General features: G+C 41.3%; 2 protein-coding genes across 2 annotated transcripts in view; both read left to right on the top strand.

Annotated features, from left to right (window-relative positions):
• The window catches only part of LOC113018313 (uncharacterized), a 9,049-nt gene extending 7,800 nt beyond the window's left edge, over positions 1–1,249 (top strand). The window contains exon 6 of the mRNA XM_026161370.1: positions 740–1,249. Within this exon, the coding sequence (XP_026017155.1) occupies positions 740–788 (49 nt within the window). The 3' untranslated portion in view covers positions 789–1,249. The remainder of the gene's footprint in view (positions 1–739) is intronic.
• Positions 1,250–19,951: 18,702 nt separating this feature from the next.
• LOC113018312 (NLR family CARD domain-containing protein 3-like) lies at positions 19,952–67,107 on the top strand. Its single transcript, XM_026161369.1, has 12 exons — positions 19,952–19,974; positions 21,482–21,595; positions 21,901–22,014; positions 22,256–22,381; positions 42,479–42,554; positions 42,717–42,951; positions 43,110–44,907; positions 47,911–48,084; positions 48,315–48,488; positions 60,931–61,104; positions 66,311–66,357; positions 66,531–67,107. Exons 3-12 carry the CDS (start codon positions 21,944–21,946, stop codon positions 67,046–67,048), a joined length of 3,393 nt encoding a protein of 1,130 aa, XP_026017154.1. The 5' UTR covers positions 19,952–19,974; positions 21,482–21,595; positions 21,901–21,943; the 3' UTR covers positions 67,049–67,107.
• Positions 67,108–71,536: the final 4,429 nt, after the last annotated feature.

The raw sequence follows: 71,536 nt of genomic DNA, 5'->3' as shown, positions 1-71,536 counted from the left end.
AGCAGCTCCCTGTGTTCTTCTGGGCACTGCAACGATGGCGGCTGACTTAAAGCAGGACGTCCTACAGACTGCAGCATGACTGTGCCGCACACATCACACCATGGACACACCTTACCGCCGGCTTCCCGTGGCTACAGGTGGCCTCTTCATGCTGAACCTTACACTAGCTTCTCTAAACACATATACATAAAGTAGGGAGGGACCGAGCCGGTGCTACGTATCAGTATCGGTCCAATCCTGACCTAAATCACTGGATCACATATTGGGGGAAAAAACGTAACAGGATCCATTAAATATAGTGACCTTTGCATGTCGGAGCAGTGTGGGTCACGTGATGGAGCGGCTGTTGTGTGCGAGACCTGTCGGTGGTCTGGAGTTCGCAGCATCTGGAGCCTCGCTATGTGCTGCCAAACCAGGTGTTGTGCCGAGGTAGGCGTCCCCGACAAACTGCGTCGTGAGCGTTCACTAGGCATGGAGTGCGGATCCAGTTTGCTCCGCCTCCATTACAGACAGCTAGACGTGGACCTTGTGATGCTTTAGTTTGAAAAGAAAGAGTTTAGACAGTTTGTAACTCGCAGTGATGCCACAGTGTTCCTTTGAAAGCTGAAGCAGCTCATGACGTCAGACTTAACGACCAGATAGGAACTGACTCACTGCTGCCTCTGCTGGACACCAGAGGACCTGCAGGTGCAGTTTGGACTGGGAGTCCAGAGCTCAGTCTGTGTCTGTCTGTCCACAGAAAGAAGAACGTTGCAGAATCTCATCCACTGAACAGTCAGCCAGTCTGATGTGATGAAGCTGGAGATGATGAAGAGGAGGCTGCCGTCAGCTCGTCCTTCTCCATGGATGTGAAACAGGAAGCTCAGTGTAACAGCTGAAGCTGTCTCTCATGTATGAACTAACGATGGAGCGTTGTCCTCTCAGTTTCTTCTTCTTCTGTCTGTCTGCAGACTCTATGTTGGTCACATGACCCATTAGCTGTTTTACTTTTACCTGTGTCTGCATGTTAGTGGCTCAGCATCATGTATGTTCATACGACCCTCTGTGCTCTTCACACTGAGCATCATCATCATCCCACTGTCAGAGAGGACCAATCAGAGCTCAGCTCCTGGCTGTGCCTGCAGACTGGCCTCAGATCAGCACAAAGCCGTGTGTAACATCTGATCCACAGAGGTCAGCTGGATCTGCTCAGTGTGATGCTCTCTGTCAATGGAAAATTGTACTTAGTAGTCAGTATAATCTTTTAGTGATATAAGTTTGCATATGGTAGAATGCTGCATGTAATCATTTGTGTGTAGAAGTATTAGTTGGTGGCATATTGAAAGAATGTCTCATCCTAGGAGGTCTGTAACATTCCAGGGTGTTCTGGCTCCACCCCACATCCTGGGAGCATGGGAGAGGTCGTACCTTGTCTTATTGTTTTACGGTAGGATTAACGTAGCTATGTCAGTTCTAGTCTAAGTGCCTTTTGGTTTGATGAACTGTTGGACTTTGAGACCAGCAGGTTTAGGGAAGATTTTATGGGGTCACACTCTGACCACACACACACACACACACACACACACACACACACACACACACACACACACACACACACACACACACACACACACACACACACACACACTGAAGTATAAATAAAGACCGGGGCAGTTTCTCAGCGCAAGCCTCAGTGCTGGAGGCCGCCCTTACTAGCAAGAAGTTCTGTGTGTTTCTCTTCTCTGAGTCTTTGCTGAAGAAGTGTTTTAGAGTATATTCCTTAACACTCTCAGAGGAACCTTTAACTTCACTCACACCTCCACCTGAGCTCACAGGGAGGGTGGAGGTGTTCACCTGTGCTGCAATGTTATATCTTTTTGTTTGTTTTTTAATAAAGCTTCTTTAAACTGTGTGTGTGTGTGTGTGTGTGTGTGTGTGTGTGTGTGTGTGTGTGTGTGTGTGTGTGTGTGTGTCCAAACAGGACTGCGAGGTCTGACTCCATCAGGCAGGTTGCCCATCTTTCTTTATTTCAAATACATAATATGTCAAATACGTATTATGAGAGATGCCTGCCATGTATGATGAGACTCACTTAGACTAATGTTAGCCAACTGTTGCTAGCTGCTCAAGACTGGCTACATGTGCAAAATGAAAGCTCACACAGATACAACAAAGCGCGACTGTACACTTCTACTCACCTGCAAAATGACATGTAAAAAGCTCTATTCAGCATGTGGTTTACCCACCTGAGCCCTTCAGCTGGGTTTCACTAAAACCTCTTCCTTCCCAAACGATTTTTCAAAATAAAAGACCAATTGCATATGCAACAAAACAAACCGCTCATGTGTAACACTCTGCAGTGTCATTGTTTTTCATTTAAACATAAAACTAAAAACTTTGTCGCTCAGATTCTGAATGTGTATTTTTATGTGAGCAACCATTTACTCTCCTGGGGCCACGCCGCACATAGCGAGACATCACTGCTGACAAAGCGTCTCAGCCCGCCCTCACAAACTGGACTATGATGAAGTGGCACGCTGGATTTTTATTGGTGGATGACACGTCAATCAAAGGCAGATGTACCTTTGCTGCACAGCTGAGAAACTCCTACCTAGTTTGCGATTGGACTTATTTGATGAAGCCACGCCTTTTGCCTGAGAAATGCAATGATAACCTCTGGAAAAGACCAGAAATCATCATTTTAAGCAACGAAATAGCATTTTTTCCACCGGAATAACAGCAGGTAAAGAAGCACTGGACTTTACACGATCTGAAGCTCCTCGTGAAGTGTCTTTACGTTAACATTATCAAGGGTAAGTCGATGAAAATGGATGGTCTGAATTATGAGGAAAAGAGTTATGCATTTTAATAATGGTTTAGCAGCAATGTACATTAACAGACATGTAAAATTAATTAATAATAATTTAATTTAGATTAATGAATTTGAATATTCTGCACTGTTTATCAGCACTAATAAAATCCAGTTGTTGGAGGCAACTGAAGAAATGCTATTTGTGTTTCATTGATGGCTGTTTTTTAAAAATTGTAAGTTTAACTCATAAATTTGAACGTTACTGCCATTAATGTAATCCCAAACCAAATGTTCAGAACATCCTTTTGCCGCACCATCAAAGGTCCCGTGAAGTTTGCTACCACAGGCATTGTTAGTTTGTTGCACCTCAACAGTGCAATATGATGAGGCATTTGTAGAGGAACAAGGAAAGCGCTTGAGGATTTTACTTCTCATGTTTCTTGCCTCAGCAGTTGGAGGAGTGTGCAGCAGGACGGTGTGATGGAAGTTTGCATTTAATAAATGCGGACAATGATGCGTGGGAGGTAACATCCTTTAAAAAAACAACAACACCTGCTGAGTGTTCCTGTGTGAATGCTCCTGTTTCCCAGATACCATCTGTTCAGCTGCGTGAATAGGCTGTGAGGCAAACATGCTAAAACCCAGTGGCACCAAAGCTTTTCACAATAAAACAATGTGACTAATACATGAATGAAAGAAATTCCAATAAAATGGTTTCAGTTGAATGACAGATACTTGAAGGTAGGCGCATTTGCTCATGTGACAACTATAAATGTCAGACACTGACATGCTGCCAGTTTGGTCTCTGTGCTGTGAATGAAGGCAAACATTCAATATGAAATCTGGTGAAAATTTCATTTATGTCCGCAACCCTGATGTACATCATTTTAACATATGGTGGGAAATGAATGACAGTCTTACGACCAACGTTCCCTCTACGCTGTGCATGTGCGCAGTTGCGCGCTGCTGGCACGTCTCTGCGCATAGGAAATCTGCGCTGCGCACAAAAAAAAAAAATATATATATATATATATAGAACCTGAATTGAAATTAAAATTAAAACTTCAACAATTCAGTTTTGCAGTGTTAGTCAGTGACTGGCTGCTCTCGTATGTGTTTAGAACGATGCCACCTCATCCCACAGTCCAGCCAATGATGCGATTCACATTGGTATATACGCAGCCAATCAACGTGGTTGACTGGCTGTGACAGCGTCCTTATGTGCCCACACCGGTGTTTTAGCGAGCAAAGCGGCTGATGTGGAGTGAAGCCACGTTAATGACAACGTGTCCAACCATTGGAGATGTGAGCAGGACAAAACTGACGGACAAAGTGTGGACTTTATAGCAGTTTTTAAATTGTGTTGATCGGCCACGTAAAACCAGAGTTATGATAAAATATCTGCAATGTTTGGTTTTCTTCTGAATACTATCGTTGTTTCTATTTACTGCGGGAAGAAACGTTTTATAAGAAGAAAGGCTCGAAAGCACTCTCCGCCTGTGAAAAACAACCCCCCCCACCCTTTCCTATTGGTCGAAAAATGTACCATGTCGACCAATCAAAAAGTGATATGGCAAGTTGTTAAGAAACGGGGGAAGTTTTAGGAGTGACGGCGGTGATTTGAGATGTGAGAGATTTGCGACGTTTAGCACAAATCTTGTGTAGTTAGTGTGTAGTTAGTGCGTAGTTAGTGTGTAGTTAGTGTGTAGTGTTGTCAGTGTGTAGTTAGTGTGTAGTTAGTGTGTAGTTAGTGTGTAGTGTAGTCAGTGTGTAGTTAGTGTGTAGTGTAGTCAGTGTGTAGTTAGTGTGTAGTTAGTGTGTAGTGTAGTTAGTGTGTAGTTAGTGTGTAGTGTAGTCAGTGTGTAGTTAGTGTGTAGTGTAGTCAGTGTGTAGTTAGTGTGTAGTTAGTGTGTAGTGTAGTTAGTGTGTAGTTAGTGTGTAGTTAGTGTGTAGTGTAGTCAGTGTGTAGTCAGTGTGTAGTTAGTGTGTAGTGTAGTCAGTGTGTAGTTAGTGTGTAGTTAGTGTGTAGTGTAGTCAGTGTGTAGTTAGTGTGTAGTTAGTGTGTAGTGTAGTCAGTGTGTAGTCAGTGTGTAGTTAGTGTGTAGTGTAGTCAGTGTGTAGTTAGTGTGTAGTGTAGTCAGTGTGTAGTCAGTGTGTAGTTAGTGTGTAGTGTAGTCAGTGTGTAGTTAGTGTGTAGTTAGTGTGTAGTTAGTGTGTAGTGTAGTCAGTGTGTAGTCAGTGTGTAGTTAGTGTGTAGTGTAGTCAGTGTGTAGTTAGTGTGTAGTGTAGTCAGTGTGTAGTCAGTGTGTAGTTAGTGTGTAGTCAGTGTGTAGTTAGTGTGTAGTTAGTGTGTAGTTAGTGTGTAGTGTAGTCAGTGTGTAGTCAGTGTGTAGTTAGTGTGTAGTGTAGTCAGTGTGTAGTTAGTGTGTAGTTAGTGTGTAGTGTAGTCAGTGTGTAGTCAGTGTGTAGTCAGTGTGTAGTCAGTGTGTAGTTAGTGTGTTGTGTAGTTAGTGTGTAGTTAGTGTGTAGTTAGTGTGTAGTCAGTGTGTAGTTAGTGTGTAGTGTAGTCAGTGTGTAGTTAGTGTGTAGCTAGTGTGTAGTGTAGTCAGTGTGTAGTCAGTGTGTAGTTAGTGTGTAGTGTAGTCAGTGTGTAGTTAGTGTGTAGTCAGTGTGTAGTTAGTGTGTAGTTAGTGTGTAGTGTAGTCAGTGTGTAGTCAGTGTGTAGTCAGTGTGTAGTTAGTGTGTTGTGTAGTAAGTGTGTAGTTAGTGTGTAGTTAGTGTGTAGTCAGTGTGTAGTTAGTGTGTAGTGTAGTCAGTGTGTAGTTAGTGTGTAGTTAGTGTGTAGTGTAGTCAGTGTGTAGTCAGTGTGTAGTTAGTGTGTAGTGTAGTCAGTGTGTAGTTAGTGTGTAGTCAGTGTGTAGTTAGTGTGTAGTTAGTGTGTAGTGTAGTCAGTGTGTAGTCAGTGTGTAGTCAGTGTGTAATTAGTGTGTTGTGTAGTTAGTGTGTAGTTAGTGTGTAGTTAGTGTGTAGTCAGTGTGTAGTTAGTGTGTAGTGTAGTCAGTGTGTAGTCAGTGTGTAGTTAGTGTGTAGTTAGTGTGTAGTGTAGTCAGTGTGTAGTCAGTGTGTAGTTAGTGTGTAGTGTAGTCAGTGTGTAGTTAGTGTGTAGTCAGTGTGTAGTTAGTGTGTAGTTAGTGTGTAGTGTAGTCAGTGTGTAGTCAGTGTGTAGTTAGTGTGTAGTTAGTGTGTTGTGTAGTTAGTGTGTAGTTAGTGTGTAGTTAGTGTGTAGTCAGTGTGTAGTTAGTGTGTAGTGTAGTCAGTGTGTAGTTAGTGTGTAGTCAGTGTGTAGTTAGTGTGTAGTTAGTGTGTAGTGTAGTCAGTGTGTAGTCAGTGTGTAGTTAGTGTGTAGTTAGTGTGTTGTGTAGTTAGTGTGTAGTTAGTGTGTAGTTAGTGTGTAGTCAGTGTGTAGTTAGTGTGTAGTGTAGTCAGTGTGTAGTTAGTGTGTAGTCAGTGTGTAGTTAGTGTGTAGTTAGTGTGTAGTGTAGTCAGTGTGTAGTCAGTGTGTAGTTAGTGTGTAGTTAGTGTGTTGTGTAGTTAGTGTGTAGTTAGTGTGTAGTCAGTGTGTAGTTAGTGTGTAGTGTAGTCAGTGTGTAGTCAGTGTGTAGTTAGTGTGTAGTTAGTGTGTAGTGTAGTCAGTGTGTAGTCAGTGTGTAGTTAGTGTGTAGTGTAGTCAGTGTGTAGTTAGTGTGTAGTCAGTGTGTAGTTAGTGTGTAGTCAGTGTGTAGTTAGTGTGTAGTTAGTGTGTAGTGTAGTCAGTGTGTAGTTAGTGTGTAGTCAGTGTGTAGTTAGTGTGTAGTGTAGTCAGTGTGTAGTCAGTGTGTAGTCAGTGTGTAGTTAGTGTGTAGTGTAGTCAGTGTGTAGTCAGTGTGTAGTTAGTGTGTAGTGTAGTCAGTGTGTAGTTAGTGTGTAGTCAGTGTGTAGTTAGTGTGTAGTTAGTGTGTAGTGTAGTCAGTGTGTAGTTAGTGTGTAGTTAGTGTGTAGTTAGTGTGTAGTGTAGTCAGTGTGTAGTTAGTGTGTAGTGTAGTCAGTGTGTAGTCAGTGTGTAGTTAGTGTGTAGTTAGTGTGTAGTGTAGTCAGTGTGTAGTTAGTGTGTAGTCAGTGTGTAGTTAGTGTGTAGTTAGTGTGTAGTCAGTGTGTAGTTAGTGTGTAGTGTAGTCAGTGTGTAGTTAGTGTGTAGTTAGTGTGTAGTGTAGTCAGTGTGTAGTTAGTGTGTAGTTAGTGTGTAGTGTAGTTAGTGTGTAGTTAGTGTGTAGTGTAGTTAGTGTGTAGTTAGTGTGTAGTTAGTGTGTAGTTAGTGTGTAGTGTAGTTAGTGTGTAGTGTAGTCAGTGTGTAGTTAGTGTGTAGTTAGTGTGTAGTGTAGTTAGTGTGTAGTTAGTGTGTAGTGTAGTTAGTGTGTAGTTAGTGTGTAGTTAGTGTGTAGTGTAGTTAGTGTGTAGTGTAGTTAGTGTGTAGTTAGTGTGTAGTGTAGTCAGTGTGTAGTTAGTGTGTAGTTAGTGTGTAGTGTAGTCAGTGTGTAGTTAGTGTGTAGTGTAGTCAGTGTGTAGTTAGTGTGTAGTTAGTGTGTAGTTAGTGTGTAGTGTAGTCAGTGTGTAGTCAGTGTGTAGTTAGTGTGTAGTTAGTGTGTAGTCAGTGTGTAGTTAGTGTGTAGTTAGTGTGTAGTTAGTGTGTAGTGTAGTCAGTGTGTAGTTAGTGTGTAGTGTAGTCAGTGTGTAGTTAGTGTGTAGTCAGTGTGTAGTTAGTGTGTAGTTAGTGTGTAGTGTAGTCAGTGTGTAGTCAGTGTGTAGTTAGTGTGTAGTTAGTGTGTAGTGTAGTCAGTGTGTAGTTAGTGTGTAGTTAGTGTGTAGTGTAGTCAGTGTGTAGTTAGTGTGTAGTTAGTGTGTAGTGTAGTCAGTGTGTAGTTAGTGTGTAGTTAGTGTGTAGTTAGTGTGTAGTGTAGTCAGTGTGTAGTTAGTGTGTAGTCAGTGTGTAGTTAGTGTGTAGTTAGTGTGTAGTTAGTGTGTAGTGTAGTCAGTGTGTAGTTAGTGTGTAGTGTAGTCAGTGTGTAGTCAGTGTGTAGTTAGTGTGTAGTGTAGTCAGTGTGTAGTCAGTGTGTAGTTAGTGTGTAGTTAGTGTGTAGTGTAGTCAGTGTGTAGTCAGTGTGTAGTTAGTGTGTAGTTAGTGTGTAGTTAGTGTGTAGTTAGTGTGTAGTGTAGTCAGTGTGTAGTTAGTGTGTAGTGTAGTCAGTGTGTAGTCAGTGTGTAGTTAGTGTGTAGTTAGTGTGTAGTGTAGTCAGTGTGTAGTCAGTGTGTAGTTAGTGTGTAGTTAGTGTGTAGTGTAGTCAGTGTGTAGTTAGTGTGTAGTTAGTGTGTAGTGTAGTCAGTGTGTAGTTAGTGTGTAGTTAGTGTGTAGTGTAGTCAGTGTGTAGTTAGTGTGTAGTTAGTGTGTAGTTAGTGTGTAGTGTAGTCAGTGTGTAGTCAGTGTGTAGTTAGTGTGTAGTCAGTGTGTAGTTAGTGTGTAGTTAGTGTGTAGTTAGTGTGTAGTGTAGTCAGTGTGTAGTTAGTGTGTAGTGTAGTCAGTGTGTAGTCAGTGTGTAGTTAGTGTGTAGTGTAGTCAGTGTGTAGTTAGTGTGTAGTTAGTGTGTAGTGTAGTCAGTGTGTAGTCAGTGTGTAGTTAGTGTGTAGTGTAGTCAGTGTGTAGTGTGTAGTTAGTGTGTAGTGTAGTCAGTGTGTAGTTAGTGTGTAGTGTAGTCAGTGTGTAGTTAGTGTGTAGTCAGTGTGTAGTTAGTGTGTAGTGTAGTCAGTGTGTAGTCAGTGTGTAGTCAGTGTGTAGTTAGTGTGTAGTGTAGTCAGTGTGTAGTCAGTGTGTAGTTAGTGTGTAGTGTAGTCAGTGTGTAGTTAGTGTGTAGTCAGTGTGTAGTTAGTGTGTAGTTAGTGTGTAGTGTAGTCAGTGTGTAGTTAGTGTGTAGTTAGTGTGTAGTTAGTGTGTAGTGTAGTCAGTGTGTAGTTAGTGTGTAGTGTAGTCAGTGTGTAGTCAGTGTGTAGTTAGTGTGTAGTTAGTGTGTAGTGTAGTCAGTGTGTAGTTAGTGTGTAGTCAGTGTGTAGTTAGTGTGTAGTTAGTGTGTAGTCAGTGTGTAGTTAGTGTGTAGTGTAGTCAGTGTGTAGTTAGTGTGTAGTTAGTGTGTAGTGTAGTCAGTGTGTAGTTAGTGTGTAGTTAGTGTGTAGTGTAGTTAGTGTGTAGTTAGTGTGTAGTGTAGTTAGTGTGTAGTTAGTGTGTAGTTAGTGTGTAGTGTAGTTAGTGTGTAGTGTAGTCAGTGTGTAGTTAGTGTGTAGTTAGTGTGTAGTGTAGTTAGTGTGTAGTTAGTGTGTAGTGTAGTTAGTGTGTAGTTAGTGTGTAGTTAGTGTGTAGTGTAGTTAGTGTGTAGTGTAGTTAGTGTGTAGTTAGTGTGTAGTGTAGTCAGTGTGTAGTTAGTGTGTAGTTAGTGTGTAGTGTAGTCAGTGTGTAGTTAGTGTGTAGTGTAGTCAGTGTGTAGTTAGTGTGTAGTTAGTGTGTAGTTAGTGTGTAGTGTAGTCAGTGTGTAGTCAGTGTGTAGTTAGTGTGTAGTTAGTGTGTAGTCAGTGTGTAGTTAGTGTGTAGTTAGTGTGTAGTTAGTGTGTAGTGTAGTCAGTGTGTAGTTAGTGTGTAGTGTAGTCAGTGTGTAGTCAGTGTGTAGTTAGTGTGTAGTGTAGTCAGTGTGTAGTCAGTGTGTAGTTAGTGTGTAGTTAGTGTGTAGTGTAGTCAGTGTGTAGTCAGTGTGTAGTTAGTGTGTAGTTAGTGTGTAGTCAGTGTGTAGTCAGTGTGTAGTTAGTGTGTAGTTAGTGTGTAGTGTAGTCAGTGTGTAGTTAGTGTGTAGTGTAGTCAGTGTGTAGTCAGTGTGTAGTTAGTGTGTAGTTAGTGTGTAGTGTAGTCAGTGTGTAGTTAGTGTGTAGTTAGTGTGTAGTTAGTGTGTAGTTAGTGTGTAGTGTAGTCAGTGTGTAGTCAGTGTGTAGTCAGTGTGTAGTTAGTGTGTAGTGTAGTTAGTGTGTAGTCAGTGTGTAGTTAGTGTGTAGTGTAGTCAGTGTGTAGTTAGTGTGTAGTTAGTGTGTAGTGTAGTCAGTGTGTAGTTAGTGTGTAGTTAGTGTGTAGTTAGTGTGTAGTGTAGTTAGTGTGTAGTCAGTGTGTAGTTAGTGTGTAGTTAGTGTGTAGTCAGTGTGTAGTCAGTGTGTAGTTAGTGTGTAGTTAGTGTGTAGTGTAGTCAGTGTGTAGTTAGTGTGTAGTTAGTGTGTAGTCAGTGTGTAGTCAGTGTGTAGTTAGTGTGTAGTTAGTGTGTAGTCAGTGTGTAGTTAGTGTGTAGTTAGTGTGTAGTGTAGTCAGTGTGTAGTTAGTGTGTAGTCAGTGTGTAGTTAGTGTGTAGTTAGTGTGTAGTCAGTGTGTAGTCAGTGTGTAGTTAGTGTGTAGTTAGTGTGTAGTGTAGTCAGTGTGTAGTTAGTGTGTAGTCAGTGTGTAGTCAGTGTGTAGTTAGTGTGTAGTTAGTGTGTAGTCAGTGTGTAGTCAGTGTGTAGTTAGTGTGTAGTTAGTGTGTAGTGTAGTCAGTGTGTAGTTAGTGTGTAGTCAGTGTGTAGTTAGTGTGTAGTTAGTGTGTAGTCAGTGTGTAGTCAGTGTGTAGTTAGTGTGTAGTTAGTGTGTAGTGTAGTCAGTGTGTAGTTAGTGTGTAGTTAGTGTGTAGTCAGTGTGTAGTTAGTGTGTAGTCAGTGTGTAGTTAGTGTGTAGTGTAGTCAGTGTGTAGTTAGTGTGTAGTCAGTGTGTAGTCAGTGTGTAGTTAGTGTGTAGTGTAGTCAGTGTGTAGTTAGTGTGTAGTTAGTGTGTAGTTAGTGTGTAGTGTAGTCAGTGTGTAGTTAGTGTGTAGTCAGTGTGTAGTCAGTGTGTAGTCAGTGTGTAGTCAGTGTGTAGTTAGTGTGTAGTCAGTGTGTAGTGTAGTTAGTGTGTAGTGTAGTCAGTGTGTAGTTAGTGTGTAGTCAGTGTGTAGTCAGTGTGTAGTTAGTGTGTAGTTAGTGTGTAGTCAGTGTGTAGTCAGTGTGTAGTTAGTGTGTAGTTAGTGTGTAGTCAGTGTGTAGTCAGTGTGTAGTTAGTGTGTAGTTAGTGTGTAGTGTAGTCAGTGTGTAGTTAGTGTGTAGTCAGTGTGTAGTGTAGTTAATGTGTAGTGTAGTCAGTGTGTAGTTAGTGTGTAGTCAGTGTGTAGTTAGTGTGTAGTTTGTGTGTAGTCAGTGTGTAGTTAGTGTGTAGTTAGTGTGTAGTGTAGTCAGTGTGTAGTTAGTGTGTAGTTAGTGTGTAGTCAGTGTGTAGTCAGTGTGTAGTTAGTGTGTAGTTAGTGTGTAGTTAGTGTGTAGTGTAGTCAGTGTGTAGTCAGTGTGTAGTTAGTGTGTAGTCAGTGTGTAGTCAGTGTGTAGTTAGTGTGTAGTGTAGTCAGTGTGTAGTTAGTGTGTAGTCAGTGTGTAGTCAATGTGTAGTTAGTGTGTAGTTAGTGTGTAGTCAGTGTGTAGTTAGTGTGTAGTTAGTGTGTAGTCAGTGTGTAGTCAGTGTGTAGTTAGTGTGTAGTTAGTGTGTAGTGTAGTCAGTGTGTAGTTAGTGTGTAGTCAGTGTGTAGTGTAGTTAGTGTGTAGTGTAGTCAGTGTGTAGTTAGTGTGTAGTTAGTGTGTAGTTAGTGTGTAGTTAGTGTGTAGTCAGTGTGTAGTTAGTGTGTAGTTAGTGTGTAGTGTAGTCAGTGTGTAGTTAGTGTGTAGTTAGTGTGTAGTCAGTGTGTAGTCAGTGTGTAGTTAGTGTGTAGTTAGTGTGTAGTTAGTGTGTAGTGTAGTCAGTGTGTAGTCAGTGTGTAGTTAGTGTGTAGTCAGTGTGTAGTTAGTGTGTAGTTAGTGTGTAGTGTAGTTAGTGTGTAGTCAGTGTGTAGTTAGTGTGTAGTGTAGTCAGTGTGTAGTTAGTGTGTAGTTAGTGTGTAGTGTAGTCAGTGTGTAGTTAGTGTGTAGTTAGTGTGTAGTTAGTGTGTAGTGTAGTTAGTGTGTAGTGTAGTCAGTGTGTAGTTAGTGTGTAGTGTAGTCAGTGTGTAGTTAGTGTGTAGTGTAGTCAGTGTGTAGTTAGTGTGTAGTGTAGTCAGTGTGTAGTTAGTGTGTAGTTAGTGTGTAGTTAGTGTGTAGTTAGTGTGTAGTGTAGTTAGTGTGTAGTGTAGTCAGTGTGTAGTTAGTGTGTAGTTAGTGTGTAGTTAGTGTGTAGTTAGTGTGTAGTGTAGTTAGTGTGTAGTCAGTGTGTAGTTAGTGTGTAGTTAGTGTGTAGTCAGTGTGTAGTTAGTGTGTAGTTAGTGTGTAGTTAGTGTGTAGTCAGTGTGTAGTCAGTGTGTAGTTAGTGTGTAGTTAGTGTGTAGTCAGTGTGTAGTCAGTGTGTAGTTAGTGTGTAGTTAGTGTGTAGTGTAGTCAGTGTGTAGTTAGTGTGTAGTTAGTGTGTAGTTAGTGTGTAGTGTAGTTAGTGTGTAGTGTAGTCAGTGTGTAGTTAGTGTGTAGTTAGTGTGTAGTTAGTGTGTAGTGTAGTTAGTGTGTAGTGTAGTTAGTGTGTAGTGTAGTCAGTGTGTAGTTAGTGTGTAGTTAGTGTGTAGTTAGTGTGTAGTGTAGTTAGTGTGTAGTTAGTGTGTAGTGTAGTCAGTGTGTAGTTAGTGTGTAGTTAGTGTGTAGTTAGTGTGTAGTGTAGTTAGTGTGTAGTGTAGTCAGTGTGTAGTTAGTGTGTAGTTAGTGTGTAGTTAGTGTGTAGTGTAGTTAGTGTGTAGTGTAGTTAGTGTGTAGTGTAGTCAGTGTGTAGTTAGTGTGTAGTTAGTGTGTAGTTAGTGTGTAGTGTAGTTAGTGTGTAGTTAGTGTGTAGTTAGTGTGTAGTGTAGTTAGTGTGTAGTGTAGTTAGTGTGTAGTGTAGTCAGTGTGTAGTTAGTGTGTAGTTAGTGTGTAGTTAGTGTGTAGTGTAGTTAGTGTGTAGTGTAGTCAGTAGTGTTGTTGTGTGTCAGAACAATGAGGCGCCTGCTGAGTGTTACAGGTGTTACAGCAGTGACACATCTGCTGCTGTCAGGCCTGCAGGTATCAGGCTGTTGTTCTCCCTCATCTCATAGTGGACAGAAATTATTTTTTGGAGCGGCACAAATAATTTGTGTGGCATCAGATTTGATGCAGAACAGCTGATTGTTCTGTAAATAGTTTGAAATTTTTGTGTAAAAACGCCTAACTTTAAAAACTTTAAAAAAAAGTTGTGTTTTCAAAATTGGAGTTCAAGTTATTTTTACTTCCAATAGTGTTAACATGCTGCACAGGTCATGGACAAGATTTTATTTTTTATTGTCAGTGGGCTAAAGCAGTTAATTAAAAGTAGTGTAACATAAATGCTGTAATCTGATTACTTTAATAAACATGTAACTTGGATGGATTGGATGCTGGCGTGACCACAGTGCACACGTCTGCTGTTGCTCACAGTGGTTCAAGGGGACGCTCAGGGAGTTTGTGTGTTCAGACACATGAAACATTAGAGGGAACGTTGGTCACGACATTAAATGTTGCAAATAGTTCTGTAATTTTCCCAGACAATGACAACATGTGAAGTATGCACAACTAATTACTGTAGTTTTGAGAAAAAAAACATTTGTTTCCACTTGAAAAGCTTATTACATTGTGGTTGAATAAAATAAGTGATAAGTGTTCATTTTGTTACAGAGCACAGCATGGTGGGAAAGGATGGAGAGAATCCCCCACTAAGCTTTCGGGTTGGCATTACTTTAGATTTTGTTTTGTATTAATTGCATGCTTTGGTGTTTCTTTGTGTTTGATGTGAGGTGTGGGCCACACCCATGTGGGAGTGGAGACTCTGCTCTAGTCCAGCTGCCAGCTGTTTGGAGTTGAGTACAGGGAGCAGCTGATTGGGGAGGATTGGAGCCCTTCTCTATAAAGGGAAGAGGAAACAGGAAGCGGGGGTTGTTGTTGTTTTTAGTAGGACACTGGTGCAGCAGTGAAGCCTCGAAGATCCAGGATGAAGTGTGCATATTTTAACGGTAAAGATTTTTAACCTGGCCTGGTTTGGCTTTTAAAATAATCTGAGGATGTTGGAGGGAGTGCTGGGAGGCAGAAAAAACCACTGGACTGGAGACTCTCTGTGCCCCTGAAAAGGAAACTGGACCAGTTTTGGGGAAGTTCCAGCTCCCAGGATGTGATGTGGAGACCCAGCCTCGAACAAAGTCAGGCCTGAAAAGGTGGGTGGCAAGCCTTTTTGAGGAAGCTGCAGGATTGATACGTTTTGGCTGCTTGTTCTTCCAAGTGACCACCTTTCCCCTGTTTGTAACCAGGCTAACAACCCTGACCGCGGTGGCCTTGGATTCCTGGCCAGAGTTGTCTTCAGCCAGTAGTTTGACCCGGAGAAAGAACAAATAAATCTTGTGCACCCCATTGCAGTGCGTGTGGTGGTTGGTTACTGGTCGATATTAGAGCTACTTTCGATTGCACTATATGTGTACTGTATCACATAACCTCTCTTCTACAAAAATATTTACATCGTATAGAACGGAAAATAAAAAAGCCTGGAATTATTTGCTCTCTACATATATGTACATCAAATGACTACATTAAAATAATTACATTACACAATTTGATCTCCTGATCTCGATATTCCTGAGTCCACACTTGTTTATAACATGCACATTTTGTTTAAAGGCTCTCATCTGTATCACAGACGTGTGTGGACACGGAGCGTTTTCAAATCTACCTGTGCTACTGTGGATGTAGTCTAAAGCTATTCCAGCGTGCAGCAAAGCGAGTGAAATATGCAACTTCATCTTATTCTGCACATCTTTTCTGCGAGACCTGTTGCAGTATTGATGGTCTTGTTGTGAAGGGTCCTCCCACTGTGTGTGGACTGAGTGCAGATGTGGCTCAGGGGTTGTGTGGAGATGCTGGACTGGTCTAAGATGACGAAGCTTCCACTGCACATTCTGAATAACACAAATATATCATCAGATGTACACTCAAATAAAATGTTAGCATAAGAGAAAGTGTAAAGTGTCACTTGGCTTATTACATATTTAAGGAACATTTCTTATTCCACTCTGTCACACACCTGCAAATTCAGAAACCTCAGCATCGAATGTCCCCCCCCAAAATTTGTCAGTTTTAAATTGTTGTGATTAGTTTTTAGTTTTCATTCTAAAACGAAAACAATTACAAATTTTGGTGCGTTTGCAAAGGTTGCATTAATGTTTTTACTTTACATCAAGACTAAATAAAGCTCTGTGGGCTTTTTATCGATACAATAAAAGGAGGAAACAAACTCTCTTCGGAGGGTATTTGAGTCTTAAACTTGAATCGTTTCTCGCAGCAGCAGGAATCAGAGTCTGAAAGCTGCCAGCTAGTTTCCAACACAATGAGGCCACTGTAATGGGAGACACTGAACAGATGGCCCTGGTGTTTCACTGGGATGCTCTCTGCACATTGCAGTGTGTTTCTTAAACTCACTTCATATCAAGCTCATTGGGTGTGTTGCAGGTTATTGTTAATTTTCCATAGCAGGAAATAAACTGGTCCCTTAATGGTTTCAACATGAAATATTCAAACACAAATATCTGGTCCACTGTTTGTGTGACTGAGGCAGAAGTTCCTCTGTGTGCATGTGGAGACATGTGATGTTAAATCAGAACATGAACAGGTTACAGGTGACATGAAGAACATTTGTCAGCCTCATCAGCTTCCTCTCTCTCAGCCCTGCAGGATTTTTAGCCTCCCATCTCCCTGCACCACTTCTTCTTTCTGTGGTTTCCTGCTGATCTGAGGACAGCTTATTGTAACTGAGTTTCGGCTCTGCGGGCTCTCCTGGTTCCTCTTCAGACTGCGGCAGACGTCAGGGATTAAACACGATCATATTTAACATCAGTTCAACAGGGAATCATGGCTGAGTTCATCACACACGTCTTTAAAACACTTCTGTTGGATCCATGAAGGGCTGTGAGGTCACTAACAAACACATCTGTGGTTCCTCCACACTGACCTCACACCTCCCAGCTCCTGATTGGCCACTTCAGTCACATGTCAGAGTAAAGGCCCTGTCTCTCAGCCCTGTGTCTCCATCTAGCTGTTTATTATAAATAAAATGTGTTTATGTGGCACTTATCACAGATAAAAATCACAAAGTGCTTCACAGTAATACCACAATAAAGCCTCAGTGCCTGAGAAGCCAACAGTGGGACCAACAGTGACCTCTGACCTGCAGACCTGAGTGCTCGGGAACAAGCACGAGCTATCCACAGGTCAGAGACACACTGATGGCTCAGTGTTTATAATTTCATTATTATTATCCTTTGTTTAATATTACAGCTATAATAACAGCAAAGTGTCTGTATTACATTTACAATAAAGTCTGAATAAATGAAATAATAAAAAATGAATCCACAGATGCACAGTTCATTATTTAAGCACAGAAGTCTTTGTTTTAATGACTCCCACAGATATGACAGATTCTCATGTGTTGATGTAAATGGAGAGTCCTCTTCACACACTGAGGTTACACCTCGTTCCAAATGATTATGTAAATTGTATTTAGGTGTTACACAGATTACATATGTTGTTTTTCAGTTAAACCCGTGGATGGCATTGTGTCTCAGGACTCTCTGGGTCACTGACATCAGTCTCAGGCCCCTGTGATCATTAGTTTGCCAGCTCAGCCCAATTAAAGGATAAACTACTAATAAGGATGTTCCACATTATTAAGCAGGCCACCATTTTCAAGCAACATGGGAAAGAAAATTATCTCTCTGCTGCTGAAAAGCATGAAATAATTGAATGCTTTGGACAAGGAATGAAAACCTTGTCCAAGTGTGATCACCATAATGTTAAGAGATTTGTGGCTGAGTCCGAGCACACACGGGTTCGTCCAGATAAAGGCACTGTTGTGGATAGGCGTAGCTTTGGGTCACGTGGTGTCGGTAATAGTAATAGTGATTGCTATATCACCTGTTCACGGCCCGAGGGAATTTTTGTGAATGAGTGGGTGATGGGGGAGGTCGACTTTTGCTGACCGCTCAAGCTTGGAATGTTCTGATCAGTGTTTTTCTGGATTTTAAGGATTTGATAACAAATAAAGGAGTTTTAACCTGGAACTTTGACTTACGTTTTAAACGCGTCAACATTATTCCCCTATTCAGCTGCTCGGCGACTCAAAGGCTTGACAGTCGCCAATATTTGTCAGCAAAAATGTGCGACGGCAATGGAGCCTCCCGCAATCAGCGCTGAATAAACGCCGACGCGAGCCCACACACCACCGCCACTACACCCGTAAAATCGGCTAGCCTGACAGATAAGGAGACGACGGTGGTATGTAAACTGTGTTTTTGTGCTGCGTATTGTTTGTTTGAACGCAGTTTGGATTCTGACCACATGAAGATGTTGTTGTGACACGCCCACCGCTACGTTTGGTTTGGTTTGGTGTGTGTGTGTGTGTGTGTGTGTGTGTGTGTGTGTGTGTGTGTGTGTGTGTGTGTGTGTGTGTTGCCTTTGTTTTGGATTTTGGCATGCTGCTTATGTTGAATGCTTAAAATGAGTGGATCACAGGCTGCATCTGTTGTTGGAAAAACTGAAAAGGATAAAAGATTAACTTCCCTCACTGAGAAAGCTCTTGCAAACAAAATCGAAACCATCCAAACAGATCGGAAAAGGCATGTAAACAAAATGAAAAGTGTTATTATGTCTCTTAAAGAGCTAATGAAAGATGATAAAAATCATTCACAAGTTAAATCACAGTTTAAGTTAACACACCTGTTTAAGGATGCCAGTGCATTGCATGAATCTCTGCTTTCTCTAATCTCATTTGATGAGATTAAAACCCTTTCTGATTCTGATTCTGATTTGATGAGAAAGAAACAAAATACATGGTTCTCAAGCATCTCTAAATACAATAAAGGGTTTATGGAGGATGTTAACATATGGCTTTCTGAAACTGATAAACGTTCGGAGAGGCCATCACCTGACAAAGCAGAGCCACAGGAAACTTCCCTGGGAGGAGAAGTGGAGGTGCGAGAGCACACTGGAAAAGAACCTCAGTCACCTCTTAATCCTCAGAATGATGTTAATGATGACGTGTTGCCATCCGACAGTGTGTCAAATCAAGGCAGTAGGTCAAGATTATAACAACCATTCAAAAGCATTTAAGATTATTGATTTAACTCAACAGTTTAAAGTGGTTATAACTGCACCTGTAATAAAGGCTATATTGGGTACCAATATGTTTAAACATCTGAATGCAATATCAATATTAATTATTAATGCAATGGTAATGATGATGATTATTAATAATAGCAGAAAAATATTTCTCTAATCCCCACATCAGTCAGACAACTACAGCTCATTCAGAACTCTGCTGCTCGAGTCCTCACTAAGACCAAAAAAGTGGACCACATCAGTCCAGCTCTGAGGTCTTTACACTGGCTGCCTGTCCGTCAGAGGATAGACTTTAAAGTTCTGATGCTGGTCTATAAAGCTCTGAATGGTTTAGGACCAAAATACATCAGTGACCTCCTGACCCAGTATGAACCTTCCAGATCCCTCAGGTCATCTGGATCCGGTCTTTTATCAGTTCCCAGAGTCAGAACCAGACACGGAGAAGCTGCATTCAGCTTTTATGCTCCTTATATCTGGAACAAACTCCCAGAAAGCCTCAGATCAGCTGAAACACTCAGTTTATTTAAATCCAGGTTGAAGACTCACCTGTTCTCAGCTGCATTTGAATAAAGCACCAAATCTGCACTGTAACAGAACTACTGATTGTATCTACTGTTCCTTTTTTTTCCATTTTAAATCCTGCTTTTTATTTGTTTTTATTTTTTAATGTCTCTGTAAAGCACTTTGAATCACCTTGTTGTTGAATTGTGCTATATAGATAAACTTGCCTTGCCCTGTCTACTTTCAGTAGAAAATCGTATGTGCTGTGTTCAATGCTGTGGAAAAACGGGAAATAGAAAATCGTGATTGGTCAGAATTAGCCTGTGATAACTTGATAAAGGTGGGCTTTTACTTTAGTTTATTTAAATATTTAGTTTTGAATTTATCTGCATTAAAACTGAACATAATTTTTCTCACAGGCAGTGTTTTTTTTAAGGTAGTCGTTGGAGAGGGAGGTTGGCTCTGGCCCCTCAGGCCCACCCACAAACGCCTCTCTGGGTGGTTCCTTCCCTCTTCCTGAATTTCCTGGAGTGGGAGTGGGAGTAAGTGGAGCTTGTTGTTGGTGTCTCTTTGTGAAGAAACTGTAAGTTTGCTTTGTTTCCTCCTTTAACAGTTTGTCTTTAGGAACTTTACTGTTTGTTCAGCTCGTGTTTGATTTCTTCACACAACAAACTGTGTGTTTGTATTTCCGGTCTCTCCATTAAAGTCAGTGTGTAATGTTTTCCTGGCTAACATCAGCTGTGTGCAGCTTAGTTCCAGCGGTATTAACAGCCCTAATGCCGCATAACTGCCGTCATCAAGCAAAAAGTAATGTCTTCATGTTCTTCTATACATTTGTATCGCTACGTAAAGTGCCATAAAACTCGGTACGCTTCAGCTGCCCGCCATTTTTTCGAAAAAAAAAAAAAAAAATCCCCGGCCCGCTATGAATCCCGTGATAGGATGTGCCAAGAAGTATACACTCCACCCATGCTTCAAATCCGGGTGCAAGGAGAAGGCGTTTGAAGCAGCGTTAACTGTTACGTAGTTAGCTTAGCTAGCAGAGCAGCTAGCAGTCAGAGTATGAACTCTGTAAGCAGTCAGTTTGGTCCTGGACATTGTTACTGACATAAAGCTGCTCTCTGCAGCCATGTTTGACCTGCTGCTTTCTAGGACTACAGTAATGGAGGATTTGGAGGCTGAACTCGATTCTGTCACACTTTTTGTAATGAACTGATGAAAGCTGTGTCTCAGATGGATGTTAGTCCAACCCATCAGACACGACCTCTGCAGCTCTCATGTGCACGTGAATGATTTGTGTTTCCTCTGCAGGTAGAAAGTGTGTGTGAGCTGAGCAGCATGGATCAGTGTGAGGACAGAGAGGAGGGAGCCCCTCCCTCTAAAAGAGCCAGAGAGAGCCAGACCAAAGCTCAGAGGTGAGATGACCATCTCTAACTGTCCATGACTCTTCTCCATGTCACAGCTCAGCACTCACATCACTGCTCCATCATTATTCACAGGAACCAGCCTGGACCTCCACCCAGCTCTGTGTCCTGTAAGAGTGACGTGTTGATGGATGTCATTAATATATTTGAACAAATAGTTATCTGACAAAATTACATTAGGTTCTTTATGAAAATGTATAAAATTTTATCCGTTTTTACAGTTCATATGTGAGGATATGGAGAAGTGCGAGGGCCACATTAACAACAAATTGTGATTGATCATTTTGAGATTGAAGTCAAAATGTGGAAATTACATTTTTTTAGTTTGAGATAAACTGCCATGGCTCCTATCTGGTCGTTAAGTGATGACACGACGAATCCTACTTCCGGGTCTAAAGTAGTCTGCGTTTAATATGGCTTTTGTGTTGTTAACATGTTTAATGTTTTGTATTTTCTTCTATTTAATCTCAAAAAGCTCCTAAAACAGTCAGTGATCCCTGTTGACCTCCCTCGGCTTTTATTACCACTAATCATTTATTTAAGCTCAGTTTTTAAAACCTTAGGATGTAACTACAGCCCAGCCCATGCAGCAGTATATGAACAACTAACCTCGTATTGTGGATGGATTATCTCAGTTGTTCTCCTGGCTGAAGTTTGGTCCTTTTACAGCATCCTGCCATGCGATTACATTTGTTCCTGACCACCGAGAACACTCACGTTAACTTTTATCCAGTGGAAAAAAAGTTAGCTTGTTTATATTATGCTAACATAGCTGTGTCGCTAGCGGTCACGTAGCACATCATTATATACCAGCTAGCCAAACTTCAGTAACCCTACAAACGTCACTGCTGTTTAGTTTTCTGTCTTCATTTATGTTGGAAGTGATAGCAGAGTTGTACGTTTTAATTTGTTTCCAAAACCCCGCAGTCAGGACATGCTATATTGTATTTAGATAGAAGCTAGCGAGCTAACTCCCTGCTAACTTCTAACTCTGTTAAATGTCATAAATTCCGTTTTCATGGATGCCTGGATGTTAAACTCAATTGTTACACCTGGTAGAGCAGAATGCTGATCATGTTATTAAAGATGAAAGGATTTAGACAGTTTTTCAACTCTCAGTAATGCCACAGTGATCGTTTGATATATGGACCTGCAGCGGAGTTTAGACCCAGACACGGCTAGTGACGTCAGACTGAACAACCGGATAGTCTATAAAATGATTTTGTGTAGATGAGTTGGTGAAATCATTCTTCAAACTTGCAAACTTGAAATGTATATATGTATTACTCGATGGCTGATTAATTTGTTTCACTTATCTACACATTTAGTTGTAGAGGTTATATGAGCTGTGGTAGTTGTTTGGTTTGTAACAAATGTAATCTCCACATATTGACTTTTTTTCTCAAAGTGGGCACTATTTATTTATTTTTTATTTTTTTCATCATACAGTGAAGCTTTATGATGAGGCTTTATTGAAAATTTGAGTTTTTATTTTTAGGATCCATCAGAGGCTCAACCCTGAATCTGAACTCAGCTGTGTGTCCTTAAAAAGTCACTGGTCAGCAGATCGTCCCATTAATTTTAAAGTCCAGCAGGCGTCTGCTGCAGAGAGGTGAGCTGTTAGTAACATGAACTCTTTGATATCAGTTTGGTGTCTGATTTAAATGAACTGTTTGATATTGTTTCCTGGTCTGACCTGCTTGGTCAAAGTTCAGCAATCAGAATACAAGGGCAGCTCTGTGAATTAGTCTAAATATTAGACACAGTGAAGAAAGCATTCAACTTTTATTTAATTTTCAAAGAATATAAAATTAATTCCTTTTTTGGTTAACAGCTGCTAGTCTGTCCAGCAGCTTCTAAAGACTAAAAAGTGTCTTTAATGTTTCATTTCATGCTGATCTTGCTCTTTGTCCACAGGATCCATGAAAGATTACATTCACCTGAACCTGATCTCAGTGGTATGTCCTTTAAGAGTCATCGGTCTATGGATCCACCATTAAACTTTAAAAAATGGGGGATTTCAAAGACAAAGTGAGTGAACATCGGTATAATTTATAATTAGATTAGGCACTTCCAAACATCTAGCAGATGACTTTGGTGTGTTTGTCACTTCCCGTTCCCCCCCTGTCCTCAATTTCTGAGTCATTTGAGGAGTTTCAGTATCTCCAGTATTTGTTCAACACAGCAGAAAAGGCAGATTGCACATTCTTTTATGTTAAAATTGTTATAAAGAAACAGAATTTTATTCTTCATGTTTATTGGTCTGTAACAGTAAAATAAGTAAACTGGAGTCTGCTGAACATGATCCCAACTCCGTGTCTGTGAAGAGTAATCAGTCCATGGAGCAGCCACTAGAAATGGAAAGTGCATCAGGCTTAAGACCAAGGAAACGAAGGAGGTGAGTCCTTGAACATCCATCAGACTGGAAGAAGTATATTCTCATTGAGTGGTTGTTCTCGGGTTTAAACAGATCTTCATATATATATATATATAGTGCAAAATTATGAAGAATAATTAGAAGTGTTCGTGGGATGAGTTACTTCTTCGGCTGTCAATCGATTAAGATGTTTAATTGGATACTTATGAATAGTTAACTCGTGATTAATCACAGCAACCCAAGCTTCTTCGTTTTTCTTTTTTCCTGACAAAACATGTACATGGAAACACCACTAAAGAGAAATGAAAAAAAAAAACAACAACATACAGTAGTTGGGCTTCCCCCATTCCTTTTTGTTAATCAGACAAGCATTTCGACATTTTCAGATGACAGGGCAGCTCACTTTTTCTGAACAACATGCCCAGACAGTGATACAGATGGGCCAGGTGTTACTTGTGTACCAGGTAGGCCATCTCACTGTCTTCATGTTTGGAACTGGCTCTACAATGTATCACTTATTTCTCAATATACAAGCCTCTTCTTTGTCAGATGAAGACTCAGAGGCAAGCATGAGAGATGATCTTTTCTTAGATGGTTAATATGTTGCTGGTTGTTCAGGCTGTGGATGTCTCCTTGAATGTACCCATTGAAGCTGGGTCATCCTCAGAGACCTCCAGCACTCCTGACAAATCACACAAAACTGGCAACACCACAGAGCAAGAAAAAAAAAAAACTTTCCCCCTCCTAGACGTTATGCACTGCCACTCAAAAGTTTGTTCACACCTTCTAATTTAATGGTTTTTCCTTTATTTTCATGACTATTTACATTGTAGATTCTCAGTGAAGGCATTCAACAATGAATGAACACATACGGAATTATGTAGTAAACAAAAAGGGTGAAATAACTCAAAACATGTTTTATATTTTAGATTCTTCAAAGTAGCCACCCTTTGCTTTGATTATCGCTCTGTACACTCTTGGCATGATCTCAATGATCTTCTTGAGGTAGTCACCTGAAATGGTTTTCCAACAGTCAAGAAGGAATTCCCAGAGAGGCTGAGCACCTGAGCTTCAGCCACCACATGGCTGTAGCACAGAAGGTAGAGCAGGTCATCTACTGATCAGAAGATTTGTTTGTTCGATACCTGGCTTCCCCTATTCTGCATGGGAAAGATACTAACCCCACGTTGCTTTCCAATGCATCCATCGGATTATGAATGTGTGTGAATGGTAGTTAGAAGCACTTAACCCTTTAAAACCAGTCGGAGCGGGCACACTCCGTTTTTTGTGTAACTAATTTTAAATCACTGTAGAACTACAACCATCATTGTATTACCTTCAGGGCCTTATAAGCCTGTACTGGTGTTTTTAAAAGTTATTTTTGACTTTATGCTTCTCTGTATCGTTTCTGGGATGCTTAGAACTCAAATTGCACTGCTGGAAATAGTTTATTTTGATGCACATGCTGTTTTCAGAATCAGAAAGGGTTTTATTGCCAAATGTTGAGCAGGTTTACAACATTAGGAAATTGCTGCGGTGCTTCAGTGCAAACATACTGTCATAAATTACGCTTAAATAGACATGAAAATAAGAATAAGAATTAAAAGTGCTTGTTACGGTTCGGTGTTGGCAGTGTATTGTTTTAGGCGTTTTGGCGTGACTGTTATGTGTTTCCTGTTTTACTTTGAAAGTCTGTGTTATCTTACTGTGTTCAGTTTACGTTTCCCTGTTCTCGTCAGTTCTGCGTTGCCCCAGCTGTGTTTCCCTCTTGTTGTCCATTTTCCTGATTGCTCCCCCTAGGTATTTAAACCCTGTGTTTCAGTGTGTCAAGGTCGCGATCTTCCCCCCCGTTGTAAATAGTTTGACGTTTTGTGTTTTGATGTAAATAAATATCGTATTTTGCTTTGAAGAAATAGTTGTCGATACTTTCGTTTTGGGATTATTTTTGTGGAAGCCCGTAGTAGTCTTTTTTTTATGAGTTCGCCCTCCTTAAGAGCAGTGAGCTTGGGGGCCCTTTTTTTCCCCCTTATTTCTATTTTTCCTGTGTTGCACGCTGGTTGCCTAGGCCGGGGTGTAACAGTGCTACGTAGAAAGATATATACATGAGTGCAGGTGGTGATCAGTGCCAAACATGGAATGATGCAGTGAACACAGCGTAGGGTCATGTGTTAGTGGTGGGAACAGTCGTACGTTTATTGTTCATGTGTCCAACAGCAGAGGGGAAGAAACTGTTCTTATGGCGAGAGGTTCTGGTGCGAATGGACCGGAGCCTCCTGCCTGAGGGGAGCAGGTCAAACAGACTGTGTCCAGGGTGAGAAGGGTCAGCTGAGATCCGAGCTGCACGCCGCAGTGTCCTGGAGGTGTACAGGTCCTGCAGAGATGGGAGTCTGCAGCCAATCACCTTCTCAGCAGAGCGCACAACACGCTGCAGTCTCTGTTTGTCCCTGATAGTGGCTCCAGCGTACCACACGGTGATGGAGGAGGTGAGGATGGACTCGATGATTGCAGTGTAGAATTGCATCATCGTCCGTGTTGGCAGGTTGAATTTCTTCAGCTGCCTCAGGAAGTACATCCTCTGCTGGGCTTTCTTGATGACGGAGGTGATGGTGGGCTCCCACTTCAGGTCCTGGGCGATGGTGGTACCCAGGAAGCGGAATGAGTCCACAGAGGTGATGGGGGTGTCAGTCAGGATGATGGGGGGGAGTGCGGCTGTGTGCTTCCTGAAGTCCACAATAATCTCCACTGTCTTCTGGGCATTCAGCACCAGGTTGTTGTGGCTGCACCAGGACACCAGACGTTCAACCTCCCTCCTGTAGGCAGACTCATCCCCGTCCGAGATGAGTCCAATAACGGTGGTGTCATCTGCAAACTTGATTAGCTTGACAGACTGGTGGGTGGAGGTGCAGCAGTTGGTGTACAGGGAGAAGAGCAGAGGAGAAAGAACACAGGAGGAGGCAACGTCTCTGTTCATGCTTCTCATCAGGGCCAGCTCGTCCATCTTTTTTGCAAATTTGCATTATAATTATTTTCGGTTTTCCTGCAGTATATAAAAATTGGTGTATTTCAAAAATAAAACTATGAAGACACAAAATAAATTTCCTGTGGTGGGAAACTATTTTGTGCAACTTTTTTGTATTTACTGTTTTGAGGGATAAGCCTCTTAAATTACTCTAACTAGAAATATATCTAAAGAACGAAAAAAAAAACCCCAAAAACTATTTTAAATTTTTTGTAGTTTATTGCACTTTTTTGCAGTTTATGTAGTTACTATGGATTCAATGCATACATATATTAAAATTTGGGCTATAACAGTTTTATTGATGTATTGCAACTTGAATTGCTTCCACAAATGGCACTACAGCATGTAAAAATATAAAGGGTAAGCTCTGGCAGACTTGGTTCTATGGTAGGCCTTAAAGGGTTAAAGCATAGAAGACAGTGCTTGTGTGAATGTGGCATGTGGTATAGAGTGCTTTGAGTACTCCAGGAGAAGTAGAAAAGCGCCTTATAAGAATCAGTCCATTCAGTCAATTTTGCTTTTGCTGTGTGGACCATCTCATCCCAAACCATCTTCATTGGGTTTTAGGTCAGGTGTCTGTGGAGTTCATGCCATCTGGCACAGCACTCCATCATTCTCTTGTCATTGTCCTGTTAAAAAATAAATGATGGTCTAACTAAACGTAAACTGGATTAGATGGCATGTTGCTGCAGGATGCTGTGGTAGCCACGCTGGTTCAGTGTGCCTTAAATCTTGAATAAATCCCTAACATTGTCACCAGCAAAGCATCCCCACACCATCACACGTTCTTCTTCATGCTTCACAGTGGGAACCATGCATGTAGAGAACATCCGTTCACCTTTTCTGCATGTTTCTGTAGTGCAGTCACATGATCTAGATCTTCTGAGATCTATTAGACTAGATCTAGTACTTCACATAGTCGTCGTTGTGTGTTTGTATACAGTGGGGCAAAAAAGTATTTAGTCAGCCACCGATTGTGCAAGTTCCCCCACTTAAAATGATGACAGAGGTCAGTAATTTGCACCAGAGGTACACTTCAACTGTGAGAGACAGAATGTGAAAAAAAAATCCATGAATTCACATGGTAGGATTTGTAAAGAATTTATTCGTAAATTAGGGTGGAAAATAAGTATTTGGTCACCTCAAACATGGAAACTCTCTGGCTCTCACAGACCTGTAACGTCTTCTGTAAGAAGCTTTTCTGTCCCCCACTCGTTACCTGTATGAATGGCACCTGTTTGAACTCATCATCTGTATAAAAGACACCTGTCCACAGCCTCAAACAGTCAGACTCCAAACTCCGCCATGGCCAAGACCAAAGAGCTTTCGAAGGACACCAGGAAAAGTATTGTAGACCTGCACCAGACTGGGAAGAGTGAATCTACAATAGGCAAGCAGCTTGATGTGAAAAAAATCAACTGTGGGAGCAATCATCAGAAAATGGAAGACATACAAGACCACTGATAATCTCCCTCAATCTGGGGCTCCACGCAAGATCTCATCCCGTGGGGTCAAAATGATCATGAGAACGGTGAGCAAAGATCCCAGAACCACACGGGGGGACCTGGTGAATGACCTGCAGAGAGCTGGGACCAAAGTAACAAAGGTCACCATCAGTAACACACTACAATGGCAGGGAATCAAATCCCGCAGTGCCAGACGTGTTCCGCTGCTGAAGCCAGTGCATGTCCAGGCCCGTCTGAAGTTTGCCAGAGAGCACATGGATGATACAGCAGAGGATTGGGAGAATGTCATGTGGTCAGATGAAACCAAAGTAGAACTTTTTGGTATAAACTCAACTCGTCGTGTTTGGAGGAAGAAGAATACTGAGTTGCATCCCAAGAACACCATACCTACTGTGAAGCATGGGGGTGGAAACATCATGCTATGGGGCTGTTTTTCTGCCAAGGGGACAGGACGACTGATCCGTGTTAAGGACAGAATGAATGGGGCCATGTATCGTGAGATTTTGAGCCAAAACCTCCTTCCATCAGTGAGAACTTTGAAGATGAAACGAGGCTAGGTCTTCCAACATGACAATGATCCAAAACACACCGCCCGGGCAACAAAGGAGTGGCTCCGTAAGAAGCATTTGAAAGTCCTGGAGTGGCCTAGCCAGTCTCCAGACCTCAACCCCATAGAAAATCTGTGGCGGGAGTTGAAAGTCCGTGTTGCTTGGCGACAGCCCCAAAACATCACTGCTCTCGAGAAGATCTGCATGGAGGAATGGGCCAAAATACCAGCTACTGTGTGTGCAAACCTGGTAAAGACCTATAGTAAACGTTTGACCTCTGTTATTGCCAACAAAGGTTATGTTACAAGGAATTGAGTTGTATTTTTGTTATTGACCAAATACTTATTTTCCACCCTGATTTACGAATAAATTCTTTACAAATCCTACCATGTGGATTCATGGATTTTTTTTTTTTTTTCACATTCTGTCTCTCACAGTTGAAGTGTACCTCTGGTGCAAATTACTGACCTCTGTCATCATTTTAGGTGGGGGAACTTGCACAATCGGTGGCTGACTAAATACTTTTTTGCCCCACTGTATGTATGTAGCTTTGTCCAGCCACTGGTAGGATTTCTGGATGTCAGCCACCTCCTCTATCTGCCGGTGGTACATTCCGTGCAGGGGCCTGTCCTTCCAATTCAATTTTATTTATATAGCGCCAAATCACAACAAAAGTCGCCTCAAGGCGCTTCATAGATACAGAGGAAAAACCCAACAATCATATGACCCCCTATGAGCAAGCACTTTGGCGACAGTGGGAAGGAAAAACTCCCTTTTAATAGGAAGAAACCTCCGGCAGAACCAGACTCAGGGAGGGGCGGGGCCATCTGCTGTGACCGGTTGGGGTGAGAGAAGGAAGACAGGATAAAGACATGCTGTGGAAGAGAGACAGAGGTTAATAACAGATATGATTCAAAGCAGAGAGGTCTATTAATACATAGTGAGTGAGAAAGGTGACTGGAAAGGAAAAACTCAATGCATCATGGGAATCCCCCGGCAGCCTACATCTATTGCAGCATAACTAAGGGAGGATTCAGGGTCACCTGGTCCAGCCCTAACTATATGCTTTAGCAAAAAGGACAGTTTGAAGCCTAATCTTAAAGCTAGAGATAGTGTCTGTCTCCCGAATCCAAACTGGAAGCTAGTTCCACAGAAGAGGGGCCTGAAAACTGAAGGCTCTGCCTCCCATTCTACTTTTAAATACTCTAGGAACAACAAGTAGGCCTGCAGAGCGAGAGCGAAGTGCTCTAATAGGGTGATATGGTACTACAAGGTCATTAAGATAAGATGGGGCCTGATTATTTAAGACCTTGTATGTGAGGAGCAGGATTTTGAATTCAATTCTGGACTTAACAGGAAGCCAATGAAGGGAAGCCAAAACAGGAGAAATATGCTCTCTCTTTCTAGTCCCTGTCAGGACTCTTGCTGCAGCATTTTGGATTAGCTGAAGGCTTTTCAGCGAGTTTTTTGAACATCCTGATAATAATGAATTACAGTCGTCCAGCCTGGAAGTAATAAATCCATGAACTAGTTTTTCAGCGTCACTCTGAGTTTAGGATATTTCTAATTTTAGAGATGTTGCGCAAATGGAAGAAAGCAGTCTTACATATTTGTTTAATATGAGCGTTGAAGGACATGTCCTGGTCAAAAATGACTCCAAGGTTCCTCACAGCGTTACTGGAGGCCAAGGTAATGCCATCCAGAGTAAGAATCTGGTTAGATACCATATTTCTAAGATTTTCAGGGCCGAGTACAATAACCTCAGTTTTATCTGAATTAAGAAGCAGAAAGTTAGCGGCCATCCAGGTCTTTATGTCTTTAAGACATTCCTGCAGTTTAACTAATTGGTGTGTGTTATCTGGCTTCATGGACAGATAGAGCTGGGTGTCATCTGCATAGCAGTGAAAATGTATGCTATGTCTTCTAATGATACTGCCTAAGGGAAGCATGTATAATGTAAACAGAATTGGTCCTAGCACTGAACCCTGTGGAACTCCATAATTAACCTCAGTGTGTGAAGAGGACTCTCCATTTACATGCACAAATTGGAGTCTATTAGATAGACATGATACAAACCACTGCAGTGCAGTACCTGTAATACCTACAGCATGTTCTAATCGCTCTAATAGGATATTATGGTCGACAGTATCGAACGCTGCACTAAGGTCTAGCACAGGGATGGCCAACCCGCGGCTCTCGAGCCGCATGCGGCTCTTTGCCTGGTTTCATGCGGCTCTTACGTTCATATCAAAGTTTGCGTTTGTGCTTTTTTTTTTTTTTTTTATGTTGTTGTTTTAAAATGTGCGCGTTCGCTTCGCTTGAGTTCAATACGGTATTTTCATCAAATGCGCATGTGTGTGAGATGAAAATACCACAAAGTTTCCCAGTAGGAGCAAGTTTGCCCTTAAAATGGCAGGAAAAAAATGCACAGCAAAAAGAAAATATGAAGATGAACACAGGACATTTTTAACAGAGTAGGAGAGTTTATATTTTTTTTGTTGAACGCAATGGTAAGCCATTCTGCCTTATATGTCAGACGTCATTAGCGCATTTCAAAGCTTCAAATCTTCAGCGCCACTTCAGCTCACTCCATGCTAACATCGACCAGGAATTTCCAAAGGGACTGAACTTCGCAAGCACGAGTTGGCCACTTTGAAAAGTCAGGCAGAAAAGCAGATACAGTTTTTCCAAAAATTTACGAAGCGGTCAGAGACCACAACGCTCGCATCCTATCAGCTGGCTTGGAACATTGCACGGGCTAAAAAGCCAAACAATGAAGGGGAGTTCGTTAAAAAATGCCTCAGTGACGTTGTTGAAATCTTGTCTCCTGAAAACGACAAATTAAAACGCATGGTATCAGACGTCCAACTGTCCCGCCACACTGTTGAACACAGAATATCAGACATTAACACGGCTATTGAATCACAGTTGCACTCTGACCTTCAAGCATGTGAGTATTTTAGTGTCGCATTGGATGAGAGTTGTGATATACAAGACAAGCCTCAGTTGGCAATATTTGCACGGTCTGTGTCAAACGATTGTGTGATCAAAGAAGAACTCCTGGATATTGTGCCATTAAAAGACAGAACCCGTGGCATAGATGTGAAAGAAACCATGATGGCTGCATTTGAAAAAGCAAATCTGCCCATAACGAAATTAACTGCAATAGCCACTGATGGAGCACCAGCCATGATGGGATCTGTGAACGGGCTTGTGGGGCTGTGCAAAGCTGACCGAACTATTCCTGACTTTTGGAATTTCCACTGCATCATCCACATGGAGCAACTCGTGTCTAAATCATTGAATTTAGATAACGTCATGAAGCCTGTGATGGAAATCGTCAACTATATCCGCACACATGTGCTTAACCACAGGCAATTCAAGAATCTCATCGCTGAGCTGGACCAAGGGCTTCCAGGTGACCTGCCGCTGCACTGCACTGTGAGGTGGCTGTCAAAAGGCCAGGTACTCTCTCGCTTCTTTGAGCTTTTGGATGCCCTTAAACTGTTTATGGAAAAGAAGGACAAGGACTATCCCGAGCTCTCGGACCTCAAGTGGATTATGGATCTGGCCTTTTTGGTCGACATGCTGTGTCACTTGGACAGACTGAACCTGACCCTGCAGGGTAAGTTAAAAATGCTTCCTGAGCTGGTGCAAAGTGTGTTTGCGTTTGTCAACAAACTGAAGCTGTTCAAGACACACATTCAAAAGGGAGATTTAACGCATTTTCCCACTCTGCTGAAAGCCAGCGGGCAAGTCGCCAGCGCTGCCCTGAGTAAGCAAAGAGCCAGATATGCAATGCTGATTGAAAACTTGCACGAAAGCTTCGTGACCCGGTTCCATGATCTACAATTGAAAAGGCCACAGATTACTTTCCTCGTCGACCCATTTAATGCAGAGACCGGCTGTTTGAAAGTCCCGCCAGTCACAGATGAAGCTGCGGCTGAGTTGGAGATGATCGATCTTTGTGAGGAGGACCAATTGAAACCTGCTTTAAGGGAAGGGACCATTGAGTTCTGGAAAAGTGTGCCAATGGAAAAATACCCCAATGTCAAACGGGCTGCGCTTAAGATACTGTCAATGTTTGGGTCAACATACGTCTGCGAGTCTGTGTTTTCTACCCTAAAACATGTCAAATCAAAGCATCGATCTGTTCTGACTGACACACATGTGAAAGAATTGCTTCGAGTGGCAACAACGGAATACAAGCCAGATTTAAAGAGGATTGTTCAAGGCAAGGAATGCCAGAAGTCCCACTAAACAACATGCATTGTAAAAGTAAATGCTATTGTAGATTATTATATTTTTGTTTGTGGACTTGGTTGAACTGAGAGTTTGTGTGTGAGACAGTGCACACAATGTTCATTGTTGAAAATGACTGGCCTGTGGTTTTAGTACTGTGTGACATTTACAATAAATCTGGCTGAGCAGAGGTGTGTGTGTGTGTGTGTGTGTGTGTGTGTGTGTGTGTGTGTGTGTGTGTGTGTGTGTGTGTGTGTGTGTGTGTGTGTGTGTGTGTGTGTGTGTGTGTGTGTGTGTGTGTGTGTGTGTGTGTGTGTGTGTGTGTGTGTGTGTGTGTGTGTGTGTGTGTGTGAGAGAGCCTGACTGAAACTCTTCAAATAAACCATTGCTCTGCAGATGATCTGTTAGCTGTTTGACAACTACTCTTTCAAGGATTTTTGATATGAAAGGAAGGTTGGAGATTGGCCTATAATTAGCTAAGACTGCTGGGTCTAGAGATGCTTTTTGAGTAAAGGTTTAACTACAGCCAGCTTGAAGGACTGTGGTACACAGCCGATCATTAGAGATAGGTTGATCATATTTAAGATCGAAGAATTAATTAATGGCAGGACCTCTTTGAGCAGTTTTGTAGGAATGGGGTCTAAAAGACACGTTGATGGTTTGGAGGAAGTAATTATTGAAGTTAACTCAGACTCTTTTTCTCCAATTGATCTTTCTGAGTTAACTTCAATGGTACTAAGAGTAGCTGTAGATAATATTACATCTGTGGGATGATTACTGGTAATTTTTTCTCTAATGATAAAAATTTTATTTGTGAAGAAGTTCATGAAGTCATTACTAGTTAACGTTAAAGGGATGGTTGGCTCGAAAGAGCTCTGACTTTTTGTCAGCCTGGCTACAGTGCTGAAGAGAAACCTGGGGTTGTTCTTATTTTCTTCAATCAATGATGAATAGTAAGATGTTCTGGCTTTGCGGAGGGCTTTCTTAGAAAGCAGCAAACTATTTCTCCAAGCTAAATGATGATCCTCTACATTTGTGACACGCCATTTCCTCTCCAGATTACGAGTCATCTGCTTTAGGCTACGTGTTTGAGAATTATACCACGGAGTCAGGTACTTCTGATTTGAGGCCTTAGTTTTCACAGGAGCTACAGTATCCAGAGTTGTACGTAGTGAGGAGGTGAAATTATTAATAAGATAATCGACCTCTGTTGGGGTAGCGTTCAGATAGCTGCTCTGCTCTGTGTTGGTACAGGGCATTGGAGATGATAACAGTGGGTGGATTATATTCTTAAACTTAGTTACAGCACTTTCAGAAAGACATCTACTTTGGTAAAGTCTACTCTCCACCGCTGTGTAATCAATTATTGTAAATGTAAATGTTATCAGGAAATGATCAGACAGGAGAGGGTTTTCAGGAAACACTGTTAAATGTTCAGGTTCGATGCCATATGTTAAAACAAGATCTAGAGTGTGATTAAAGTGGTGGGTGGGTTCTTTTACATTTTGAGAGAAACCAATTGAGTCTAATAACAGATTAAATGCCATGTTGAGGCTGTCATTTTTAGCATCTACATGGATGTTAAAATCACCCACAATAATTATTTTATCTGAGCTCAGAACTAAATTAGATATAAAGTCTGAGAAATCAGACAGAAACTCTGTGTAAGGCCCAGGTGGACGATAGATGATAACAAGTAAGACTGGTTTCTGAGTTTCACAGCTGGGGTGGACAATGTTAAGCATCAGGCTTTCAAATGAATTAAAAGTCTGTCTTGGTCTTTCATTAATTAATAGGCTGGTGTGAAAAATTGCTGCCACACCGCCCCCTCGGCCTGTGCTTCGAGGTTTCTGGTAGTTAGAATGACTCGGGGGTGTTGATTCATTTAAACTAACATAATCATCCTGCTGCAACCAGGTTTCTGTAAGGCAGAGTAAATCGATTTGTTGATCAATTATTAAGTCATGTACTAACAGAGACTTGGAGGAGAGAGACCTAATATTTAATAATCCACATTTCACTGTTTTACTCTTTGGTTCAGATGTGGATACTGTATTGTTCTTTCTTTGTGATTGTTTATGTTTAAGTTGTTTGTTGCTGGTTTTTAGTTTGTTTTTTGTCTGTTTGGGAGCTGACACAGTCTCTATGGAGATGGGTTTTTGGGGGGGTAGCAGGAGGAGAGAAGCTGCAGAGAGGCGTGTAAGACTGCAACTCTGCTTCCTGGTCCCAACTCTGGATAGTCATATTATGGGGGGTTTAATTAATTTGTCCATATTTCTAGAAATGAGAGCTGCTCCATCCAAAGTGGGATGGATGCCGTCTCTCCTAACAAGACCAGGTTTCCTCCAGAAGGTTTGCCAATTATCTATGAAGCCCACATCGTTTCTGGGACACCACTCAGACAGCCAGCAATTTAAGGAGAACATGCGGCTAAACATGTCACTCCTGGTCTGATTGGGGAGGGGACCAGAGAAAACTACAGAGTCCGACATTGTTTTGGCAAAGTTGCACACGATTCAATATTGATTTTAGTGACCTCCGATTGGCGTAACCGGGTGTCATTACTGCCGACGTGAATTATGATTTTACTGAATTTACGTTTACCCTTAGCCAGCAGTTTTAAATTTCCTTCAATGTCGCCTGCTCTGGCCCCTGGAAGACAATTGACTATGGTTGCCGGTTCCATGATGGTTCCTCGTCTCCCTCCTCTTTCTTGGGTTTCTGCTGCCTGAGGTATTCACTGAGCACTCGGTCAGTTGGGGCCATCTTCCCATTGTATTCTTGGATGTTCGTCGTCTCATTCTGGACTGTGGTGCTGACAGTCACCAGTCCCCGGCCCCCTTCCTTCCGCTTAGCGTACAGCCTCAGGGTGCTGGACTTGGGGTGAAACCCTCCATGCATGGTAAGGAGCTTTCTTGTCTTTATGTCAGTGGCTTCTATCTCCTCCTTTGGCCAACTTATTATACCAGCTTAGTAGGGCGTAGGTGTTGATAGCCCGGATCTTGTTCTTACTGTTCAGCTGACTCCTCAGGACTTGCCTGACCCTCTGCAGGTACTTGGTGGTTGCAGCTTTCCTAGCTGCCTCTTCATGGTTCCCATTCGCCTGCGGGATCCCCAGGTACTTGTAACTGTTCTCTATATCTGCAATGTTGCCTTCTGGTAGTTCAATCCCCTCAGTTCTGACTACCTTCACTCTCTTTGTTATCATCCGACTACACTTCTCCAGCACAAATGACATCCCAATGTCATTGCTGTATATCCTGGTAGTGTGGATCAGTGAATCGATGTCTCGTTCACTCTTGGCATACAGCTTGATGTCATCCATGTACAGGAGGTGGCTGACAACTGCTCTGTTCCGTAGTCGGTATCCGTATCCGTAGCCAGTCTTGTTAATGATCTCACTTAGGGGGTTCAGGCCTATGCAGAACAGCAGTTAGGACAGAGCATCTCCTTGGTAGTAGAGCAGGGCGAGATGGCCAAAAATATTTATCACGATATATATTTGAGAATTTGCGATAACGATATAACCGACGATATAATTGATGCGAGACAAAATACAACTCCACAACATTACTAGCGCAAAAAGACAACCTTCCATTTATTTTCACTTAAACAAGAAGCTGGTTTTTATGTACATTAAAGCTTTATAAAAATGTAACAGTGCAAATGCAAATTCCTTGCTGAAAGTTTAACCAAAAGGCATTTCCAGTAGAAATGGGCTGACATATCCTGAGCATAACCATGTATAATATCCACTGAAGTTAAAGAGGAGCTTTGCAACATTAAACTGCAGTGTGCAATATATATTTTTCGGACCATAAGATGCACGGGATTATAAGGCACATTAAGCGAAACAAAGCAGTCAGATGAATCAAACTTTATTAAACTCATTCTTCTTGCTTCCTCCACTTCTGTACCATTGATTCATTAATGTTGAATTCTCTGGCAGCTGCTCTATTCCCATGTTGTTGCAGTATATTAATGACTAACCTCGTATTGTGGATGGATTATCTCAGTTGTTCTCCTGACTGAAGTTTGGTCCATTTACAGCATCCTGCCATGCGATTGCATTTGTCTCTTAACTATCAGGAACTTTTAACGTTAACTTTTATAAGTGGAAAAGTGTTAGTGTTCGTCCTCCAGCTTCACTGTTTATGTTATGCTAACATAGCTGTGTCGCTAGCGATCACGTAGCACATCATTATATACCAGCTAGCCCAACTTCAGTAACCCTACAAACGTCACTGCTGTTTAGTTTCCTGTCTTCATTTATGTTGGAAGTGATAGCAGAGCTGTACGTTTGATTTTTTTCAGAAATCTCTCAGTCAGAACATGCAATATCATGCTTAGGTAACTAGCGAAACTAGCGAGCTAACTTCCGCTAGCTTCCTGCTAACTTCTAACTCCGTTAAATGTAATACATTTTGTTTTCATGGATGCCTGGAAGTTAAACTTTATAGTTTCACCTGGTTAAGCAGCAATGCTGATCCTTTTATTAAAGATGAAAGAATTGAGACAGTTTTTAACTCTCAGTGATGCTGCAGTGTTGTTTGACCTGAAAGGACGGAGTTTAGGACCCAGATTATTCCCAGATTTAAGAGCATCGTAGTCCGACAAATACGACAATAACAACGGCCGCTTGCATGTTCTGCAAAAAAATGTGCTTTGTCGTGTATCTGACGGACAAACACCAAACCAGTTCCACATCACTGAAGTTGCACCATTTTTACAAACCAATTCTGGTTCATCTGTTTCACTCAACAATCGGCCATGTGCGTATGAAAACAAAGGCACTGCGCATGCACGTTTTACTCATATTCTATCGCGATATTTCATTTTCCTATCGTTGCCTAACATTATACCGGTATTACCGTGAACGGTATAATATGGCCCAGCCCTACTTGGTAGATCCCGCACTTGATGGTGACTTGTGCTAGTTGATGCTAGCGTCCTTCCTCTCTCTCACCGCTACGGTTCAAAAACATCAACTTCTGAGTTTTCGAGAGGTCTCAAATTATGAGCCACCACTTCTGGACGTTTTCCCACACACGCTCTCAAAGTTTAGTATCCACGGAGAGCTGCCATTTTCAGAAGATATGTTAAGTTTGCCAACGTTTCTGCTCAGAGAACCTGTTGCTGTGTCACTTCCGGTGAGGTCTCAACCTCAAATGTTTGAAGTTGAGGTAACCAAAATTTCAATGGTGACTTGTGCTATGGGCTTGGAGTTGGCCTCTAGTGTTGTACGCCACATCCCCATTGAGTTCCTGATGAAGGCTCTTAGGGTCCTGTTGATCTTGTACAATTCTAGGAATTCCAGTATCCAGCTGTGGGAGACTGAGTAATAGGCCTTCTTGTAATCAATCCAGGCAGTGCACAGGTTGGTCAGCCTGGTCTTGCAGTCTCGGCTGATTGTTCTTTTTACCAGTAGCTGGTGTTTTGCGCCTCTGGTATTCTTGCCAATCCCTTTCTGTGCCCCACTCATGTATTGACCCATGTGCCTGTTCATCTTAGCTGATATGATGCCTGACAGGAGCTTCCATGTAGTACTGAGGCAGGTTATTGGTCGGTAGTTGGATAGGATTGGTCCCTCCTTGGAGTCCTTGAGGATCAGGACCGTCCGACCTTCAGTTAGCCATTCCGGGTGTTTCTCTTAAACTAGCAGCTGGTTCACTTGTGCGTCCACACGCTCATGGAGTGCAGTCAGCTTCTTCAGCCAGTAGGCGGGCGTGAACCACGTCGGGGCCTGGTGCTGTCCAACTCTTCATACTAGAGACCCTTGCTTGGATGTCTGCGACCATGATGGTTACTGGACCCTGTTCAGGGAGGTTGCTATGGTCTGTCCTCAGATCCACTAGCCACTGAGCATTGCCGTTATAGGTTGCGTCCTTCTCTCATATGGTCTTCGAGTATTGCTCCATCTCCAGCCTTGGTGGTGCTGTTCTCTTATTGTTCCCTTGCCAATGAGAGTACACCATTGCTGGTTCTGTGGAGAACAGCTGGTTTATTCTCCTGCCTTCTATCTCTCTGGTGTACCTCCTCAAGTAGCTGGCCAAGGCTGTGTGTCTTTGCTTGACAGTTTCCAAGGCCTCAGGTATGGACAGCTTGCTGTATTTCTTATGCACCTTCTTTGTCGCACCTTTCTGCAACTCTGTTAGTTGGCTAACCTCCCTCCGTGCTAATTTGATCTTGCCCTCTAGCCTCCTTCTCCATGGAGGGTACTGGTCCTTGTGGCTGTTCAACTTATAGCCAAGCATCTCACTGATCACTGCTGCCGTATTGTAGATCAGCTTATTAGTCTCGGTAAGCGTGGCTGTAGGGTACTTCACATAATCTTGGTAACCGGCTTTGGGGGATCCAGGTTTCAAGCTTGGCCATGATCCCATCTTTCAGGTCAGTTCCTGTTGCACTCAACAATCCTCCCATCGCACTTCGGGCTTTGTACCCAATCTCGGGTGGGGGTGATGATATCTCCCCTCTGACCGAGGCGGCGGTGTGGCAGCAATTTTTCACACCAGCCTATTAATTAACGAAAGACCAAAACAGAGTTTTAATTCATTTGAAAGCCTGATGCTTAGCCTTGTCCATCCCAGCTGTAAAACTCAGATGATAATAGGTAAGACTGGTTTCTATCGTCCACCTGGGCCTTACACAGAGTTACTCTCTGATTTTTGCAGACTTTTTTTAAATCTGATTTAGTGCTCAGATAAAATAATTATTGTGGGTGATTTTAACATTCATGTAAATGCTAAAAATGGCAGCCTCAACATGGCATTTAATCTGTTAGTAGTACTGGTGCAACGGATCAAAAACTCACGGTTCGGATCACGGTTTTATGTCATGGATCGGATCAATTTTCGGATCAGCGAAAAAAGACAAAAATTTAACATTTATTTATTTACTTATTGAAGTATTTTTTTTGCCTGTTAAAAACATTCAACTCGGGACTCATTCCACGCAATTATATAAAAACAAATTAAGGTGCAATATAGGGCAGTACAGGGCTATATATATCTACCACTCCGCTGTAGGTCATTAGCAAGAGTATAGAACTTGGCTGCATGCTTAGTTGGCAATTCAGCCATTTGATTCATGATACAGCAGCTCATGAGTGAATGAACATGGTGCAATAAATGTGTTTTTAGAAGTACATGTTCCCACATACATACATTTACATTTACTTAAATTTACTTGAGTAGGGTAAGAGGTTGCCACCTCAGCATGCAGTCAAGTTCTATACTCTTGCTAATGACCTACTAATTGTATTCAGGTGTGGTACACCAGAGACACATGGAAAAGTTGCATGACACCGGCCCTCGAAGGCTGGAGTTTGAGACCCCTGTCATACGGAATATGACAGGTGTGGTTGAACTGCATGAAGACTGAAGTTTCTCTTCTCTTCTGGCAGGACAGCAATGTGTCCTTGTCCTGTGAGCCACCGTAAGGATGTACTTAGAGTAGAACTGGACTGTCACTGGCCTCAGGCTCTTACCACCTTTTCAAAGACACAGCAGTCATTTAGAAACATTTTTAGATATTTTTTTTACCTGTAAATGCACAAAGAATTTAGAAATGTAATTCTTGTCCAGAGGGAACAAGCACTGACACTGTGTAATCTACAGCTGTGGCCAAACGTTTAGAGAAGGAGAAGTTTTGTTTGTTTATTTACAAAGTTGGTGTTTCAGTGATAGCTGTATATCATATTATATCTCTTCAAACAGAGGTGACCCAGTAATTCTGCACTAATGAATTAGACTAACTATTCACTTAAGCTAGTTATTAAATTAAGTAAAGAGTTAGGATGCTGTGTAAGACATAAATAAAGCTAAAATACAAAGGTTTGGACACCGTTTTGCATGTTTCCCTTCTGTAGGGGTCTCTGCAAGCATACAGGGCTCTGAGAGGGTACAAGATGACAACTTTGGAATTCTACTAGAAGCAGTCGATCATATTTGTTTGTCAAAGCTGAATTCAGGGCAAACTATGCTAAATTAGCATTTTTAGCTAACAGGTACAATAAGCATAAAAGTTACTGTACGGCTATCATTTGTTAACATGACACTTGTTCTTATACATGTAATACATTTATTACTAACCTGAGAGTTTATCCGCTGGTCATTCGACATGACGAATGACCTCTGAAGTCTTAATTCAGCTCAAGATGCTGTAGATTCCTGTCAGTAACACTTTCGGTCCGCTAGTAAAACGTAGTTCTATTAATCTGCGCTCGATTACCCTTGAACCGGAACCGGATGTAAGTCCCAAAAAACTGAATTTTGGAATTGAAATTGAATTGTAGAACTGAAACTGAATGGTGAGAGGTGAATCTGAAATTATTCGAGAACTACATTTTTAAAAGATAAAATACAGTTTCAAAGCAAATGAATTCATTTTCAAAACATAAAATTCAATTTCAATTTAGTGATCATTTTCAAACCAATGAATTGAATTTCAAATTAGGCTAATTCATATTCAGTTTTTAAAAGCAATTATTCTTTTAACAATATGTATGCATTAAGGCCATAGTAACTACATAAATTGCAAAAAAGTGCAATAAACTACAACTGCTGTTTTTGTTTTTTTACACATTGTTCTAGTTGAAGAAATTTCAGAGAGACATCCCTGAAATTGCAAAAAAAATGTAAATGTAAAAAAGTTGCACAAAATAGTTTCCAACCACAGGGAATTTATTTGAGCCTCTTTATAGTTTTATTTTTGAGATACACCAATTTTTATATACTGCAGGAAAAACAAAAATAAATATAATAATGCTAATTTGCAAAAAAACCTGCATGTGCATCAGAATAAACTATTTCCAACAGTGTAATTTGAGTTCTAAGCGTCCCAGAAACTATACACAAAGGCATAAACTCAAAAAATAACTTTAAAAGCACCAGGATATCTTTGTAATTGCCCTATAGGTAAAAAATTACATTTTCCGCGAAAATGACCTCACTTTGTGCTGACGTATATCTGAACGTTTGCACTAGCTTGTGTGGTTGCAATTCTACCGGGCTTTAAAAATAGTTACGCAAAATTGAGCGTGCCTGCTATGACCGGTCATAAAGGGTTAAAACCAGACCTGTATCATTCTTTCAGTCAGAGCCCTGGTTTACATCTCAACTCGGGCTTCTGAAAGAAAAGGTCTCTATAAGAAAACTGGTCTTGCTATTTATAAGGAAATGTTTATGTTAGGACCTGGCTCTGCTAGGCAACAAGGGAAGTAACATAAATGAGTCCAGAGACAGGAGGGTTAGATAAAAAGAAAAACATAAGGTTTACTAACACAACTGAAAACCGTTAATGAAACAACTCACTAGGCAATAGGGGGATTTAAACAAACATAACAAACAACTCATATATTCAAATAACACTAATAACACCAGTAGAACACTAATCATCTAAACATCTCACAGGCAGTTACTCAACACAAAGGTTGCAAAGAGCAGCAAGGCAAAGGCAGGAGGGGCAGTCTGCACAGTCTATTCAAATCAACAAGTCCCCCACGAATGAAGACTCCTCAGCCTTTTATACTCCGTATTCGTAAATGCAGGCAGCCCCGTCATTGGTCCATCGTATTCAAGGCTCCTGCAGCAGCCAATGGTGTATGTGGTGGCACAATCTGATCTGCATGAAGTTGGGCGGGCATAGGTCCCTGGCCAGCCAATCACCCGTGAGTCCTGGAACACTTTGATTTCCATAGAGGAAGGCCAGGGGCCGTAACAGTTTAATAATCATGTTTTGTATTATAAGGAGTGTATTAATCAAACAAATTCTGCTTATTACGCTGACATAATTAGTTCAAATGAAAATTCCACCATGATACTGTTTTCACTGTTCAACTCTTCTTTCAGGTCACCAGATTTTCTATCTGCCCACCTTTATTCATAGTCTTTCTGTGATCCTTTAATGTTATTTTTCATTGAGAAAATTTACAAAATATACCAAGACCTGGTTGCTGATGTTCCATGTAGCTTTTCCTTTGTAATTCTACTCCCATCACACTGTTTTTCTGATTTCCAACGTCCTTCTGTCACTGATATCTCTGATCTCATCTGTAAGTCAAAGCCCTCTACATGTCAGCTTGTCCCCATTCCTACAGTTCTGGTGAAGGCCTGTCTACCCTCTCTGCTTCCCCTTATATCTGCTATCATCTACTCTTCACTTACCACTGGAACTGTTCCTGCTTCCTTCAAAGTTGCTGCCATCACCCTAATATTGAAAAAAACCGGTTTAGACCCCAATAACTTTAATCATTTTCATCCCATTTCCAATTTACCGTTAATCTCAAAATTTTTTGAAAAGATAGTTGCTTCACAAAGAATAATCTCTATGAACAGTTCCGGTCTCGTTTTCGCCCTTCCCATAGCATGATAAAAATAACCAATGATGGCAGCTGACTCTGGTTTACTTTACATTCTTATTCTCCTTATTCCCCTCGATCTGAGTAGACTATTTCTCACTCTATTCTTCTCAGCAGGTTAGTTTCCATTAGGGCTCTAAATCAACATTATCCAGAATTAATAGTTTCCATATTACTGTAAATAAGTTGCCTGTTTCTGTTTCTTCTTCTGTGAAAAGTTTGGGTGTCATCCTCGACTTTATCCTTTAACTCATATATCAATAATGTCACATACAGCCTGACAATCTCACATTTTAGTAACTGCTCGTTCTACTTGGAACTCTGGCTGAGCATGTACATCAAAAGTTACTCAGTTACACCTATTCACCACAAGAGGCAGTCATCTCATTCAACATCCAAAAGATGACCTAATGAACCTTTGGCTTGTGTTTAACTCTTGGGTGGTCATATAATGTGAACTAATTCTTCATGATTCCTCCACAGAGTGGAACAGGAGAGCTCAGACGTTGCCTGTGGTCAGTCTGCCCAGCAGAACCAAAAATACAACTCCATATTCATGGTCTGTACATGTACAACAACTACTTTTAGATCTATTCTGTTCACATTCATCTCCATGTTGCTCTTTGTAGACCGATGGATTGTCAGTGTGTCCAACATGGATCTGATGTTTGGCTCCATGATTTCAATCTGATTGAGTCATTCATAAAGTATTCTGTTCCAGCTGCTGGAGGACAACATCATCACTTTTGTGAAAAACGAGCTAAAGAAGATTCAGAAGGTTCTGAGTCCAGATTACCCAGAAAGCTTAAACAGTAAGAGGGAGGATGATGAGATGTTGGAGGGTAAAGATGAAGAGCAGAAGAGAGGCATCAGCAACAGAGAGGCATTTGTGAATATCACGCTGAATTTCCTAAAGAGAATGAAGCAGGAGGAGCTGGCTGACCGTCTGCAGAGCAGTAAGAGGATTTGTCTAACGATTTAAGTTACTGGGTGAATGACACACTAATGTCTCAAAAGATTGACCAACATGTATTCAAAGACGCATTTCCGGGGAAAATAAATTTGCATGTGGACATAATAATTCCATTGATATTGCTGTCTTTTGTTCCTTTAGGAACTCCTTTTGGAGTTCTTCAGCATCACCTCAAGTCTTTCTTGAAAAAGAAGTTCCAGCGTGTGTTTGAGGGGATTGCTAAAGCAGGAAATCCAACCCTCCTGAATCAGATCTACACAGAGCTCTACATCACAGAGGGAGGGGCTGCAGAGGTCAATGATGAACATGAGGTCAGACAGATTGAAACAGCATCCAGGAAACCAGACAGACCAGAAACAACAATCAGACAAGAAGACATCTTTAAAGCCTCACCTGGAAGAGAAGAACCAATCAGAACAGTGCTGACAAAGGGAGTGGCTGGCATTGGGAAAACTGTCTTAACACAGAAATACAGCCTGGACTGGGCAGAAGACAAAGCCAACCAGGACATCCAGTTCATATTTCCATTCACTTTCAGAGAGCTGAATGTGCTGAAAGAGGAAAAGTTCAGCTTGGTGGGACTTGTTCATCGCTTCTTTACTGAAACCAAAGAAGCAGAAATCTGCAGCTTTGAAGACTTCCAGGTTGTGTTCATCTTTGATGGTCTGGATGAGTGTCGACTTCCTCTGGACTTCCACAAAACTAAAATCCTAACTGACCCTAGAAAGTCCACCTCAGTGGATGTGCTGCTGACAAACCTCATCAGGGGAAACCTGCTTCCCTCTGCTCGCCTCTGGATAACCACACGACCTGCAGCAGCCAATCAGATCCCTGCATTGTATTTTGACATGGTGACGGAGGTCAGAGGGTTCACTGACCCACAAAAGGAGGAGTACTTCAGGAAGAGATTCAAAGATGAGGAGCAGGCCAGCAGGATCATCTCCCATATCAAGACATCACGAAGCCTCCACATCATGTGTCACATCCCAGTCTTCTGCTGGATCACTGCTACAGTTCTGGAGGATGTGCTAAAAACCAGAGAGGGAGGACAGCTGCCCAAGACCCTGACTGAGATGTACATCCACTTCCTGGTGGTTCAGGCCAAAATGAAGAAGGTCAAGTATGATGGAGGAGCTGAGACAGATCCACACTGGAGTCCAGAGAGCAGGAAGATGATTGAGTCTCTGGGAAAACTGGCTTTTGATCAGCTGCAGAAAGGAAACCTGATCTTCTATGAATCAGACTTGACAGAGTGTGGCATCGATATCAGAGCAGCCTCGGTGTACTCAGGAGTGTTCACACAGATCTTTAAAGAGGAGAGAGGACTGTACCAGGACAAGGTGTTCTGCTTCATCCATCTGAGTGTTCAGGAGTTTCTGGCTGCTCTTCATGTCCATCTGACCTTCATCAACTCTGGACTCAATCTGCTGGAAGATCAAACAACCTCCTGGTGGTCTAAATTAATTAGCAAACCAAACCTACAATCTCTCCACCAGTGTGCTGTGAACAAGGCCTTAGAGAGTCCTAATGGACACCTGGACTTGTTCCTCCGCTTCCTCCTGGGTCTTTCTCTGCAGACCAATCAGACTCTCTTACGAGGTCTGCTGACACAGACAGGAAGTAGCTCACAGACCAATCAGGAAACAGTCCAGTACATCAAGGAGAAGCTCAGTGAGAATCTGTCTGTAGAGAAAAGCATCAATCTGTTCCACTGTCTGAATGAACTGAATGATCGTTCTCTAGTGGAGGAGATCCAACAGTCCCTGAGATCAGGAAGTCTCTTCACAGATGAACTGTCTCCTGCTCAGTGGTCAGCTCTGGTCTTCATCTTATTGTCATCAGCAAAAGATCTGGATGTGTTTGACCTGAAGAAATACTCTGCTTCAGAGGAGACTCTTCTGAGGCTGCTGCCAGTGGTCAAAGCCTCCAACAAAGCTCTGTAAGTACATTTGTACTTCTTTTGTTAAAATATTTATTCCAATCAATATAAAAATGAACATTACCTGATGCTGCTGAAGTGGTTTTATTAGAGACACAGCTAAGCGTTTTTCAATTTTGCATAATTGTAAAATTTTTTTAAATTTGTTTAGTAACCTAAAACTGATTTTTAGGACATAAACACAAAGTGTTTATGTCTTTGTGCAGAATCCGTGTACCTGCTCTCATTTACTGTTTTAGCTGTTTGGTGGTTGTCAAAATTTTGTGAGGTTTAACCTGAGATTCTGGTGTTTCGGGCAAGATGAATTTTAATGAGTCGATATTGCGTAATCCAATCGAAACCGATTATCAAAGCCCACCCCTAGTGAGAATGTGTTGTACTGCACCATTTGTTCTTCCTATCTTTATATCTATCTATCTGGCAAGATCAAAGTAGCATGGAGGGAGGTTAACCAACTAACGGAGTTGCAGAAAGGTGCGACAAAGAAGGTGCATAAAAAAAATAAATAAAGCAAGCTGTCCATACCTGAGGCCTTGGAAGCTGCCAAGCAAAGACTCACAGCCTTGGCCAGCCGCTTGAGGAGGTACACCAGAGAGATAGAAGGCAGGAGAATAAACCAGCTCTTCTCCACAGAACAGGAAGAAGGACGCAACCCATAACGGCAATGCTCAGTGGCTAGTGTATCTGAGGGCAGACCATACATAGCAACCTCCCTGAACAGGGTCCAGTAACCATCATGGTGGCAGACATCCAAGCAAGGGTCTCTAGTATGAAGAATTGGACAGCACCAGGCCCCGACATGGTTCACGCCTACTGGTTGAAGAAGCTGACTGCACTCCATGAGCGTGTGGACGCACAAGTGAACCAGCTGCTAGTTGACGAGAGACACCCAGAATGGCTAACTGAAGGTCGGACGGTCCTGATCCTCAAGGACTCCAAGGAGGGACCGGTCCCATCCAACTACCGACCAATAACCTGCCTCAGTACTACATGGAAGCTCCTGTCAGGCATCATATCGGCTAAGATGAACAGGCACATGGGTCAATACATGAGTGGGGTACAGAAAGGGATTGGCAAGAATACCAGAGGCGCAAAACACCAGCTACTGGTAGACAAAACTGTCAGCCGAAACTGCAAGACCAGGCTGACGAACCTGTGCACTGCCTGGATTGATTACAAGAAGGCCTATGACTCAGTCTCCCACAGCTGGATACTGGAATTCCTAGAATTGTACAAGATCAACAGGACCCTAAGAGCCTTCATCAGGAACTCAATGGGGATGTGGGGTACAACACTAGAGGCCAAATCCAAGCCCATAGCACAAGTTACCATCAAGTGCGGGATCTACCAAGGAGACCCTGTCCCCACTGCTGTTCTTCATAGGCCTGAACCCCCTAAGTGAGATCATTAACAAGACTGGCTACGAATACAGACTACGGAATGGAGCAGTTGTCAGCCACCTCCTGTACATGGATGACATCAAGCTGTATGCCAAGAGTGAACGAGATATCGATTCACTGATCCACACTACCAGGCTATACAGCAATGACATTGGGATGTCATTCGTGCTGGAGAAGTGTAGTCGGATGGTAACAAAGAGAGGGAAGGTAGTCAGAACTGAGGGGATTGAACTACCAGAAGGCAACATTGCAGCTATCGAGAACAGTTACAAGTACCTGGGGATCCCGCAGGCGAATGGGAACCATGAAGAGGCAGCTAGGAAAGCTGCAACCACAAAGTACCTGCAGAGGGTCAGGCAAATCCTGAGGAGTCAGCTGAACAGTAAGAACAAGATCCGGGCTATCAACACCTACGCCCTGCCCGTGATCAGGTACCCAGCTGCTATAATAAGTTGGCCAAAGGAGGAGATGGAAGCCACTGACATAAAGACAAGAAAGCTCCCTACCATGCATGGAGGGTTTCACCCCAAGTCCAGCACCGTGAGGCTGTACGCTAAGCGGAAGGAAGGGGGTCGGGGACTGGCGAGTGTCAGCACCACAGTCCAGGATAAGACAACTAACATCCAAGAATATGTTGGGAAGATGGCCCCAACTGACCGAGTGCTCAGTGAATACCTCAGGCAACAGAAACCCAAGAAAGAGGAGGGAGACGAGGAACCATCATGGAAGGACAGGCCCCCTGCACGGTATTTACTACCGGCGGATTGAGGAGGTGGCTGATATCCAGAAATCCTACCAGTGGCTGGACAAAGCTGGACTGAAAGACAGCACAGAGGCACTAATCATGGCAGCACAAGAACAAGCTCTGAGCACAAGATCCATAGAGGCTGGGGTCTATCACACCAGGCAAGACCCCAGGTGCAGGTTGTGTAAAGATGCCCCTGAGACAATCCAGCACATAACGGCAGGGTGCAAGATGCTAGCAGGCAGGACATACATGGAACGCCATAACCAAGTGGCCGGCTTAGTATACAGAAACATCTGTGCCGAGTATGGCCTGGAAGCTCCGAGGTCAAAATGGGAGACACCCCAAAGGGTGGTGGAGAATGACCGAGCTAAGATCCTGTGGGACTTCCAGATACAGATGGACAAATTGTGGTGGCTAACCAACCGGACATAGTGGTGGTAGACAAACAGAAGAAGACAGCCGTAGTGATCAATGTAGCGGTTCCGAATGACAGCAACATCAGAAAGAAGGAACACGAGAAGCTGGAGAAATACCAAGGGCTCAGAGAAGAGCTCGAGAGGATGTGGAGGTTGAAGGTAACGGTGGTCCCAGTGGTAATCGGAGCACTAGGTGCAGTGACTCCCAAGCTAGGCGAGTGGCTCCATCAGATCCCGGGAACAACATCAGAGATCTCTGTCCAGAAGAGCGCAGTCCTGGGAACAGCTAAGATACTGCGCAGGACCCTCAAGTTCCCAGGCCTCTGGTAGTTGACCTGAGCTTGAAAGATAGACTGCCCGCAGGGGCGAGAGTAGAAGTGTGTGTATGTGTGTATATATATATATATGTTTAAAAATTCATTTATTTTATTTTTCTCAGGCTGAGTGCCTCCAACCTCTCAGAGACAAGCTGTGAAGCTCTATCCTTAGTTCTCGGGACTCAGACCTCAAGTCTGAGAGAGCTGGACCTGAGTAACAACAGTCTGCAGGATACAGGAGTGAAGCTTCTGTCTGCTGGACTGGAGAGTCCAGATTGTATACTGGAAACACTGAGGTTAGACCAATTGCTATTTTATTTTTCATCAGATGACAAAAATAATCAATTAAACATTTTAAGGCAGTAAAGCTGAAGTTCATATATTTCTTGTATATTAGTAAGACGTAAAGGATTTCTGAAAAAAAACCAAACAAGATTAAATATTGCTAAATCTATTAAATCATCACTGCATCCAAAGTACAGTTGTATGACAATGTTAGTTCTATTGTCGATTGTTTGTATTCCAGACTGAGTCTATGTAACTTCTCAGAGAGAAGTTGTGAAACTCTCCCCCTAGTTATCAACACCCAGTTCTCTAGGCTGAGAGAGCTGGACCTGAGTAACAACGATCTGCAGGATTCAGGAGCAAAGCTTGTGTCAGCTGGAGTAAGAGGTCCAAACTGCAAACTTCAAAGTCTCAGGTCAGGATTCAGTCTTTTCCACCGATGATCAATTAAAATCAGATTTATATTACACCAGCCTTAATAGACTTTAATTTGCCTTTGGGTAAATTATTACACTATGAAATATATATACTAAAGATTTTTCAAAGCAACAACTTTTGTTTGCACATGTCATTTTAGAGAATTAGGGCTACTTTACCTTTTTTTATACTGGTAGTGAGAAAATATCCAAATTGCATATTTAGGTGTCTATTGGGCATTTCTAAAAATGATATATTTCTGTATCTCCATATTTGCACTTAAAGAGGACATGAAATGCTGCACATATAAAATCAAATTTTGATAACACTGCCTGTGAAGCTAGATTTAAGAAATAAGTGCTTAAAGTTAAAATTTTAAAAACATATTTTATTCCATTAGTAGACTTACATTAGTTTATGTTAACTAATTTATGACAGAATCAATAACTCAATGGAAATATGTCTGTGAAGGTTCTCAATCATCCAGGTCATCGTAGTTTAAGGATCTTGGAAAGAAAAGCGTCTGGACTTCTTTAAGTTGCTTGAAGACGTTTCACCTCTCATTCGAGAAGATTCTTCAGTTCTAGGGTCAAATGGTGGAGACTGCCAGATTTAATCCCCATGGAAACTGGTGCTTAAACAATGGAAAACACAAACTTTGTCCCAAAACCTCTCATGTTTAGCTTTTTTTTTCTTTTTGTAAAAAGATAACAATGTTAGCCTTTTCTGAAGCTATAGGGCATATATGGTATCACTCTATCAAACAAGAAGACAGCCGTGTTTGCTAGTTCACCTTGCGTGCATTAATTTAATAACGTGGTTAACTTACTCAATGTAAATTACACTCGAACAACATTAAGCTATTTGCCCAGAGAAGAACGGCTGCTGCTGCCATCATCATCGATCATCCTTTCTGCTATACTGGCAGAGTAAGGGCCAGGACTCTACTCTTCGGGTTCTTGGGGGATGTTGCTAACTCCGGGTCCGATAACAGGCAAGTCTTGCAGCAAGCTATCAAATATGGTGCATTTCTCGGGTTTTAAAAAAACGCTATGGGTCGCCAGGTGTTTCATCAGATTCGAGGTGTTACCTCCTTTGCACAGTATCACCTTAAAGCACTTGTTGAAGACTTAGGAGTTTGCATCTTTTGCTGTGAAGTACAGCAAGACTTTTGACTGCTCCGCCTTGGTCATTTTTGATCTGTAGCTCTGCTCTAAAAGAACCTATGTACATGGGCCCGCCTACTATCCTTGGAAAGGTAAAATGATTGGCTAGAATCCAAAGTGTATGACATCTCAAGAAAAAAAACTGCACCGAAATAAAGCACCAACATGTGCACTGCTTTTCGGTCTGGCTACTACAGTTTATGTCAGAACCAGTGCCATAATGGCACCGGATACCGCTACCCATCCCTAATTGTGACCCACACCGGTTTTCACACCTTGGATCACACCTTGGCTCATGTGATTTGGTAGACGATCATTGTCCTTCCTTGGGGGGGGGAATACTCTGATGGGCTTTAATTCTTGGACCTTTTTGTTATTGACCAAATACTTATTTTCCACCCTAATTTACGAATAAATTCTTTACAAATCCTACCATGTGAATTCATGGATTTTTTTTTTTTCACATTCTGTCTCTCACAGTTGAAGTGTACCTCTGGTGCAAATTACTGACCTCTGTCATCATTTTAAGTGGGGGAACTTGCACAATCGGTGGCTGACTAAATACTTTTTTGCCCCACTGTACCTGGCAGGAAATATGGTGGCTCAAACGCTAAAATGTTTGATTATACTTTATGAGAACGGATGACAACAAAGTAGATCTTTCATTTAAGGGAGGAAACACTACGAATATGCAAAAGCATTTGCTCTCAAAACACGCGATAATCTTAAATGAATGTCGTGTTTTTAATTCCGCTCCGGACTCGTGAATCTCAACCCAGCAACAGCGGTAACGTTTGCACGTCCTCTCCCGTTAATGCGGCAGGTAAATAATCAACTAACAGTGCATATTATGTTAGCGCGATCTGCCTTATTACAAAAACTGTGCATTTAGGTGACCATGATGAGAGAGACAGTCTGGCTGGCTCAGATGCTGGCAGTTCTCGCTGCAGTCTACCGGTAGCGTCTCCTTTCAGGCCAGGATAGATGAATGTCACAGAGCAGTGACTAAGTTTGTGGTAAAAGGCTTGCACCCATTTGCCACAGCAGATGCCCCCGATTTTCGGTAAGTGAATGTGTTTAATTGTAGGCAGGGACATTACTGGATATTCTTGTGTAATTGCTACAGAATAATTTATGTTATACTTTGTTATTGCTACAGAAGAATATTTATTTTATTATTTTACATTTACAATTTTTTTTTCCCGGGGACCCTGTGACACCCCATTGAAGAGCCGTAGGCTGTGGATCTCTTAAGATCTCACTGTTGGGTTTGTAAGACCATGTTACTCCTAAATTTCTATCTTGTTCAAAGAGAATATATAAAACAAAGTTCTAAGCTAATCAACCTTAGTGTTCTCCTTTTTAAAAAAAAAAAAAAAGAATCGATAAGAGAATCTATAAAGAATCGAATCGTTAAACAGAATCGAAAATTGAATCGGAATCATGAAAATCTTATCAATACCCATCCCTAGATTTGTATGTGTAAAAAGAATTTGTGTGTGTGTGTGTGTGTGTGTGTGTGTGTGTGTGTGTGTTTAAAAAAAAAAAAAAAAAAAAAAAAAAAATATTGTGTGTGGACTTAGCCAAAAAAAATACATGTGAAACTCTGCACTCAAGTTTCAAGTTGCAAGTACGAATTTGGACCCTGTTTTTCTTCCTTTCGTCTGATTGGCCAATGTCATGTCAATCACAAATTTAACAATCCAATCAGAGAACAGATGGGTTTGGCTGTCGGAGGGGCGCTTTATGGAGCTTCAGGTTCTGAGGGAATAAATGCCCTTTTACATGTCAGCCCAGCTCCTTCAAACCATTAAGGAAAACAGTCTGTGGTTGTCCGAGTTTAATGATTTTTGTGTCACAGGATTACGTGCTTAATAAAGGGACCTCCAGAGCCTTTTCAACAGTGCTGCGGACCTCGGTGGGGTGGGTGGGGGGGCAGTGCTTGTGGAAATGACAGTCTTTACTAGTATGGGTAGTTACAAAGCTTTCTTCGTTATGAATTAGCAATACATGTTTTTATTGAACATTTGAAGATAAAAAAAAAAAAACTCTTGTAGAGGACAAAGTCAGAGATAGAAACAACAAGGAGCAGGTGTATCTAGTACAGGTAGAGCTGCCTCAAAACCCCGCAGCCAGCACAACAAATTCTGGATCCTTGGCTTTTAGTTAGCAGTTAGCATTAGGAGCCCATGCTGCGTCTGGTGTGAAAGGACCTGTATGCTGCGCACTGTGACTCACAGCAATGGTCCCGGGTCAGCCCTGACTTTGTGTTAAACTAATCCTAAAGTAATAATGGTATTTCTAACCACTGATATACCACAACTTTATCCTTTCAAAAGCTACTGAAAGTTGGGGGACCTACCTTCTATTGATCCTCCAGTTTCAAACTGTATTACCCTTCAAGGACCTGCAGTTCAAAAAAGTGGCCCTTCGACAGCCAGACCCATCTGTTCTCTGATTGGATAGTTAAATTTGTGATTGACATGACATTGACCAATCAGCTGAAAGGAAGAAAAACGGGGTCAAAATTCGTACTTGTAACTTGAAACTTGAGTGCAGAGTTTCACACATATCTTTTGGCCAAGTCCACATACAAATCTTTTTTTATGCACACACAAATTCTTTTTACACATACAAATCCTGATTTACAAGTACAAAACTGATTTATAAGTACAAAATATTTATGACCACAATTTGAGCCAATGCTGAATTAGCTTCTTGGATGAGAGATGAAACGTCTTCAAGCAACTTAAAGAAGTCCAGAGGCTTTTCTTTCCAAGCTCCTTAGACAACTCAGTGGAAATTAAAGACACTAAAATTAAAAAAAAAATAATAAAAAAATTTAAAACCAGTTTAAGGGGATCACTTTTGCGCTCCCCCTTGCTGCAATAATGGGTTTTATGTTAAGAAACTGAGGTTATACTCTCCACTGTCATTTTCTGCATATTTAGCAGTAAGTGGCTGTTTGCTGTTTTTATTCCATCCACTAAACCTTCCCATTTCATTCCTGACTGTATTCTGAAGGTTTTTAGCAACAGTTAAGCTAACCTTGCTAGCAGAAAAGAAGTGGTGATATGTGTTTAGCTTTGCCTTCAATAATACCAAATTTAAAGCTGCTGGATTTACAGATTTAAACATTGAAATAAAACATAAATCAAATAATTCACTTACCACCAGTCCTCTACTTAGTGTGAAAAGGCTCTGTTGACCAAGGAATCCGTCATCGGTTATATTATTACTGCTCATAGTATTTCTGCCAAATCATGGTATTTGTTCCAAAGCATAGTATTTCTTCCAAATCATAGTATAACTGCAAAATAAAAGTTTTTGAGGCAAGTCATAGTGTTTGTACTAAATCCTAGTAATTCTGCTCAATGATAGAATTTCTGCTATGCTGTAATAGTTTTGCTAGATTATAATATTTGTGCTAATTCAAAGTATTTCATGTAAATTACAGTATTTCTACCAAGTCCCAGTGTTTCTGCTAAATCATAAATGTTTTAGCACAAATTCTATGATTTGGCAGAAAAAATATTATTTAGTATAACTACTAAGTTTTAGCACAGATTTAGCTAAATACTATGATTTGTCACAAATGCTATGATTTGGTACAAATACTGTGATTTGGCATAAACTCTGTGATTTACCAGAAATATTGTGATTTGGCAGAAATACTATCAATTGGTTCAAATATTGTGATTTAGAAGAAAGTATTTATACTAAAACATAGTCTATGTTTAAATTTTAAAAAATTCTGCTTTTTCTGCTAATGTGTGCTATGACCTTTGACCATTGAAATGAATGGAACACATTATCAATGTGGTCACTGATTTTGCTTGCCGGGTTGAGCTGTGTTATAGCTCAGTGAGATGAGCAGCCGTTCTCAGAGCAGAAGGCCCGGGTTCAAATCTCGCTTATGACAACAATTTTTTCAGTTAATAGTTTACATTTTTTAAAATCTTTTCAACACAAATTTTAGCTTCTTTGCCCCTTTTCAGCACAAATCCCATCTTTTTTAGCTGTCTTCAGAAAAAACCTCTTCAGCACAACGTTCTCCTTCTTTTCCCACGTGTGGGACTAATAAAGGTTATCTTATCTTTACCTCTTTTCTGCAGAAATTCTGCTGATTGACCTCTCTTAAGCAGAATTTTCAGTCTTTTCACCCCTTATCAGCACGATTCTCAGCATCTTCTGCCCATTTTAGCAGAATTGCCAGTCTCTCCATCTCTTTTTTTGTGAGAATGAGGTTGGCTCAGTGAGTTGAGTATCCGTCTTGAGACCAGGAAGGCTAGGTTCGAATCGTGCTCTTGGCAACATTTCCTTTCCCTACCTTTTAACCTCTTTTCAGTACAAATTTCAGCTTCTTTATCCTTTTTCACTAGAATTGTTTGCTTGTCAACAATTTTCAGCAAAAATTTCTGCTGCTTCACCTGTTTTCAGGATAATTTTCAGTTTTTTCACCGCCATACAATTTTTGCAACTTTTCATTTTTTTCAGCTATTTTCAGCAGACAGCTTCAGCGTTATAGCATCCACACAGCATTTTCGCACGAAATGCAATTTTTTCTAGTTGTGTGGATGTCCTTTGAGGGCATCCACACTATTGAGTTCCTCTTGGGACTTCCGTACACTTTTTGGCACTTAACTACTTCCACAGTTTTCAGCCGATTTTCACCGTTCAAATTTTAAATTATTCTGCTATTTCTGCTAATGATGGCTGTCTTTTGGTATTTTTCACTATTATACTTTTTAAAATATTAAGCTTAATTTGTCCCATTGAAATGAATGGGAAACTTCTGCAATTCTGCTAATATTTGCATGTTTTTGAAACTTAACTTGTTCTGCCCCTTTAAGGCAGGCATGATCATTTGGGTGTGTTTTTTGTACCAGCAGACTTGCCGTAGTACCTCACCAGTGAAAAACAGTCCTTTAGACAAACTGTCGTCTGTTCCACTTTTTGTTCACTTTTTCTTGCTGAGCCTGAGAGAGCACATGCCTGTAAGTAGTTGCTATCTGTTTTGTAAGCTTTCCCGCGATAGTTTTGTGTAGCAGTTTAGAGGTTTGTGTGGAAAACTTTCTTTTGTGAGGAAAAACGGCTGCGATGCTAACACGTTAGCCCCTCTATGGGATTTCCCATGTAGTGTTAGCATTAAGCTAATCGCTAAATGCGTGAGCCTGATAACCAGTGAAAGGGTTTGGATAGGTTTGTGTTTATGTGTTATATACATTGTAGTGTATGGCTTAATGTTTGATGTTGTAAAGAAAATACAATTACAGCAGAAATGTAATATTTTATTTTTGTTTCTGTACCAGTTTTACAGTGCTTCAACAGTAAACATCTAAAACGTATCCGCTGACTCCTGGATGTTTATTGTGGACCTGTTAGCTATCTGCCAAGCTAGAAACCAGCTTTACACCCTAGTGAGGGCAGAATATAACTACTTCCTCATATTTTCACGTAGAACAACCATTCAAACTTTAAAATGTTCTCAAATTATTGGGCTATTCAGGTATAAATCAGCCTTTTCAAATCTTTTACCGTTTTACTTTTATGCCTCTTAAAGTTTTCAGTTGCAAAATTGTGATTTTTCACAAAATACATGCCTTGTTATGGTTGCTATGCACTTGGCTTCCAGTGTGACACAGAAGGTTTTGCAGTCTTCTCTTCATGTCCGAACAACTTCTTGCTACTCTCCCATTTTTCACTCAACTTCCACAAATTATACATCAAAATGTAGGTATTTTTGCTGGCTTTCCATAAATGTCACTATCTATATCCATAGAAAGTCAATGGAGAGCTTGTTCAAAATCACCGCTTGATTTCTGTAATGAGAGGCATATTCGAATCGTCATATCTCCTTAACGACGCAAAGTTAAGACATGAGGCTTGTCCCCGTATATCTTCAGACACTCCTGACGCTCACAATTGAAGAATTTCTTTCTCACCTATAACCGTTCTGAAATGAGTTGGACTTGTTTGAGGGTAGGAAATTCGTCCTTCGCTCAGATTTCTTCAGATTTCAAACTCTGGAAATGAACCACTTTTTTCTCTCGTCATATCTTTTTAATGGTTTTCCACAGAAACCTGAAAATTTCCATGATTGTTCACCAAAGCCTACTGTCTCTTATGGTGAAAGAATGATATTGATACTCCAAATAGATTTAGAGTTAGAAAGCGTTGTTTGAGGGCAAGTCAAGGCAGTTTTCGCTTTGCTCTACTCAGTTATGGTGCATTAGAAGTCAAATATCTTTAATAATTCATATTTTAATGATAAATTGTCAACACTTGTAGATTCCCCCATCTCTTCTGAACAAAACGGTGTAAGAATGACCGCTCTAGCCCCTACGGTTAGGAAATTATGGTCATTTTTTTGAGGATAGGCTGCAAAAATCCTGTGTTTCTCTGTGCTGCGTGCACCTGTTTTGGCGGGAAAAAGTGCACAGCCTCTCTGATTGGTGGATTCAAATTCAGCAGCTCCCAGGCTGACCTAGAAACTTACTTCTCTCTCTGTGTGTGTGTGTGTGTGTGTGTGTGTGTGTGTGTGTGTGTGTGTGTGTGTGTGTGTGTGTGTGTGTGTGTGTGAGACAGAGAGAGAGAGCCTTTTAATGTGATGATCTCATTGTAAAATTTAAATTCAATTTTACAATGAGATCAATTTTAAAATTCAATATTTAGACTGGTTGACTGAATTGGATCTTGTGTGTGTCTCTCTCTGTGCATGTGTGTTTCCATTTGTGTCCATATTTGTGATTGTGTGGCTATTTTTTTTTTTTTTTTTTGCCGATTTCTTTTTCATTTAACAAGTATATTTGAGGGACCCTCAGCATGTTCAGCATTTTTTTCAGTTGTCCATTTTGCTTTTCCAATTTTTCTGTTTAAGTTATTACTATTGTGCTAAATCATACTATTGTGCTAAATCATACTATTTCTGCTATTTTATAAGATTTGTGCTAAACCAGAGTATTTGTGCTGAAACATAGTATTTCTGCCAAATCATAGTATGTGTAAATCATAGTATTTGTACTAATAGCATTTGTGATGAATTATAGTACTTCTGTTATGCATTCATCTTTAGTAGGCTTGATTACTGTAACAGCATCTTTACAGGTCTACCTAAAAAATCAGTCAGACAACTACAGCTCATTCAGAACTCTGCTGCTCGAGTCCTCACTAAGACCAAAAAAGTGGACCACATCAGTCCAGCTCTGAGGTCTTTACACTGGCTGCCTGTCCGTCAGAGGATAGACTTTAAAGTTCTGATGCTGGTCTATAAAGCTCTGAATGGTTTAGGACCAAAATACATCAGTGACCTCCTGACCCAGTATGAACCTTCCAGATCCCTCAGGTCATCTGGATCTGGTCCTTTATCAGTTCCCAGAGTCAGAACAAAACACGGAGAAGCTCAGAGAAAGCCTCAGATCAGCTGAAACACTCAGTTTATTTAAATCCAGGTTGAAGACTCACCTGTTCTCAGCTGCATTTGAATAAAACACCAAATCCACACTTTTAGGCTTAAATTTCAAAACTTATATTTTAACTACTGATTTTATCTACCGTTCTGGCTTTATATACTGTTTTGTTTGTTTGTTTTAATCAAATTTAAATCATGCTTTTTATTTGTTTTTGTTTCTAATGTCTCTGTAAAGCACTTTGAATCACCTTGTTGTTGAATTGTGCTATATAAATAAACTTGCCTTGCTACATACATACATACATACATACATAGTATTTCACTGCTTCTTAACATGTTTTGAGCGCAAATTTAAGTTTATTCACCTCTTTTCTGCAGAAAGTACAACTTTGTCAGCTAATTTTTCAGCTCCTTCAGTTGATGCCTGCTATATCATTTGGTGCTCATAACTGTTATACTTGTAATATTTAGCTTTATTTGCCATTTTTTTTGGCCCATTTTGATCACTGTGACCAAATTACTAGTGTCTTTGCTGATCTGGCTCACTGGGGTGAGTTGTGTTTAAGCTCAGTGAGATAAGCAGCCGTTCTCAGAGCTTAAGAACGGCGTTCAAATCTTGCTTATGGCAACATTTTTTTCAGTTAACAGTTAAACTTTTTTTTTTTTTTAGCTCTTTTCAACACAAATTTTAGCTTTTTCACCCCTTTTCAGTAAAAATTCCGGATTCTTCAGCTGTTTTCAGCTAAAACTTCAGCTTCCTTACCTCTTTTCAGCAAAATTTTCAGCTTCTTGGACTGTTTTCAGCTGAATTTTGTTTTTTCATCTCTTTTCAGCAGAAAGTTCCGCTTTTTCACCTGTTTTCTTCACAAGTTTCAGTTGCTTCACCTCTTGTCAGCACAATTTTCAGCTTTTTCACCTCTTTTCAGTTACCTGAGAGCCTGTTTGGCTCAGGGAGATGAGTAGCCGCACGAAGCACCTTGATGGGACTTTTGTTGTGATTTGGCGCTATATAAATAAAATATAATTGAATTGAATTGAGACCAGGAGGCCCCGGTTCCAACCCTGCTCATGGCAGCATTTCTTCAACTTTTTCACCTCTTTTCATGTGAGTGAAGTTGCTGCTGCTTCTGTCTTAAAGATATCAATTAAAATGTAAAGGTCAACCAGCCCCCCCATATCACCCAAATCAAAGATAAAAAAGATATTAATAAAAATTTCTAGAGGTCATCAGACGTCAACCAGCCCCCCCACATTGATGGAAACAAACAAAATTGATGTCAAACGTTTGTGCTGGTTTGTGCTGTAAAAATTTTAGTATGTGCCACTATCATTTTAAAGATATTAATGAAAATGTAAAGGTCAACAAGCCCCCCCATATCACCCAAATCAAAGAAAATTGATGTCAAACGTTTTTGCTGGTTGGTGCTGCTTAAATTTTTATTTTGTGCTGCTATCATTTTAAAAATATTAAGAAAATAATGTCTTGATGCTTGCTTAATCATCCAGGTAAGTAAATCCCAAAAGGTTGATTCTATTCATCTGGACATTTTCAGTGGGAGAAAATTCTCGTCACTCATCCAAGTGACTTCTTCAGTCTCAGCTGACAGCAGGTTTCCCCAACCTTATAAACAGAACATTTGTACAGTGAAGAGAGATGTTACATCTATCTTCATTTGCATCCCAGTCATCGAAGCGTTGGAGGTAGTTTATAAAAGATTACAGGATCACCCTAACCTCAGCAACAGGACCACTCTCAGCACTGATCAATTGTGTTTGCTTTTGGAACTGCGTCTTGATTCCACCTATTTTGCATAAGGGTCAGTACTACAGTCAGAAACACCAGACCCCTTTAGGATAAAACATGAAACAGAGAAAAATACAATAATCAACAAAATAAAACAGAAATACACAAAAAACTGGGTCTCAGACCCAGTACCGTCATGGTTCCTGGGTAGTTATCCTACACAGGAACACCACCAAGTCATGGTTCTGGTATGTGGATGACCCCTGGGTGAAAATCAAATCTCAGGTGCTTAAAGTGTTCTCCATTCTTTAAGCACCGGTTTACGGATCACATTAACTCCACATTCTCCTCCTGAAGGCCCGCAACACTGCCTTCAGGTCAGGAGATGCCTACAGTACAGCTAGGTCTAAGCTAAAGAGAGGTATCAAAAAAGCCAAACACCATTACAAAAAGAAGGTAGAAGAACACTTCTCCAACTCCAACCCCCGACGCATGTGGCAAGGACTCCAGACCATTACAGACTACAAGACCAACAAACCCTCCCCTGCATCCTCCTTCCTCAACAAACTCCACAACCTTTATGCTCATTTTGAGCAAGGGAATCCAACAACTACAACCAAAGCAGACGTGACGCCGGACCACCAACCACTGACTCGCTCCCCCACCGATGTAGGAGCGGTGCTGAGCAGGATTAATGTCCACAAGGCTGGAGGTCCTGATTTTACAAAAAAACAAAAAACAAACAAACAAAAAACCCACAACAAAACAGCTAAACATGAGAGGTTTTTGGAGAACGTTTGTGTTCTCCATTCTTTAAGCACCGGTTTGAGCACCGTTTAAGCACCGGCACTGTTTCAAAAGTACCGGTTTGGCACTGGTTTCGGACAAAACCTAAACGATACCCATCCCTATTCCTGACCAACCGACCCCAACATGTCCAGCTGGATAACCACTGCTCATCTACAATTACAATGAACACCGGTGTACCACAAGGCTGTGTGATGAGCCCTTTCCTTTACTCCCTCTTCATGCATGACTGCAGACCTGCTGATGGTTCCAACACCATCATTAAGTTTGCAGATGACACCGCGGTGATTGGCCTCATCAGTGACAACGATGGATCTCATGTGGATGACCAACTGCTCCAAGCTGGAGGCTCAAGAAGGCTCACCAGCACCTCTTCTTCCTGAGGACTCTGATGAAGAACCACCTGTCCTCAGACATCCTGGTGAACTTCTATCTCTGCACCATTGAGAGCATCCTGACCAACTGTATAACTGTCTGGTATGGAAACTGCACTGCCTCGGACTGGAAGGGATTGCAGAGGGTCGTGAAAACTGCCCAGCGCATCGCCGGAGCACCACTTCCTGCCATACAAAACATCTACAGGAAGCGGTGTCTGAAAAGGGCTTGGAAAATCATTAAATACCCCAGTTACCCATCACATGGACTCTTCACCCTTCTTCCTTCTGGGAGGCGCTACAGGAGCCTCCGGACTAAGACCACAAGGTACCGGAACAGCTTCTTCCCTACAGCTGTCGGACTGAAAGTTTCTTCAGTCTTGACTGAAGAAGTCACTTGGATGAGTGACGAAACATTTCTCCCACAAAACGCTATGTCCAGATGAACAGAATCAACTTTTGGAAATTTACTTACCTGGATGACTGAGCATGCATCAAGACATACATATGGTGTATGACAAACATACAAAATAATTTGGAACTAAGGAATCTGATTTTGTCTTCAATCTCTTCTTTTTTTTGTCTCTCTATGCTTATGTATTCTCTATTCTCTTTCCCAGCATCCCCCACCCACTCATGGTAGATTGTCCATTTGGTTCCTCATGCTATTTAATGTATGTTTCTTTAAAGGGGAGTCCTTCATTCACATAGTAACAAAGTGTACACAGAGGACTGTCTGATTTTTGGGGCTTTCTCTCTAATATTGTAGGGTTACCATACACTATAACAACTTGAGATAACTGTTATTGTCTGTTGAGAATTATGTCTTATAAATAAAACTGATTAAAATTGAATGGATGTAAATGGATGGATGTTATTGTATCTGACAAACAGAAAATAATTATTCACAGATGGATTGTTGTTTTCTGTGTCTGTAGTCTGTCAGGCTGTCTGATCACAGAGGAAGGCTGTACTTCTCTGGCCTCAGCACTGAGCTCCAACCCCTCCCATCTGAGAGAGCTGGACTTGAGATACAATCATCCAGGGGACTTAGGAATGCAGGTGCTGTCAGCTGGACTGAAGGATCCAGGCTGGAGACTGGACACTCTCAGGTATGGAGAGAATGGCTGTTTCTCAATACTAGAGATGGACCGATCCAATATTACGTATCGGTATCGGTCCAATACTGACGTAAATTACTGGATCGGATATCGGAGAGAAATAAAAAATGTAATCTGATCCATTAAATATCAAAAAAGCACCTCACAAAACTTGTGATACACGTAACTTGGCTCATAACTGTAGCACATCGCAGCAGTATGCGTCACGTGATAGAGCGGCTGTGTGTATTTGTAGCCTTGCTGCCAAACCGGCATTTCATCTCCGAGAAAGTTATCCTAGGGAGAAGTAAAGCAAGTGTGTAAGTTCATCTCTGAATGTTTGTAAAGCATTCCGGCGTTAAGCTTAACAACAGATATATGGATCGACTGCCTCTCTCTCTCTCTCTCTCCTGCTGCAGTTTCATGTTCTTCAATCATGAAACTGATCAATGATCAGCTGATCGGCTTTTCTGTCGCAAGTCCGTCTCTCTTGTTTGTTTTTGGCCCACTTTGCACCAGAAAGAGGAAACCAGCGGCTGAACAACAGCAGCACGTTTAAGCTTGATAAGCTGTTGTTAGAATGTAATATTACATTCTACACCAGGATCTTTTTCTACACAGCTGACGCTGGTAACTGTGCAGGGGTGGATCTAGCAAAGTTTAGCCAGGGGGGTCGATAGGGCATGAACAGGGAAAAGGGGGCACAAAGACATACTTTTCTTTCTTATTCTCATTTAAAATGTCTAGCTTTTAATAAATAATTATCCGAATCTTAAACCCAAAGATTTAATCTTATGTAAAATGTATAGAAGTCCATTACTGCATATAGTAATTATTAAGTCTAATATACCCTACTAAGCTATAGTACTTTTTCCTTTGGGAAGGTACCATCTGTGCAGTCTGCAGTTCTGTTGAAGAAAGATGTTGAATCTATTTAATTATTCTTAAAAATAATTGATTTCTGTGTATTTTTTTTTTTTCACACTTCCTCAAATTAAAGTTGATTACGTCAATTAAGCATCATGAGGTGGAGGGTGGGTGGTTCCCTATTTTATTTATTTTTTTGCTGGGCGTTTTAGAACCCTATTAGGTTGCTTACTCTTTAAAACACCAGAACAGGGAGGATGGAGTAGGTAAGTTTAAGTTTATTAGATTGATCAGTATCGCTGAACTATGAAATATTTTGGGTGCAGTTTTTGCATACAGGTATAACAGAATAGCTTTAGTGTTTTGTTTTTTTTAACTTGAGTATGAACTTATACAAAAAGCAGCAACACATTAAAAAAAGTTTTATTGATTAAAAAACACACTATATCGGATTCATGTCGGTATCGGCAGATATCCAAATTTATAATATCCGTATCGGACATAAAAAAAGTGGTATCGTGCCATCTCTACTCAATACTCAAGTAGACACGTCTGCTATATTAAATGAATTGGGCCCGGCTGATCACAGCCTGAAAAAGTGACATGGGCCCACTCTCCAACAACACCTGAATGAATAGGAGTAATGTTTCATCACTCATGTGACTGCAGGTTTATCCAACCTTTTTAAACATTAATTTATATAATGGCTGAAACTAGCTTCACTGGTGAATAACGGGCTGTGAGGTCAGTTTCTTGATCCACACCAGATGGTGGACACTAGAGGTGAAGGGAGCCACCAGGCTGAAGAAGGAGTACTATCTCACACTAAAGGTCATATACTTGATTTGGTACTATCTTATGGTCTGGATATTTGCATCACGGACATAGAGGACTTTGGGATTTCTGATCACTTCCCGGTTTTGTTTAATACTGTAGTGAGCGATGTGGATTTGAACAGTGATGGCCCTGTGCGGCAATCGCGCACGATTAACTCCCAGTCAATCGCCCACTTCATTGATGCTTTCCTTGACTCTCCCCTCTCTGATGCTAACTGTAGTGGGGTTTTATCAGCGGATGAGCTTGCTAACCTCTTTTATACTACATGCGCTGACATCCTTAATTCTGTGGCACCTCTGAGAATTAAACGTGCCAAATCCTCACAACCCTGGCTAAATGATACTACTCGCGCCCTTAGGCGTGAATGTCGTCGTGCTGAAAGAAAATGGAGGAAAGACAAACTCCACGTCTCTCTGGACATCCTCCAAAATTGTCTATCTAAGTATCAAAAGTCTGTTAAAGCTGCCAAATCTGCCTTTTTGTCTAGCATTATTATGACTAATAGCCACAACCCCCGAGCACTTTTTAATACTTTTAATTCTGTGATAAACCCTTGCACTACCACTTATAGGGATGCCTCCCCTGCTCTTTGTGATAAATTCTTAAAGTATTTCTCTGATAAAATCTCAGCTCTAAGGGCTTCTCATCCATCTCACCCATCATCAGTTTTAGACCCAGTTCCAGCTTCTGAATGCTTGACTGTCTTTCAACAGTTTGAGCCAGTGTCTTATTCTGCTTTAAAAGATATAATTGATCATCTCAAAATCTCTGGTTCCCCGCATGATATTCTTCCTTCTCGTTTCTTTAAGGAAGCTTTACATGTTATTGGTCCTTGTATCTTATCTCTGCTGAATGCATCATTGTCATCAGGTTGTGTACCGTCTGTCTTTAAGCATGCTGTTGTGCAACCTATTATGAAAAAGAAAAATCTTGACCCTAATGCTCTCACTAACTACAGGCCGATCTCTAAACTCCCTTTTATTTCCAAAATATTGGAAAAGGTAGTTCTAAAACAACTTCAGGCCTTTTTAGATGCAAATGGTATTAATGACAAGTTTCAGTCTGGTTTGAAACCTCGCCCCAGCATAGAGACAGCCTTACTTAGAGTTTTTAATGATCTTCTTTTAACTGTAGATTCTGGATATTCTGTGGTCTTAGTTTTACTTGACTTGTCTGCTGCTTTTGACACGGTTAATCACAACACTCTTCTATCAAGATTGGAACATGTTGTTGGTCTCAAAGGTTTTATCTTGGTTTAAATCCTATCTCTCAGAGAGGTCGTTCTCTGTTGCTATGGGGCAACACTCCTCGGCTTCTGCCCCTATTTATTGTGGTGTGCCTCAAGGGTCCGTGCTCGGTCCTGCTCTTTTCTCTTTGTACATGTTGCCGTTGGGATTAATTTTTAGAAAACATAACATCTCCTTTCACTGTTATGCCGATGATATCCAGATTTATTTACCTTTGAAATCCGATGTGACTGCTTCTTTGCAACCTCTGTTCAACTGTTTGCATGAAGTTAAAATTTGGTTTTCACATAATTTTCTTACATTGAACGAGAATAAGACCGAAATCATAGTCTTTGGTAGTCACACTCCGCTAGACCAGTTAGTTGATGCCCTAGGCCCTCTCGCTAGCCATCTTTCGTCCACTGTAAGAAACCTCGGAGTGTTCCTGGATGGCTCTTTTAAACTCGAGAAACAGGTGTTCACTGTGGTAAAAAACAGCTTTTACCAGTTGCGTCAGATTTCCAAAGCAAAGCCGTTCCTTCCTTTAAAAGATCTTGAAAAGCTTATCCACGCATTTATTACACCCAGATTGGACTACTGTAACTCCCTCTACTCGGGCCTCCAACACTCCTCTCTTTGCCGGCTCCAGTTAATTCAAAATGCAGCTGCGCGTCTTTTAACAGGTACGAGAATTCATGAACACATAACTCCAATTTTAGCCAAATTACATTGGCTCCCTGTTAAATATCGTATAGATATTAAAATTCTTTTGTTCACTTTTAATATTTTGAATAATTTAGCGCCCAGTTATCTTTCTGATTTACTCCATTCATACAATCCCAACAGGGCACTTAGATCATCCAACCATAGGCTCCTAGCACAACCTAGGACTCGAATGAAGTCGAGAGGCGACCGGGCCTTTGCATCCGTGGCACCCAGACTCTGGAATAACCTCCCCGTTCATATTCGCACTGCCGAGTCTATCCAGTCTTTTAAATTACGTCTTAAAACTTATTTTTTTACTTTGGCTTTTGATTCTGTCTAGTTGGCTGTTTTAGCTTGTTGCGTTGTTACCTATTGTTTGTTGTCCTCTTCTATTGTTTGTTTTAACTGTCTCATGTTTTTATTGACTGTGAAGCACTATGGTCAACACTGTTGTTTTTAATATGTGCTATATAAATAAATTTTGATTTGATTTTGATTTGATACTATCTGGCTTGGTTAGCCTGTGGGATTTCGGAGACAGCTTATAGGTCCTGACAGGTCAAGCAGAATGCAACTCAGGCAGTGGCTGAAGCAAAAACTTGAGTGTGGGAAGAGTTCAGAGAGTCCAAAAACTTTCTCCTTCTGAGCCACCTGACGATTTGCCAGGATCTCTTTAAAGCAGTCCGAAAGCATTGCTGTACCTGCACTGTGTATATTGCGGACATACTTTGATGACCTTATTGAAGACCTACCACTGGCACATTTTCCATAGAGGAACGTCCCTGGACTGGCTGAGGTTTGCCCTAAATTCGTGAACGGTCTGGACGTTGTAGCCCTGTCTTGGTTGACACACATCTACGATGTTGTGTGGCGATCAGGGGGCTAGTACCTGTTGATTGGCAGACCAGTGTGGTGGTACTCGTATTCAAGAAGGGAAAACCAAAGGTTGTGCTCTGAATATGGGGGAAATCACACTCCTTGGCCTACCTGAGAAAGCTTTCTATTTGTTGAAAGAAAACTCTGCTTTTTTTCGCGTATGATGTGGTTCTGTTGGCTTTATCGGGTGATGGCCTCCCGCTTGCAATGAAGCAGTTCACAGCAGAGTGTGAAGAGGTGGGAATGACAATCAACAACTCCAAATCTGAGCCTTGGTCATCAGACGGAAAAGGGTGGAGTGCCCACTCTGGATCAGGAATGATTTTCTGCCCCAAATCAGGGAGTTTAAGTATCTTGGGGCTTGTTCATGACTGAGGGGAGAAGGGAGCGGGAGATGGACAGATAGATTGGTGCTGCAACTGCAGTGAAACCAACACGGTACTGGTCCGTCGCCATGAAGAGAGAGCTGAGCGTAAAAGCAAAGCTCTAAATTTACTTGTCAACCTATGTCCATACCCTCATCTATGGTAACAAACTTTGGGTAGTGACCAAAAGAACGAGATCACAGATACAAGCGGTTAAATAAAATTATACACATACTGTTAGACACTGATAAACCTGGTCATGTTCTGTTTTGAGAGCCATGTAATGTCCATGTGTGCTTGCTGAAAAAGACTGTGCTGGTCTGACCCCCCTCCTCCTTTCAGGGTGGAGCCTGCTGGAGTCCAATGGATGAGGCCAGGTCTGAGGAAGTGTAAGTGTGTATTTAATGTGATTCATGAAAACAAAGAAGCACACATTCAACCATCTTCAAACTCACATCACTCATTCACATCTCTGATGTCAGGAGTCATCATCAAAGTGTCAATCAATGAACAGATGATCGATCAATAACTGCAGCTGGATTGTGTTTGTTCTCTCCATCAGATTCCTGCCAACTCACTATCGACACAAACACAGTACACAGAGAACTCAAACTGTCTGACAACAACAGGAAGGTGACACGTGTGTGGGAGGTTCAGTCATATCGTGATCATCCAGACAGATTTGATGTTTTTCCTCAACTGCTGTGTAGAAATGATATGACTGGTCGCTGTTACTGGGAGGTCGAGTGGAGAGGAAACGTTTTTATATCAGTGAGTTACAGAAGAATCAGAAGAAAGGGAAACAGTGACACTGAGTTTGGACGGAATGATCAGTCCTGGAGTCTGAGCTGCTCTGAGGATGGTCCTCATTCTGTGAGGCACAACAGCAGGCAAACATCCATCTCCTCCTCTGTCTCTAACAGAGTAGCAGTGTATGTGGACTGTCCTGCTGGCACTCTGTCCTTCTACAGTGTCTCCTCTGACACTCTGATTCACATCCACACCTTCAACACCACATTCACTGAAACTCTTTATCCTGGATTTAGGCTATTTTATGATTCCTCAGTGTCCCTGAGTTGAGTGTAAAGAGCAGTGTTGGGTAAGTTACTTTAAATTAGTAACTTAGTTACATTACTAGTTACTTCTATCAAAAGTAACTGGTTACTTCAAGTTACTCGTTACTTTCAGAGTAACTAGTTACTAGGGAAAGTAACTTTGGTTTTACTCAGAATTCTCTTGTTAATGTGTTGCTTCCGTAACTGGATACCCAGCCAGACTGCCAGTCTTCTAGCTTGCTTACTTGCCACAACTGCACTGTGCCTCCTACCAATAGAAAGAAAAAAATAATGTGCACATTTCCACGAGAGAAATCCCACACCTGATTCTATCCTAGCCTGCTTTTTACATCCAACACAAAAACTGCAGTCGCGGTGCTTTCGATTGTACTCAGAACTCTGAAATTCTGCCTTCTGAATAGGAAGATGTAGGTAACACCAGACTGCAGATGAGCTGCTTACAGAGCTGAACTGGGACAAAAAAATTGTCCCGGGCATTTTGACTAGAGACCGGCCGCCATTATAGGAAAAATCATAAAGCCTTTGAATGAAAATAAACACTGTTGTGACAGTGATGTACACTGTTCTGATGGTATATATGCATCAATCTATCAATCATTTGTTACTACTTAGAAAAAGGATCCTGGTGTTATTTGTCTCTCAGAAACCGTTCAGAACTTCCCTTCAACTCATCCATGTCACCTAAAAGGTAAACCTGTTTCTCCATCACAGCTCTGATGATTCAGTAAGGACATCTCCTGGTTTCATCTTCATGTTTCCCTCTCACCACATATCCAAACCATCATGACCAGCAGCTTTACAGCTGTGGCTCCAGCAAACATCAGCTGATACTAGAAATTAATATTAAATAAATTCTAACAACAGCTGATCAAGCTTAAAAGTGCTGCTGTTGTTTAGCGCGACATCCGCTGGTTTCCTCTTTCTGGCGCAAAGTGGGCGATAAATAAACCAGAGAGAAAAGCCGATCAGCTGATCATTGATCAGTTTCATGATTGAAGTAGCAACAGGAGAGGGAGGGGGAGAGAATGAGAGAAGAAGAGGCAGCTGTGCAGCAAAGACAGAAAAACTCTAGCTTTGTGTCTTTTTCATTGTAGCTGAAGTCCGGGACAAACTGTTCCTTTTCACCTCAATATGAAACGCATGATATTTTCTCTGAATACGAGACTATTCTGTTTTTTACGGGACGGTTGGCAACTGTAACCTTATGAACAAAATAAAGTTCAACATCATTAACTTCATAGCACCCACCCAGCTATATAGAAACTCCATCATGCTAGCTAGCACGCAGTACGAAAAAGTCAGCATAACGAAAATAAACTCCACCTAAACTTGGTTCATATCTGACCCAGAGAGACTGCAGGTCATAACTTCTTACCTGAAGTTCAGTTCACCTGATACTCTCGGACCAGCGGCCGCTTCGGGTCTCTCCTCTTGCCTCCCTTTTCCTTCATCCACCTGCTGGCCTCCACCACTTGCTAATGTTATTGAATCTGTGGAAGCTCTGCGATAGCCACCACACGAAGTAACGAATAACGACCCTATCTAAATCCCAGTAACGAGTAACGCGTTCCTGATTTTGGCATAATAACTAATTACCGTGCTCGTTACCACAATAATAACGTAGTTACTGGAACGCGTTACTTAATAACGCATTAGTCCCAACATTGGTAAAGAGTGTCCTCCTGTTTGAGAAACACTGTTGAACAGATAGTTCAGTCTGTACATGTCTGTCTCTTTTACTTAGAAACACGTTTTCAGATTCATTGATTCAATCAGTTGATGTTTTAAACTGTTGTAAATGATTCATTGTAAACTTCCCCCTCTTCTTCCAGGATCCACATGTTGTTTTTCTGTCTTTTTCCACTCAAAGCTTCAAAGTGAATATAAGTATGTTGTGTTTCCCTGAAGCTCAGTTCATAACCTGCTCTTCTGCATTTTCAACAAGTCTGAGCTCATTAAAATGGATACAAATGTTTGATTTCTCTTTCTTAATGGGATGTTTCCAAACTCTCCACATGCTCTTGCTGTTTCACTCATTGTTGAAGCTCATCATTTGAAAATGAAAGCAGGTTTATATGTTTCGCAGTTACTGACTGAGATCTTCAGTGGGGGGGTCGACATGCTCCTGTACAGACCTCTCAGGATAACCAAGGTGCAGTCAAAGAGTCCAGTCTGTCCTCAGAGATGTGAACATGTGGTTTCTTTTATTATTATTATTATTAGATTTTTATTGAAGAAAAAAAAAGGACTTGTTACAATAAAGTGCATTGATATCATTTAGTCGAGAAAAAAAAAGAAAAAAGAAAAAAAAACTTTTTCTTAGTCCTTTTTATTTTACATTCTGATAGCAAAAAAAATTAAACTCGGCATGACAGTGTGTTACATAATGCAGCATGTTTAACTTATTTACAAAGACTACATTAGGTACATATTATGAAGTTGAGGGTCAACCTGACATTGTACGATAGATTGGAGATTGGGGGACACAAAGCTAATCCATTTATTCCATATTTTTTTTTGTGATCAACATTTTATTGATTTAAAACGGGGTTGGGGGGGGGGGGTACAGACATATACAGCACAACTGTAAACTGCAGTAGCAAAGCAAACATTAGCAAACAAGGCATAGGGACAGCAAAGAAAAGACACAAAAACACAAAGTTAAAACCAATTATTGCCTCTTCCAGGAGATAACTCTGGATGAGAAGATTTTCCAAGCGTCAACAGTCGTGGGTCGAGCTTTATTTAATTTTGCTGTGGTATGTTCAAAACCAATAACACGGATAAGACATCGTCTCCAGAATGATTCCATACAAATGTCAGGACAGAACCATTGCTTTGTAATAGTCTTCTTTGCGGATGTAAATCCAGCGAACAACATTTTGCATTGCATTTGTTTTAAGGAGATTTCAGAGGTATCATTAAGGAGACAAAGACCAGGATTGGGAACATAAAAAACTTCCAGTACCTCAGATAACACAGAGTTCACAAAGACCCAAAAATCGGATACCACAGGACAGTCCCAAAACATGTGCAAAAACGTGCCAGGTGATGAATCATTGCAGATGTGACAGTAATACGTAGCCTGTAGTTTCATCTGGAACCTCCTATAGGGCGTAATGTATGTTCTGTGTATGGTTTTGAAATGAATTAATTGATGCGCCAGGTTCTTAGAAGTCAAACTCAGATTAGACCACACTGTATCCCAGTCTATATTAACCTGTAGTTCTCCCAGTTCCCTGACCCAAATAGATTCAATGGGCAGGGACTTCATACCATGTTCAGCTAATTTGTTGTAGATTTTGGAAACAGAGGGTCTGCCAGATTTAGGCAGGATCCAGTCCAACATGGGATGAGAGGGAAGAGGAGAGTCCCAGGGGACACCGTATGCTTTTAAAGCTGATCTGAGCTGCAGATATACAAAGTAAGAAGATGCAGGAAGAGAAAAACGTGTCCTTAAGTCCTGAAATGAGCAAAGGCCTTGGGCGTTGAATAGATCATCAAAAAGGTTTATCCCGAGTGAGAACCAAGAGGGTTGAACAAATGGTCGGCTGCCACATAGTAACTTTAAATTATGCCAGAGTGGTGAGCTTTTACAAAATTTAACTGGAGCACCCAGCCGGCGTTCTATCTTCCTCCATACCTGTATAGAGTTGGCAATAATAGGTCCAAATTTGTTGTTGTTGTAGAGCGTATTGGCGGGAACATTAGCAAACAGAAGATCTTGTAGTCTATGCGGTGCTGCCTTGGCGGATTCGATCATTTTCCACGCAGTAGTAGTCTCTGGGTTGACCCACGTACTAAGCGCCCTGATTTGGAATGACCAGTAATAAAACTCAAAGTTTGGTACTGCCAGGCCACCAAACAATTTGGGCCGCTGCAATGTTGACAAACGTATCCTAGGCCTTTTGCCATTCCAAATAAATTTAGACACCGCAGAGTGTATGTCTTTAAAATAAGTTAGAGGAGGAGAGAGTGGCAACATAAAAAAAAGGAAATTAAGCCGTGGCAGTATGTTCATCTTTACTGTGTTGATTCTACCCTGAAGCGAAGTTTTTAAATTGTCCCATCTTTGAAAGTCGGATTTGATCTTATTTAGCATAGTAGTAAAATTCTCCTTGATTATCTTTGGAATACTATTATGAATTGAAATGCCCAGATAAGTAAAAGTGCTTTTGATCTGAACACAACCGGGTAAGGAAACTTTCGTAGCTTTATCGTTCAAAGGCATCAAAGCAGATTTCGACCAGTTTATTTTGTAGCCAGATAGAGAGCTGAAATGGTCAAAGTTTTTAATCAATGGATGGATGGACGTCTCATAGTTGTCCAAAAACAGAATAATATCATCCGCATATAGAGATATGATATGATTATGACCACCAATTCTTATGGGAGAAATCGTGGACTGTCTAATGGCTTGTGCTAAGGGCTCTAGAGAGAGGCAGAACAGGAGAGGAGAGAGAGGGCAACCCTGCCTCGTTCCACGCTGCAG

The sequence above is a fragment of the Astatotilapia calliptera genome, unplaced genomic scaffold (assembly GCF_900246225.1).
Source record: "Astatotilapia calliptera unplaced genomic scaffold, fAstCal1.2 U_scaffold_6, whole genome shotgun sequence".
Taxonomy (NCBI): domain Eukaryota; kingdom Metazoa; phylum Chordata; class Actinopteri; order Cichliformes; family Cichlidae; genus Astatotilapia; species Astatotilapia calliptera.
This window is presented reverse-complemented; position numbering and strand designations above follow the sequence as displayed.

Excerpts from the sequence above, each read along its gene's own strand:
- LOC113018312 (XM_026161369.1), top strand. The coding sequence starts at position 21,944 with ATGTCCTTTAAGAGTCATCGGTCTATGGATCCACCATTAAACTTTAAA. Across the intron at positions 42,952-43,109 it reads GGCTGACCGTCTGCAGAGCA|GAACTCCTTTTGGAGTTCTT; the intron begins GTAAGAGGATTT and ends TTGTTCCTTTAG. Across the intron at positions 66,358-66,530 it reads GAGGCCAGGTCTGAGGAAGT|ATTCCTGCCAACTCACTATC; the intron begins GTAAGTGTGTAT and ends TCTCTCCATCAG.